The following is a 72,089-nucleotide window of genomic DNA, read 5'->3' as shown; positions in this document are numbered from 1 at the left end:
TTCAGTGTAAGTTGGTCTTTGATGACATTCTGTCTCTGAGCTGGACAATTCTAGACTCAAATTTGATGTCATGCCTTTAAATAAGAAATAATTTATTAATGATAGTCACACATACAACAAATATAATCAGAAATACCTAATTCTGTGTTTTTTACACATTTATATTCAATATCTGTTCTCTTACATTGAGAAGAGTCTATACAGCTAGGTTGCCAGGCTGTAACAGGGCTATGGATACTGTTAGAGGATACTGGTTGGGCCTGTGATATCGCTGTTATGAAATTAAAATAACCAAAACATTAGACTATCATGTGTTTGCAACCAGAAGCCCTCTGTACCTTTTTTAAATACAACATATCTTTACTAGGTCATCTCTCTTACGTTGAGAAGAGTCCATGTTATTGGGTTGCCAGACTGAAACAGGCCCATGGTTGGTGTTGGAGGATACAGTTCGAGCCTGTGAAATCACTGTTATGGAATGAAAAGATTACCAAAAATGTAGACTATCATGTTTGTCACCGGAAGCCTTATGTACATTTTTCAGATACACCAAATCTTCACTTTGTCATATCACTTACATTGAGAAGAGTCCATATTACTGGGTTGCCAGATTGGATGTGGGCCATGGTCACTGTTAGAGGACACTGGTCGAGCCTGTGAAATCCCTGTTATGAAATGAAAAGATAACCAAAAATTTAGACTATTATGTCTATCATCTGACACCTTCTGTAATTTTTCAGATACACCAAATCTTCACTGATTTATCTCACTTACATTGAGAAGAGCCCATGTTACTGGGTTGCCAGAATGGAAGTGGGTCATGGTCACTGTTGGAGGACACTGGCCGAGCCTGTGAAATCCCTGTTATGAAATGAAAAGATTACACAAAGACAAAGCAAGCATATCTGACCCTATAGGTATTTTGAGAATTTTTCAGATGAAATGAAGAGGTCAGATGCAAAACCCTCTAATTAGCTTTGCAGTTTGTCCGTACCCCGGGGTATGTGTTTGTTCTAAACTTATCTTTAAGGAATTAAGGAGTATTTCACACTTTTAATTTAGAGGCTGTAATTGTAATTAACCCAGGATTATGAAACCCTGTTCAAAAGCTTTTGCAGGGTAAACCCAGAATTGCGGTGAAACAAAGCGGTGTTAGAATGTTATACTTAGCAAGAGACAGCAGAAACTGAAGAGCACAACACCATATCACGATTTGTGCAATGAAAACACCTGAATGCGAGTAAAAAGACATTAAGGAGGCTTTAAACAGCCCATAAATGTTTTTTTGCTGCGACCTGTCCTGTGACTCATGTGGAAGCGTGAGGCAATGGTCATTTTTATTCATCTTGCAGGCCTTACTTACAAGACTTAGAGCAGGGTTCCTCCAGTCTTACCCTGGAGGGCTGGAGCACTACAGAGTTTAGCTCCAACCCTAATCAAATTACTCACCTGTGATTTTCTAGTAATCATGAAGACCATGTTTGCTCAGGTGTGTTTGATTTGATTTGTTTAAATATAAAATATTTTAATGTAAAATATAAAGGTGCATCTTGGCGCCTCTATGTCTCTCGCACATGCAGAGAGCTGTGCTCGAGTCGTATCTATCCAAAGTCAGATCACCAGGTAGTAATCCTGTTTATGTTTGTAAAGTTATATGCATTTCAAGTGAGTTGTACCAAAACCATTCCCCGTGTTTAAACTATGAATCGCGTTTAGCTAGAACGATGTGTTAAAAAAGCACTTCAGAAGGCACCACTGCTTGACATATGCAGCCTGCAACAACACTAAACAAATGCATTGAATTGTAATCATACTACTTAATCAGGATTATGATTTTTCCCATTATCGAGCAGCCTTAACACCAAACCTCAAGCAAGAGACAGAGACACGCATGCACACATTACTCTGAAATTACTGGCTGACCTGCATCACAGTTCGCAGGACCAATTGAAAGGGAGTTTACTATAAAATCCAACTTTGTGTGTATTCTTTTAATGTGTGGAACAGAGCAGCTGAAAAATTCCAGTAGCAAAGCAAGAATTGTTGGCCAATTTGTATTAGTTTGAGTGAATGTTTAATGGAGCTTGCATATATTTGGTAAGAACCTTTAATGTCCTTTTTACATCTGGTCACTAGAATCTTAAAGTGTAAATGACAGATTGATCAGATAGCTATCCACGATTCGATTTAAGAGAAAGGTGTTAAAAAAGATAAGGTGTAAAAACGCCATTAGACTACTTAAAAGTAGGGTATTTTAAAAAGCTGTAGGCTAATGTTATTTTCTTACAGAAATGCTGATGTTTTGTTTCCAGACATCGAAGCGTGCTAGTGTTTAAACAAAATTTTATGAACAGCAAGCAAATATATATTTAATTAACTAACAATGCTGCTGTTCCATAATAGTAGGGTAATAATAGCTTATAAAAATGTTTAATAAAACATTTTCTGTGTATATCTGTGTAGATCAGTACATTTGTTAAGATATTTGTAAGATAACAGAACATTTATATATTGTATCAATTTAAAGGAACAGTACAGGGAGTGCAGAATTATTGGGCGGGTTGTGTTTTTGAGGATTGCTTTTGTTGTTGTACAACTACAGTGCTCTTGGTCAATTAAAAATGTTAACAAACCCTCAAACCTGAACATTTAAGTAGTAAAAGTGAAATGTTGGCTTTATTAAGAGAATATTTCTATGTACATCATTATTAGGCAACTATTAGTGTGCAGAATTATTAGGCAACTAAATGAAAAACAAAGATTTTACCATCTCACTTGTTTTTTTTTCCACTTGTTAAAGTGAGAATAATAAACAGACTCTATATTTACAAAAAAAATTAATAAAACAATAAAAAATAAAAAAAGATATAGACTCAGTGACCAGTATAGCCACCCTTCTTTTCGATAACAGTCACAAGCCTTCTATTCACGGATTCAGTCAGTTTCTTGATCTGGTCTGAACCAACATTTTGTGCAGCCACAACCACAGCCTCCCAGACACTGTTCAGAGAGGTGTACTGTTTACCTTCACTGTAAATGTCCTGCTTAAGAAGGGCTCAAAAGGTCTCAATAGGATTTAAGTCAGGTGAAGAAGGGGGCCATGTCATTAGTTTTTCATCTCTAAGGCCTTTACTGGCCTGTCATGCAGTGGAGTACTTTGATGCATGTGATGGAGCGTTGTCTTACAAAATAATCAGTCCTCTTGAAAGATGCAAACCCTCTCCTGCACCACTGCTTGAATAAAGTGTCCTCTACATTACAGGCAGGCAGGCACAGACAGGTATTATTAAACATGAGCTTGTTGGACCTTTTTGGGTTGAAAATGGAAATAAAAAACAACTCTCAGACCTACTGCCAATTTTTAGAAGACACTTTCTTCAAGCAGCGGTAGAGGAAAAAATCTGCATCCCTCAATAAGACCTTATTATGCAAGACAACGCTTCAGCACATGCACCAAAGCACTCAACTGAGTGGCCGGCCAGCAAAGGCCCTAAAGGTGAAAAACCAATGACATGGCCCCTTCTTCGCCTGACTTGGACCCTGTTGGGACCTTTTGATCCCTTCTTGAGCGGGACATTTGCAGTGAAGGCAAACAGCACACCTCTCCGAACAGTGTCCGGGAGGCCGCGGCCGCGGGCGCACAAAACGTTGGCCCAGACCAGATCAAGAAACTGACCGAATCCGCGAACGGAAGGCCCGCGACTGCCATCGAAAAGAAGGGTGGCTATATTGGTCACTGAGTCTTCATATTTTTTTTATTTTTTATTGTTTTATTATCTTTTTCTGCAAATCAGAGCCTGTTTATTATTCTCACCCCAACAAGTGAAAAAAAAAACAAGTGAGATGGCAAAATCTCCGTTCCTCACCCAGCTGCCCAACAATTCCGCACACCAACAATTGCACAACAATGATCTACATAGAAATATTCTCTCAAGAAAGCCAAAATTTCCCTTTTACTACTTAAATGTTCAGGTTTGAGGGTTTGTTAACATTTTGAATTGACCAAGAGCACTGTAGTTGTACAATAACAAAAGTAATCCTCAAAAATACAACTTGCCTGCCTGCACTCCCTGTATGTAAGAAATTTATATAAATTAATCATAAAATGGCCCTGATATGTCACTAGACATTTAGAAATAATTTTCATTTCATATACTTATATCACTGACAACAGTGGTCTGGCCAGGATATTGTCATTCAAAAAGTGGAGTTGCAGCCCTCAACTGATGTTTATGTTGTCATTTTGTGTATTGGCCACCAGTTGTGTGATTGCAGTACCAGTTTTAGTCACAAGTTTTGTTATTGCAATACCAGTTTTAGCCACAATCCTACATACTGTTCCTTTAAATGTCTAGCAATGTTGAGTCTTAGATGTGACTTATGTTGACACATTAATAAGCTTACCAGCTCTGACGGTATCTGTGCTCATTGGTCCTTTGACCACAGGTATAAGAGGAGGGGCTGGTAGATTCTTTGGAGGGAAACGATGAACCCTTTTTGGTGTTTTGGGTGGACAAGATTGTGTTGTCAGATGGTCATCTTCCTCTGATGGAAGTGGTGATGTTCATGAGGGAGATGGTGATCTGAGACGTTTTGGTCTAAATTAAACAACACATTTTTAGTTTTTTAAAGAATGTTATGCAATACAAGCAAATGTGTATATATGACAATATTTCCCTTAAACATAAAGGCACAACATAGTTCCATAGATTTTGTTACACAGTCAAAACTCAATAATACAATGAGGATTTGTTATATATAAAAAGTACTTACTTTCTTCGTTGGCGTGCAATTGTAGGTTCTTGTTCTTTGTCTGTGTTTAGGTCTGATGTCACACACGACCTTTCCCATTTTTCTTGTATTTTGTCAATTGAATCTGTAAATAACATTTAGCATTTTAACTATTCAAGTATAACATAAACCACATATAAGTAGAGATAGCAGGTAACAATATCAAAACATGTAAATAACAAAGCAACACCAGATGGTGTAGTACTCAACTGCATTTTTCTACTTTTAAAACTACCTGATTCGTAGAGCACACGTGCAGCAAATTGTTTCCAGCCCTTTAACGGGCAAGGAACAACCCTTTTTTGTACACTACGTAGAATGTGGAACTTGTCCCTGAATGGGGGCCACCAGGCAAGGCCATCAGAAAACCACTCCTTTGCCACCGGGCCAGTTTTGTTGTCCTCCTCAAAATGTACTATTAGGTACATATTTACCTAATATCAGAAAATTAACAAAACAAAGTGTACTTGAATTACTGTTTAGTTGGGTAAAATAATACATACTACCTGGTTGTATGATGCATAATGTATTTTATCAGAAAATCTCTCACAATCAATTCATATCACAACACCAGAGTTTAAAGTTGGCAGCTGCCCATCCATCAAATGCAGAAAAAATAGAGGTTAATAACCTAATATCACTCAAGTAAGAATACAAGCAAGGGTCTTGTTAGCTTGTTTGTCCACATATTTGTATATGTAGCTATGTAGCCCATGTTTCAGTTATATTTTGTCAGTTGTTGAATGTATGTATAATGTTGAATGCTCATGAATGTTTGTATGCTTTTGCCCACCGTAATTCTGCTTCTTTTGTGTTATTAAACCAAACTGCACATGGATCTGCTACCTTTACCTGCCCTAGTCCACACATTACACCAATGGTCTGCCCACCATCTTTACCACAAGAAAACTGTGTATACAAGTGTGAATATGGTTACGTACTGTATAGCATTGTAGCCTCCAATGGCATAAAAAAATCGTTTTCAGTTTTGCGTTTTAATGCAAAGGGAGTTAGTTAATTACCATTTGAGTCTTAACTGTTATTTATGCTTACACAGTTATTTTAACTTGGCTATAGTTTGACTGCAGGCCTAACTTACTGAAAATGTGAAAGTTGTTAGTGAGATAAAATGTTTTAAACCCTGTTTTAAACCCTGCATGACACAATAGTGAATTTTTTTATTTATTTATTTACTGTGCAGGGAAGGAGACGCAGGCAGATTAGAGTAAAAAGCTTTGGTGACAGGAGAGGCTGCAACACAGGGGGTGGACAAAAGGGGAGACAGCTATATAAATAGACAGACACAAAAACATATGGATGGAAAGACAGGGTAACTGACAAACACAGAGACAGAAAGACAGACATAATACATACAACATACACAACTTTATACAATGGTCGAAAGATCAAACAACAGTCTGAGAGATCAGGAGATGAAACAGTTCTGGTTGGATATAGTTTAAATTGTCAGTTGATATGTATTAGAGGTACAGCAACAAATCGTCTTCCATGAGGTATAAGGAAAACCTTCCCTTCCACCAGTCCAATACTGCAGTGCTGTGTCATATCCAAGAGGCCATCAACTAAATATATGCCAAATGTAGAGGAAGATGTGGGGTACTCAAAAAAGCACTCTTGATGGCCAAATGTAGAGTAGACAAGGTATACCTCTTCTTTCTCCACAATTATATTCCGGATCTTTGCTACCTTACCCTGAATGCAGACATGGCTGTTGGCTTGGTCAAGTTTAAGGGTGTAGAGCTCTGTGTTATACTGGGTGTACTGTTGTGCACAGTGAAACAGTGGTGGTACAGGTCCAGATGCGTGTTCTCTCCTGACACCTAAACGTTCAACTCTCTGCATTTGTAAAGACTCTCTCTCCCCAAGCCTCTTAACAACCTGGCAGCAAGGAGATTCTGGTTTTCTGACAAGCCTTTTCAGTTGTTGCATGAAATTTTCAAATTTGAAAGCACTGAAAGAATCCAGATTACCATGTACTTTGACATCTTGGGCAAGGTGTACAAGATTGTGCACATTGTAGGAAAGGTACATGTCACCATACAGCTTTCCAAAGTGCTGAACGAACAACACAAGCACGTTATTTGCATACTCTGTGTATTCCTCAAGCAGTGCCTTGTTTGACAGTATAAACACCCCAACAAACAAAAGTAAGAAGTGCTGGTACACTGAAGTATGCAGAAAGTCTTTAAGGAGAACAGGACCAGTGTAGAGCAGGAACTGGCGGAATTCAGAGGCTTTCCATCTGTCTACCTCTTTCAAAGATCTTGGCCTTCGTGCAAACTCTACTGGTACACATTTTCTGATCTTCAACAGCTTTTCAGATAAGATTTTCACCTGTACACCTGAGAGCCTGCTAGCCAGTGGACCCTTGAGCCACAGGTACAAGAGTCGCCTCATGACACCCAGGCAGACAAGATGCATGTAGTCTAAAGGAAACCCACTGACCATGTTCAAAGATGTGGCAACTAGAGGTGAAGATCCGAGATGATGCCCTTCATCTGCCATTTCTCTAAAGTCTTTGTCAGTGCGAAGGCAGGCATTAGTTTGAGGAAATATCACCCGATTGTTCACATATTCCCCCTCCTGCACACATTTTTCACACCCCGAGTAGCCTGTGTGTCCTTTAACATTCTTCAAAAAAGCTCTGGCTGGAGCATCACAGACCATTGAGCACAGTTTCACCCTCATGGAAAGTCCTTGAAATGTAATTCCTTTCTCCAGTGCAACAACTTCAGCCACAAAATCTTCCAGGTACTCATTGAGTGATGGCTTGCTGGTACCACAGAAAAGCCCGATCACAAATGGCTGATGCTGAGGGAGGTTCTTGATAACTCCAAGAATGGGCCAGAACTGGGTCTGCGAACTTTTAAAAACTGGCAACCCATCTACATTTGCTTGAAGTTCTATGCAAATGCCATTTGCCAAGCAGCACTTATTTGCCTCCAAGGTGGTCTTCATTGACTTCAGGATTCCAAAGTAATAGTATTTCCCACCAGCCTTTTCCTGGACAACAACTGACTCTGACCGTGAAGTCCCAAGCAGTGTTCTTGCATCAGCTGGCAATGATGAATGATGATACCTTAGAATGTTCAATAAACTGTTCAATGCACTGTGTGTTATGTTTTCCTCCAATGCCCAGGTTGCCAATCTACTTTTCAGATGAACCTCCTCTTCTTCAGCAGAACTACTATTATCAGACTCTGAAGAATCTAACTCATCAGAGAACGATAACTCGCATTCCACATGGTCATTATGATGTTCTTCATTTTCAACTGGTAAATTGTCCTCCCTATATCCAACACCAGACTGAATTGAATCCAATTGTTGGTTAACTCTTTTTCTGGATTTTCGCTTCAAGGTCCAGTAGGAGGGTGCATTCGCCATGCTTACAGAGACACACTAAAACAAACTAAAAACAAAACAAAAAAAAAACAAAAAACTTGTTCTTAAGAAACTTTAAGACTTAACTTCACGTACATTTATGCAACCGGCCACAGATGATTTCATCATTCCAGTCTGTCCGTTTGAGGGCTTGCAACCATAAACGGCTATGATTATCTTTCAAATGGTGTCTTCGACGAAGGTATTTTATAAAAATTAAGGCCATCTTTTTTAAGGCATTCCTACTCTGACACTCAACAGCACAAGAAGACATTTTCTAGTAAGTAATCCTGCTTGTTTCACTTGTGTATAATTAGTTTCCACTGTTTTTCTGCCATCACATTGCGTGCACAGCTTGCAGTGACATAACTGTGATGGCTAGTCGCAAAAGGTCTATAGGAGAGTAATATATAGACGGGATCATCATCTGTATTTATTGATCGGTCTGGCTAAACAGATCTCTGAAACAAATACCTTGGTGATATTAAAATGTTTTGGTTTGCTGAAAACAATACGAGGCAGTTTATCATAAGTACCAGTTTATCGCCCAACTCATATGTATATAAATTCTATTAATATAATTAGGGATGCACCGATCCGATATTCTGGATTGGTATTCGGGCCGATCCGGCCTTTTTTGCTGGATCGGATATCGGACTAACAGGACTGATCCAATTCCGATACTGCATGTTACCCATGGTTGTCACTGACAAGCGATTAAGAATAGTCTTCTTATTAATTTTTTTCCATTTAATTGCACAGAATTCATGATAAATTAATTTATTTTATAAAATGTCATAAGACTGGGGCTCCCCTGGCACCATCTCACGGCCCGATTAATATAAGTATTATAAAAGCACCATAAACGTTTTTATGCACTATAATCAAAGTCATCTTACACTCAATAGCTTCATGTGAAGGAACAAACGCACATTTAAAGATATTAATGTTCACAGAAACACTGTAAGTTAACTTACTTGCAAACTTAGTTAATCCACTGGTGAGAAGCGGACGGATGAAAACGCATCATTCAACACATGCACACACACAAGATAACTGTTACGTTAGGCTTTATTAAATATCTGATTTTATAAAGTCTCAGTAAGCTGTTGGATGGATGCAATTCACTATGTGCTGAGTTAATTCACAGGTGAAGCGGACGGATGAAACGCGTCATTCAACACACGTACAGTCAATAACTTTAGGCTATTTTAAAGATCTTATTTTATAAAGTCTCAGTAAGCTGTTGGATGGATGCAATTCAGTATGTGCTGAGCACACGATGCATCTAATCTCTTTGTGTTTTAATAGTTATGAACGTAACTTTCCATTGCGGAGCGAGGATTCCCATGTGAGGATGCTTCTAATCTAGAGCACCAATGCTGCACCCAGGAAGCACAGTATTGCGCACTCAATATGAGTTAAGCGCATCAATTCTGCACCTTAAATGTGCATAAAAGGTCAGGTTAAGTGCATAATTCCCAAAATACCCATCTGCACACTAAAGCTTTTATACCGTGACATTCTTGCACAATTAAGGAATATATATTTAGCATACTTATTTGGTCAAACGTGCCTATTTTATTTTCTCCTAAACACTGCCATGGTTAATAATTATTAATGTTCTTGTAACTTGTAAATCATTTTAAATGATTGGTTTTTACTTTAAAATTATAATTATATATAATATAATTATATTATGCTAGATTTAGCAGAAAGCACTATACACATTTATATAGTGTGTGTGTGTGTGTGTGTGTGTGTGTGTGTGTGTGTGTGTGTGTGTGTGTGTGTGTGTGTGTGTGTGTGTGTGTGTGTGTGTGTGTGTGTGTGTGATTTAAATTGTTCAAGAAAAATACAGCAGTATCGGATCGGCAGGTATCGGAATCGGCCGATACTCAGAATTCGGGTATCGGAATCGGATCGGAGATGGAAAAAGTGGTATCGGTGCATCCCTAAATATAATAATACTGGTCCTGATTTACAAAAAGCCATCACAATGCTTTCATCACATCCTCACTGAGGGCTACAGCTTCCTAAGAATGAAATCCTAGAACCACACCTGCTTTTTGCTTTGTTGCAATCACCTAAAATCTTAGCAGTGGCAGCTCGTGACTACTCTTACGAGGATGCACTTATTCAAAATAACTGTTCGGATTGTCATGTGTGTGGTTCCCTTTTTCAAAATATGTGTCCTGCGTGTGGAGAGATTCTGGGTGCATCACGTGTTTTGTCAAAATAAATGCCTGCTGCACACGTGTCAAAACTGTTTATGATTAAAGAGACGCTCACATTCCCTAAATACACGCAGGACACTCCCTTAAAAGAATAGTCAATTTTCTTAAAAGAAAAATCCAGATAATTTACTCACCTCCATGTGATCCAAAATGTTGATGTCTTTCTTTGTTCAGTCGAGAGGAAGTTATGTTTTTTGAGGAAAACATTGCAGGATTTTTCTCATTTTAATGGACTTTAATAGAGCCCAACACTTAATACTTAACTCAACACTTAACAGTTTTTTCAACGCAGTTTCAAAGGACTATAAACCAGTGGTTCTCAAACTGGGGGCCGGGGCACCCAGGGGGGCCGTGAGATGGTGCCAGGGGAGCCCCAGTCTTATGACATTTTATAAAATAAATTAATTTATCATGAATTCTGTGCAATTAAATGGAAAAAAATTAATAAGAAGACTAGTAACCAACAGCACTACGTATCATTTAATATGTTTTGTTTAATTAAAAGTTGAGTTTTAGAACAGTTTCTTGTCATAAATTTTCTTTGGGGGCCATAAAGGAATGTGCCGTACACAGAGGGGGCCACACACTGAAAAAGTTTGAGAACCACTGCTCTAAACGATCCCATACGAGGCATAAGGGTCTTATCTAGCAAAACGATTGTCATTTTTGACAAGAAAAAGTATGCACTTTTGGACCACAACTTCTCGTCTATATCCGGTCCTGTGATACGCCAGCGCGACCTAACGTTAATGCGTAGTGACGTAGAGAGGTCACGTGTTACATAAAACGCACCTTTGCAGACCATTGTAAACAATAAACTGACACAATGACATTAATTAGTATCATTCAACATACAACAACTTCGGAACGGTCCTCTTTCTCCACACTTGTAAACACTGAGGCGTAGTTTCGCGTTCGTCCTCTGTGACCTCTTGATGTCCTTACATATTGTGTGAGGTCACGCTGGCGTATCACAGGACCGGCTATAGACGAGAAGTTGCGGTTTAAAAGTGTATATTTTTTATTTTTCTTGTCAAAAATGATGTTTTGCTAGATAAGACCCTTATGCCTCATTTGGGATCGTTTATAGTCCTTTGAAACTCTGTTGAAAAAAACTGTTAAGTGTTGAGTTAAGTATTAAGTGTTGAGCTCTATAAAAGTCCATTAAAATGAGAAAAATCCTGCAATGTTTTCCTCAAAAAATTTCTTCTCGACTGAACAAAGAAAGACATCAACATTTTGGATGACATGGTGGTGAGTAATTTATCAGGATTTTTCTTTTAAGAAAATGGACTATTCCTTTAACAGTAAACTCTGATTACGCATGAGTTTATGCGAGTATCTGGCAAACGCGGGCGTCTCTTTTCAAGTTCAAGGCAGCAGGCACTTATTTTGGCATGACACTTGAAGCACACACGATCTCTCAAAGCGCAGAACACATATTTTGAAACGACGAACCACACACATGACAAGCTACATACATGTTGTGATGAACTTCGCATTGTGCGCTTCAAAAAAAGAAGTCACCAGCACACTGAATCTTAGTCACACCCAAAACTGATTCTTTTTGGCTATACCACGGTTTATGAACAACTGTTAATCATGTGTGACATACCTTAATGTGAGTTCAAGATTTTTACTGAAATGAAGTGTCGAGAGCCTGTTCAAAACAGAGAGACAAACACACATTCAGCACATTAAAACAGAAGTAACCTGAATTAACAAATAGTCTACTTTAAAGCTGTGTTTGTGGTATTAAAAGGTTCAAAGGGGCTCATAACAAATCCAAGAGGACCACAAAGGTATTCTGAAAAGCCACACCAAACAAGCTTATTTATCTGCATGTCATTCATGTGACAGCTTCTATTTTACAATTCAAGGGAATTATTGGTATTATAGATCGATATACACCTAGTTCAGTGGTGAGCAAACCTTTTAACTCATAACGTTTCAAAACACAGGTGAGGGCCACATATTATGTTAATGACAAATTTCCTAGAACTTGAAAGCCTTTATTTTCATTATACTTTTTCTGTATAAATTTAGCTTTGTTTACACCAAATGGACAGATTTACTAGTATTGTATTATAGGAAATTAATTATTACCCTGCTTTTAAGAAAGCTATGCTTATAAATTGTTTAATCATGCTTCATTTTCTTAATGGCAAATCATTTTACATGAATTGCTAGAAAATTATTACACAACATTAAATCACCAACAAAAAGGAAGTTAAAAACAAAGGAGAGCAAGTTGTGGTCTTTAAAAACATCAATACTTTTTGGTAAATCACACATAACTTACTGCTTTTTTGTGTGATGCTGGTTATTAAGTATTTTGCTGTCTATTCTGTGTTATACACATAACATTCTGTTGCTGCACTGGTGCGCTCATTTTTCAGTCATTCGTGTCGTAAACTCTGAAGACTAGCGACATCTATTGGACTTTAATTGCATAAAATGTAATTAGTCGGGACCAAATTAACATTAAACGAAATATTTAATGAACTTATAAACTCTTTCGCGGCCCGGATAAAAGTGACCGGTGGGCCGGATGTAACGTTAGTTTCGCCACCCCTGACCTACTTCGTCCTGGAAAAGATTTCCGTTTAATCCAAACCACGGGGAGCACTAGCACTACACATTGCACATATTTCCCGCTGGACAATAACAGTTATATGTAGAAAAAAATAACTACTATATACGTTAAAATAAACGACAACGCCACAGCCAGCCGCCTAATAGCAAATAGTAACTATGACAGGATAATACTATTATTAATAGAACATTGTTGCTTTTCTGTCAATTACTCCACATATTTACAGTAACATTACACACTGAAACATCTAACTTTGGTTAAAATCAGTTTAAATACCGTCAAAACAAATTGCAACTCAATTCGTGTTCATAAGCACATTCATGCGTAACAGTCATCTTATAAAAAGTAAACACGACCGTTCGCTAATAAAGTTAGTTGCTAATGAGCCACAGACTTCACCCGTGCTGTAGTACACCGAGTCCCTTCCGTTACTAGTAAATTTAAAGTGTCACAGAATTAACAAAAATAACTTTATCAAAATTTACCTCATGCAAAAGTTACCCGAAAACAGCAAATCTCCTCTGGCATCCGCGTGCAGAAAGATAAGCGCGGCATCGGCCTCTGGCAGTGCGCCGCCGACCCAAAGCCGACGTAAGGGTTTGATGACGTATTTCACTGGACTGGAGTTCTTTCGCCTATGCCTGGCCGACAGTTTTTAGATGTATATGAAAGCCGTCCGACGTTCCGTTTTTTGGCCGACATCGGCCAGACGTACGTGTGCTGTCTGGGGTGTAATTCAGTTGACCGAAAAAATGCTTTTATTTCTTATAGCAATTACAAAACCATATTAGACACAATCAGGGACATGTGACCAATAAGAAAATGCTATTTGTATCAGAGAAATTCATTAGGAAGTTATTCTTATATAAATTTGTCCATGACAGTGCCTGACATTTTAGGGGTTAAATGCATATAAAAACTATTTTAATCAATCATAAAAGCATGCTGAGATGGCATGATATGTGTTTTTCATAGTTTATCATGTGACTCAACGTTCAGATGTAAGATCCCTCCAAGATTTTTATAAAGTGTATAAAATTGACACAGTTTCTGGTAGAATGTCCCACTTCTGAAAATGCGCTTCATTCACATCAGACCCCGTTCTTGGAACTAGAATTTGATGTCTTAAATCGAGACAAATCTGTGTTATATCAAACGGTGTGCAACCCTACCTGAAATCTCTGTCCCACAGACTTAGATCACAGTCCATTGAATTTTTCTCTCTGAAAACAGTGCATATGATCGTCGCCAGATCCAAAGGTCAAAATTACATTTAATTTAAGACATCTTTCAAAATAAATCTCTCAGAGTTCTTTGAATCTCTATTCAGTTATTTACATCCATTTTGGCGCACCAGTTAGCGCCATATCACGTGATTGACGGCTGGTATTACCAATCTTAATCAGCATTTAAGTTTCACAGCCCATATGGCAACTTTTTATTTTAAAAAAAGTATATTTCAAAAATACAAAATGCGTAATACGGGACAATAAATACATTATATTTTGAAATATGTATAAAAAAATGTATTATATATTACCATCGCATTGGAAGAAAAACTTTGTATTAGCTATACTTATCATTTTATATTTTATACATACTTTATATTTTTATAAAAACTTTTATACTTTAGCCAAGAAAATATATTTTTTGCCGTAGGGGTTGTCAAATTATAAATGTATTTGTTGCCCCTGAAATACATTTTGAAATATATGTTAATATATGTTAAATAAAACTAAATTAAAATATTATAATACAAATTTAAAAATATATTTATTAAGCTTTACTTTCTACAAAATGTATTTAGCATATATTTAAAACATATTTTTGTCCAAAGGTTTTTTTTATTTACCTATGAGAGAATAGATTTCTGGAGCACATGTGACCAAAATAATAATATTTTCGAGCCCTGAAAACTCAAAAAGCTCTGTTTTAAGGTGGTTACTTTGTCTCGTTAATATTTACAAAGGTCACCAGTAGGCGGAGCTCGAGGCTGCAAAGTAAATACATTTATAATGCAAATAATTTTACAAGGATTATTATGGGTCCCATAATATGGGATCTTCAGCGGGACACGCAGATGTGATCAATACAGGCTAAAACGAATTGTAGTGACGTAGATTAAACATGCATGTACTCCACACAGATCTTTGAATTCGGTTGACAAGTGTAAAAGTTATTGTGTTTCTTGTCATCGCTAATATATGGCGGCGCGCTGACGCATCGCAGCCGATGACCAAAGAGGCCAATGCGCGGTCTAGATCTTTTTTATGTCTATGTTCTCTGGCCTCTCATCACTTGGCTGTTCAGTCTAGAGGGGATACAGCTACGGCCAAATCCCGCGAGACGTTGGATTAGGGTTAGGTTTGGGAGGAAGATGAAAACAGCGCTCATCCTGCGAGATTTCGTCCGTAGCTGTATCCCTTCTAGCTACAACCCCACTTGACCAGGAAGTGACGGGGAGTGACTTTTCCTCTGTGAGTGAGTGAGAAAACTTCTTGAGCGTCAGGTCAGCGACGCCCGTCTTCATCGCGGTCATCGTGAACTGTCAATATTTACCTCAGAAACTTCATTTAACAGCGCGCCCGGTCATTTACAGCAGCTGTCAGTCATACAGTTCTGCACAGGTAAGGTTATGTGCGCGATTATACATTTCGTCTCCCTGGCAACGATGAAGTAGCTATTGCCAAGGAAACGCTTGAAAAATGAATATTGACAATAAACATGGTAAAAAAATATTCAAGAAAACTCGTGTTGTCATACAGTTGAAGATCTTGCGTGTTGTGCCTGTGATTTAGATGAACACCGAAAGATGCTTAAGAGGATCTGAGCGACCGTTAACGTTAGCCGGTTAGCGCGACAGCTAATGCTAATCAACGAATCGCAAGCAATTCAGAAATGATTAAATGTAATCTTGCGTTAAATAGCAGACCATTTATATGTCAGAGAAAACATGTGGTTGCTAAATAATTTGTTGAATTAAAAATCTGTTTATGTTTATTTCGGTTGTTACAACAATGCGGTGCGGTGCAGCTAAAAAGAACCAGCTGAGACTGTTGTGTGTTGTTTTGTGTGTGTAACGTTATGTATGTGACAGTGGTGGTTGTCAATGGGTATTTTATTATCGTTGTGTTGTCCTGTTTAATTAACAGTGTGTAGACATGTCAAACTGCATCTTTGTGTCAATTATCAGCAGTCTGTCAATCTAGGCAACAGTATTGCTTCTCATACTAATAATGTTGCCTATGGAAAAAAGCTTCGTAGACTTTGATGCCAAAATTTTGATAACTGTGTATATCTCTTATGCCACCTTTTAAATCTCGGGTATATTCGAGTGATATAGCATATGATGGAGATGGACTGACCAGCTGTCCAGACTGTTGACCTGAGATTAACTCCAGCAGGAACCTTGGTACATCCTAATCTCAAAGTCTTACTTACCCTGTTCACACAGCACTTTGATCCCAAAAGTTGTGTAAAAATGTCAGATAGGCTTCTGTGTCAACACAAACACGTAAATGTTCTGTGATAGCTCGCATAAAGACGACCTAGTAATATTGGCATAACATTCATGGAGCATTCTGTGTGATCAAGAGGCAGAAACAATGGCGTAAGGTACGTGTCATAGTGAGGACGTGTGTGTCATCACAACAAGAAGTTATAGTTCAGCTCTTTGACCCAGGGATTTAAACACAGATCAACATTCATGACGAGTCGAGAAATGCTAGCAAACCGGACTGCAGCAGATATCAGGGAGCTCGTCACTATCAAAGATCATTCACCAGCATGGCAGAACAGCGCATCACTAACATCATTATGATCTTATTATAATGCATGTGTGTGTTTTCTCCAAAGAGAAATCACGGATAATTAGCAAACTTCAGATGCTGTGGAAAAAACCTACCAAGTGCAGGACTTTAAACACGGCACGTGTGTTTACAGGATCTTTACGGTATCTGTGTGGATGCAAGCACATTCTGGAACATCATTGGCAGTGTGAATGAACCAAAAATCAAACGATCCCAGACGCATTTTCTGTGTAACTTACAGTAAAGTAATTTTACCTTGATTTAAAAATGTCAGCAACTTAACACTCATCAAGATGACTTGTAAATCCTAGTTGATTGAACTAAAAATGTAAAAAATGTAATTGCAAAAATATTTTTTTACAGTGTATCCGTCTTTCCTTTTGATTTTGCTGTAACGTTGACAAGCATGTTGAGATTGAGTGAGCAAAATTTATAGAAATATTTTAAGACAATATTTTACTACCCTATCTTGGCATTGTAAGCATATTATTAAAAAAAACTGGCAAATATTAAAAAAATGTGGAATGTGTTAAAAGGATAGTTTGGCCAAAAATTATATTAAACCCATGATTTACTCACCCATATGAATATCCAAATTTAAAAATTTGTAAACGAAAATAACTAGGTTCTGGTAACACTGCCATCTTAGTCGCGTCCGCATTCAAGATGAGAGCGTATGCAGTTTAAGGATGTTTCTCTGCTGCTGCTCTGTGCCCCCGCCCTCTGAATTTGGAGGCATGGTGTCCCGCAGCGCTTTGCAGTTCGGGCGGCTCGCCTAAGCTGGGAAACCCTCTACCACCTTAACTAGGTTGTCCAAAAAAAATTGCTGCACAAATGGCCGTCAAGTGCATCTCAGAGAATACCGGGGACGAGCTTCACACCACAAGCGTGTATACGCGCCACACGGTCGAAATGGTCTGTCACTGTCTGGAGGATAGCCAGTTGATAAAACACGTACCCGTGAGAACTGTGAAGTGGACTTATTGGGTTTATTTAAGCCTGTTATTGTATTAGTCTATAGTTCTTGGAAATTTAAACTAAGTTAGCTGGTGATGTTTGTTGTTTGAGCAACCTGTTAGCTAGGTTGCACGTGCCTGTTGATTAAATATAATTGTTAAGATAATGTATTTAATAGTAGGGCTGGGTATTGTTAGGAATTTCACAATTCGATTCGATTTCGATTCTTGCCGCTTCGGTTCAATTCGGTATTGCTTTGCTTGCTTCGATATCGATTCAATAATAAGTAAATACACAAGCAATTAAATACCTGAGTATGTTTTTAAATGATGTGTGTAGTATTACTAATGTTTAAGAACAAATTGACCCCAGCACGTTTCCTGTCATGATTTATTTAGCAGAAAAAATGTACAATATATTGTACATGTGTTGAATACAAACCACAACTGTAACAAACAGGTGCTTTATTAACACCTATAGTTCATGTAACTAAGTTCTTTCTACTTATACATTCAAGTTATAAAAGAAATGTAAACAGAAGCACAAAATGTGCATAGTCATAAAAAGTGCAACCATAGATATAATAACATTACAAAGTGCTATTTTGTCAACACAATAAATAACACTGAACAGCTGATCAGAGAACCTTTGGCTTATTTACTGTCCCTATATGTAGGATACATTACAGACATTTCCATCATATAACTTATAACATTTTAGTACAATAACTAGAGCCCGACCGATGTGCGTTTTTTCGGGCCGATGCCGATACAGATATTAGGGAGTAAAAAAAGACAGATAACGATATATCGGCCGATATTCTTTATGTGTATATTATAGTTCAGTATGTACTACAGTATATTATACTACAGTACTGTACATAGAATACACTATATACTTTAACATAATATACTGTATGAATAAATACAATGCAATGCAATGATCACTCACAAATGTGGTGATCCAACACTTATATTGATGTGACAAAGATATGTATAGGCAAGAAGTTAACAATAAACTTTATTATCCAAAACTTGTTGGATATCAGTGCACTAAACAGTAAACTTGACTTATTATAAATAACTTTAACACACAAAGAGAACAAAATACATAAAACTTGCATCATTTGCAGTTTTGACGAGAATAACGTTATAAAGAGAAACTTATGAAGTCATTGATTAATTTTGGCTTTACAGTAAGTTGTGTACTTCACAAATTAGTTAGCCACTCACAGTTACGAAGACAATGCTTGACGGAGCACATACTTATGTACGCTATGTTTAATGTTGTGCACAACGTTTTTATAACACAAACCCAGGGTTCCGTGCAAACTTTAGACTTTAATAAAAATAAAGCGTCTTCGCTCCGCCTCTTTTATTTAGCAAGGGTGTAGAGTTGCGCGAGCTTATTGAATCAATTGCTCTGAAATTAGCATGTTAACTAACAACACAAGCAGCAGTAATCTCATATAGTGATATATAAGTGCACGGCTGCGCGTAGTTTAAACGTGTCATTTCTCCGTCTCGCGTCATTTCTCCCGCTTGCGTTTTAACTCGCAAGTCGACAAAGAGACGGATTAAAAACACCAAATGTAAGCGGGAATGCGTCTCTCTTGTCCATTTATAATCCAATCGACCAAAGCGCGTCTTAATACCAGGTGTAACAATGTTGTGAAGAAGACACTGCGTGACTGCAGCCACCTGAGAGACTGACTGACTGAAGTGAAGGGGGTGGGGGATTGGCTGGTGTCACTACAGTGAGTGATCTGGGTCACCATTAGCAACCAGTATGGCGGACTCTGCTGGACAAACAAGTACTTACATCTTTCAAAAGCATTTAATGTGTTCTGTAACAAACGTTCATATCGGCGCATATCTGCGGCTTATACGCCGATACAGATATATCTGCGACATGCTCATATCGGCCGAGAAAATCGGCAAAACGATAAATCGGTCGGGCTCTAACAATAACATGTTAACTCTGAAGCATGTGCACATACTAGAAGACTCTTTCAGCTGGTACACTACTACCAGGAATACAGAGGTATCGCTTAGCTTGGCATGACAAAAGAGGGAATTCCACCTCATGTTCCTTACACCAGCTGAGTGGATTAGTGCTGAGTGGTGCTGGTTTTACCTCTTTGTACTTTATCACCTCATCTACTGCATCATCTCTTCTGTTTATGGAGTCTGCTTCTGTCTGTTTATAGCAGCTTGCTGTTCTAAAAATTGTTCCACTATGTCGAATGCAGTATTCCAACGCGTTGGTACATTGGTCACTAACTTGTGCTGTGGCAGGTCCAGCAGTTTCCGTTTTTTTTAGTTTGTGGCTGGCTATGGTGCTCCGGTGGAAAAATGCAGAGATCCGCCTCAGTCTGTCTAGAAGCCTTGATTCTGCAGGCATCTTGAGAGCAGCCTGTGATGCCAAGTTTAGGACATGTGCAAAACAGCCAATGTGCATTGTCTCTGTCAGTCCAACTGCTCGTAGCATGTTAGCTGCGTTATCTGTCACAATTGCTGTCACTTTGTCATTCAAGCCCCATTCATTCATTGCCTCGGTGAGCAATTTAGCAATGTTGTTACCTGTGTGGCTTTCAAAGAGCGCTCTGGTCTGCAGGATGTTTGACACAAGAACCCAATCAGTTGAAATAAAATGAGACGTGATGGTTACGTACGGGTCGGTTGCTCTTGAGGTCCAGCCGGTGCATGTAAGTGCCACTTTTTCCGCCGACATTAAGGACTCCAAAACCTCCGTCTTTACCTCCATGTAACGCTTTGGCATGGCCACTTCTGTGATGGTGTTCACTTGTAGGTATGGCGTACCGTGGCTCAAGTTTGTTGACCATGTATTTAAACTAGGGGTGTAACGGTACGTGTATTCGAACCGGACCGTTTCGGTTCAGGGCTTTCGGCACGGTGCGCACGTGCACCGAAAGGCCGAATGCATTTTGTGTGCGCCTGTGCGGAACATAATACGTGCGTTTCCGCACGAACATATTAAGTGGCGGAAGTCTCCGCGTTCAGCGCAAGTCTTCTGTCAAACATATAACATAATTCGGCCCGCAGAAAGATTTTTATTTACTTAGTTGTACATCCGTTTGATTATTGATGTAAACGTTTACGTGTCGTATCTAAAAGCGCATGTTAAACGCGTGTCAACGCGCTGCTTTGTTCTTTCAAAAGTGCGTGAGAGGATGCACGTCTTTCGTTGCTACGCATTCATGAGACGCGCTTTCTGTGACAGCAAGAATAAGGAATGCGTGATCAGATTTTTCATCTGCACCTCACGTCAATCATATCATTGTCATAATGCGATCAGCTGGTCAGGACAGAGAAGAGCTGTAACCCGGGCTTACTCAGCTGTTACTCAGCTGCGGAGGGGTTCGTAAGTAAAGTCACAGCTTACATTGATGACACAAGCAAAGATTAGGAGAAACGTGCAAAAGATCAAAGATGGCTATGTATGCAGCTCACTAATCTCAAAATGAGTGTATAATAAGTATATCATCAGGTTGCTTGCTATGCAGTTACACATAGAGCAGTAATATTATTTTTATACAGAGATGGTACATAGCCAATTCAATTCTGTCAGTTAAACAATCCAAAATAAATCAAAACAGAAAATCTTTAGTGGCAAAAATGTAGGCTAATAGTTCATAAATGTATTCAGGAATTGAATTTGTTAGTTCAAGGTTTTAGTAGAAAAAGTTTAAGAGAAGGTTAAGATAAGAGTTACCTTCTGTTATAAAATAATGTAAAAAATAACTTTGCAGTTATATTTTATTTATTATTTTTTCATTTTATATATATTTTATCTGTTATATTTTAATAAAGTGTTTAAAAAAGTGTAAACAAATTGTAAAAAAAAGTTTAAAGTAATAAACAACCTGCAGTTTAATGTTTGCATTTCTCCCTTACTGTACCGAAAATGAACCGAACCGTGGCTTCAAAACCGGGGTTTGCACCGAACCGTGATTTTTTGCGTACCGTTACACCCCTAATTTAAACCCCACGTTTTCAACAACACTATATGGGCGTAAGTCTTTACAGATGTAGACGGCCACGGATCCTGTTATCTTCTGTGCGCGAACGGAGCCTGAAGGAAGTTTGCAGTGAAAGGCTTTGTCGAGTTGTGTCTGTTTAGAATCATCCGGCTTAGCCACGCTGGATTGTTTTTGTTGCATTAGATACGCATGGTGTCAAGGTGGTTGCGCAAGTTAGTTGTGTTATTACAATATTTAAGAACGGTGTGACAATGCTTACAGACCACTTTCGCTTTATCCACCTCGTCATTTGTTCCCGGCTTACAGTAGAACCTAAAACGAGCCCAAACATCGGCTTTTAACGCTGATGGTGCAGGCTTGAAAGAAGTGCTGCTGTTTGACATTTTGATCTTTCTGTTTTGATAAAGCACGTCTTGTACAACGCTGAACACTCTCACTAGAGTGTTGCCCACAGCGCCACCACTGGACAGATACAATATTCGTGCTATCTATCATCGTTCGCCTGACATTCTACTACATCTGCATCAGTTTTGTTTATTAACCCTTTAGTTTCACTTCATCACACAGCTATTCCTGTTAGATGTATCTGTTAAAAACATTTAATTCATTAATAATCTAGTATGTGTTCATTTTCTGTCATAGTTTATTCAAAATTATGTTTTATTTGATTTTATTATTTTATTTTATTTGTACACCCCACCCCTTTGATTGCTACGCCCTCGGCACACGCCTAACCCTACCACCTTAACTAACAAATTTTCTGCTGGAAACCCTGAGGAGGTCATGTGACAGTAGATAAAATCAAAGCAGTGTTCAGTGTTCATCGCTGCATGCAGAAGTAGTTCTCACAACAGAAGAAAAATAGTTTGTTCCTGTAAATCTAGATGAATTTAAAGGAATATGTCCGTATCATCACGGAGAAACTCTTACACTCCCCAGGTGAGTGAGGTTTATAAGACAAAATATATTAAAATAGATTTGTGATTTATACATTTACAACAGCTTATATATTAAATACCAGATGTGGTTTTAAACCGCTTGTAACACAAGGCAAATTTTCATTCATTGAGATTTAATGCAATCACAAATTTACATTAATATACATGTAATAATCTTAATGTAATAATCTTTAATAAATCTTTATTATCATTATTCAGATGATAGGTTACCTTTATTAAATTCAAACGTATGTGTGTAGAGATATAGTTTGTTTGTGTTAGCCTACCTCATGGGTGTGTTTCATGAGTAGATAATGAGACTGCATTCTTTTCCAGCAACAACATCCAATCCATCGGTGAAGCTCAAATATACATCTTATAAAGTATCCACTCTTCTGGCTTCATGTTGTGTATGTCTCCGATTATTATACAGCAGGTTTAGATGGGTGCTTTGGACGGAATACTGTGAGACGTGATGATTATTATTTGTCATATTTTCAAACAGAAAGCTGTTGTTGTTTAAAGCACATGATTGCTCCCCGAGGCTCGATTCTGTTCAACAAGAGATGAATATCACACAGAAGAGGGAACCGTCTTTATTTCAGATAAATGATGTCACATGCAATTAGATATTCTGAGATGTTTACTACCTCATGGCAGCTAGGGTTCAAAATTTCAGGATGTTTCATTATTGGAAATTAACAGGAATATATGGGATTTAAGGATTGCAGGCTATCCTATCTCAAGAACTTAAAGTTAGTTGAAAAACATGTTGTGTGCCACATGAAGGCGCTAATGCTGTGTACCCATCAAACGGGAATTCAACGATTTGCGCGGATAGATTACATACAAAGTCAATGCACAGACGCGTAAAGACGGTGGGTTGGGGGATAAATGACGTGAATTGGATGGCACGATTGCTGTGAAAACACACACTATTCGCAAATATTCACATGACATCATGAAGTTAAATCCCGTGATGCTTCGCGTTTTAGGATAATGCTAAAGCATTCCAAATCAAGGTCAGTTATCAGGCTTTACCTAAATACTTGGTGTTTTGGGGTAACGAAACTCATTATTAAATAGGCACATAATTTTTCATGAATTATGAAAGAACAGGTATCGATTAGAGCTGTGACGATAAATCGTGCGATTCTGCTTGCTATGCTTCTCAATTATGGTGAAATGCCGCTACATCCAAAAGCCAGAGGGCGCCCTTGTGCAGAAAATCAAAATGTGCCGCAGAAGAAGAACCATTACACAACAGCTTCAGGAAATGCCTATAAGCATATTTAAATTGCTGTTCTTCAAACCTTTTCAGGTATCTTCATGATAATAAAACATATGATAATAATGATTATGTTTGACGTGTGTTGCTTTTATAAATGCATGTTATAAACCAGTGGTTCTCAAACTGGGGGCCTCCGAGATGGTGCCAGGGGGGTCCCCAGTTTTATGACATTTTATAAAATGTCGCCTCTTATGTCGTTACTGAGGGAGGACAGATACTTATTCTTATTTGTTACAGGGTGTCCGCGGATCCTTAAAAAGTCTAAAAACGTCTTAAATTCTGTAGTATGAAAACAAGGCCTTAATTAGCATTCAATTTAAAATGTCTTAAATCTGCGTATCAAAGGTCTTAAAATGTTGTCCAACCAACACTGCCAAGAAGATTGTAACTGTTTTATACAGATGTTCGTCATGTGTAAAACTGAATAGGTGGAATCTACTAAAGCACAAGTTTGCGGGGAGTTCGCTAAAGTGCGTGGACCGGGTATAAGCAAATGGAGAAAAGTGTGAGTTTTAGCTATGGGGAAGTGCACATTTAATGAAATTTGGTAACTTAATCCTGATTTTGCTCTATGGTAAAGAACGGTAAGCGTGTTGTTAGATAAAACCATGTGTTTATTTTTGATACATTATTTGAACCAATTATTATTGTCTCATTTTTGTCATCGTAAATGCATTTTCCCATTTAGCTATTTTTATTACCAAAAAAAATCATATTACTTGATCATCATCATTTACCAAAATAACTGTTAGTAAAACACCCAAGGATTGGTTAAAACATTTTAAAATAATGTGATTTTTAGTTTATTAAAATGCTATTTTTATTCATATATTTTATCATTGGGTATTTCTTAAAACCTTGTATGATGTTTAAGGTGAAAAACTTGTAATTTCAGCAAAGTGTAAAAATCTTGTCTGATATTATTCTCATGAACCCAATCTCGTTTCATCTTGTGGAGCAGTGTTTTGTCACACCTCTAGAAAATACATCTTGTTTTTTGTCATGAAAGATTAAAGGTTCTTAAAAAGAACACATGGATACATGTACACTGGACTATAAAATTGGACTTCATTGTCGTGATATAAGTCTTAAATTTCATTCATTATGGCCTTAAAAAGGTCTTAAAAAGTCTTAAATTAGACTTGGTGAAACCTGCAGAAACTCTGTGTTATTGGTAGCTACATTAACCTCATCTTGCGCATTTTATCTCACAAACAGTTTCTAATTTGCAATAACATTAAGAAATTTGTCTTGGACACATTTTCATTATTCCCAAACCATTATATGTTTCTGTTCAATCGTACAGTCCCCAAATCCTAATGTGAAAGACTTAAAATGTATTTTTTAGACTCAGCCAAGTTGTTGCTTACGAGTCACTTGTGGTGGTGCAGGTGCACTTTAGTTAAGATGATGACTATTTAGAGCTGTTGTCTTGTACATCACAAACCCATCCGTCTCTCTGCTTTCAGTTGCCGAGCAGTGCGGTCAACAGGATGAGTTCTGACGGAGGCGGTGGAAAGCCGGTGAAGGTGGGCTCTCTGGTGGAGGTCATTGGTAAGGGGCAGCGTGGCACTGTGGCGTATATCGGCGCCACCCTGTTCGCCTCAGGCAAATGGGTGGGTGTCATTCTGGACGAGCCTAAGGGGAAAAACGATGGGACGGTGCAGGGAAAACGTTACTTCACATGTGAGGAGAATCGTGGGATATTTGTCAGACAGTCCCAGGTGAGGACCACAGATGAGGACTAAGCATTTTACAGAATTAAAGTGATAATGGTTTATTATTATTGTTTATTCAACCGAATGCTGTCACAATGCCGAAACAATGACACGTGACACAGTGTGAAAAAAAACATAAAAGGATCCTTAAAAAGTATATTACATTACACCTGGAATATGGATGCAAATAGACAAAAGTTAGGACCTGTTAGGTCCAAGCACGATGAGATGATGACGTGAATCGGTTATTTCTAGCCCTGCAGTGAGAACATGTTCATATTCATATGTGAATTTCTTTCCCTGCTTCTTCTGTCTTCAGATTCAGCTCATCGATGATGGAGGCAGTTCAGCTACTTCTCCAGAAACACCTGACTCAGGTGTGTCCAAACTGCCCAAGAAAGGTATGAAAGGTTTCTAGTTTATTACCATCTTATCCCCGCTGCTGGAATGCAATGCTTTGCCATGTTTGGCCATTGAAATACAGTCAGACAGGTTTTTCTCTTTTATTTCAGAGATCCAGGAGACGGCTAAGGCCATTAAGCAGGTAAGATTTTTTTGTTCATTCATGTCTTGTGAAGTTTAAGGGGCCAATCACACCAAATGTGTTTTAAACTCTTGTATAAACTCTTTTTTTATGCTATTCTACATGTTAAAGCACTGTGTAATAGTACAGGTAACCTGGACTGACTTTAAAAAAAAAATGGTTTTGAGGGCTTACTTGCACTATCCGGGTTTGTTTGACTATCGTGATCACTCCCTTTCATGCTCAGGTGTGGTTTGTTAATCGTCCCCTGGCCCGCTTGCACTCTCGTGATTCGGGCACAGAATGCACAGCTTTGCTTCCTGTATTCTTGTTAACAGCCAATCCTAATAGCAATAGCATGCTCGGGCATGGGTCGAAAAAATATATAGTATGAGTGCAAGCCTGTGTGGAGGGAAGAAGGTTTTCAGAGCCCTATAGCAAGGAAGTTTAAAATCACATGTAGAAGGGTGGGAGGAGCCAACAGTGTCAGCAGATTCTGAGGACCAATAGAAAGATGCAAAGATTTGTCCATTTATGAAGTTCTAATGATCAATAAATCAAGAGGTGTTTGTTGTTTATTTAACTGTGCTGTTTTTCATGCCTGTGTGTTTGACTCTTTGCTAACACCTTGAACAGACTCCAACAGCTAAAAAGGTACAACAAGAGCAGTTCATGTATACCATCACAAGATTCACACACTTCACGTTACGCACTTTGGGCCAGATTCACTAACGGAGAGCGCCAATTCAAAAAAGCGCAGATTGGAGTGATAATATCTCTGGGTTATTTACTAATAAGGCGCAAATTAAATAACACGGTGCAACAGCTGATTTCCAACACCAACACAATGACCAACACAATCTACTAAAAGCAGCGCAGATGAGTTCAGGGTCATAGATGGGGATGTCCCGATCCCACTCTTACATTTCCAATCCGATTCCCATACCAGAATTCCGTATATTAGCCTATACCGATATCTGCCCGATACTATTGTAATTAAATGTGAATAGTGCTTTCTGCTACATCTAGTATAATTTAAAATGTGAAAATCAATAATAGGGCTGGGACGGTTGTAATTACCACCGCAACACTGCGGTGGTGGAGTCAACCAGCGGTCGGGAAGTGTGCACCTCACAAATTATGAAAAATATAAAGTACAATCTCGCCCAGTGAGATGTCTTCAGGTTCGTGTAAACGCAAACAGCCAGCAGATGCGGAGTTAATGTGCTATTTTGCAAGGGAAGGCACTGATATCAGTGATGACCCGCTGGCTTGGGGGCAGAAAAATGAGGAAAGGGGCCTTTTCTCGGTCCGAAGACTGTAGCCCCCGGAGGTCGAATTTGCAAGCTGCATACGTCATCAAGACTTATAACATTAACAATTATAAAGTTGACACTTATTCTTTGTTAATCATACATTGTTGTAAAATGCTTATGACTTGCGAATGTCTGAAAATAATAAACCAGGCTTGATGACATATACAGCAGCGACCTCCGGAGGTCGCACAGTTGCTTCACGTGACCGTGCAGCCTTCCTCCTCTTCAAAGCGCGTGGGCGCTTCAGAGCGTCTTTCATTGCTAAGTAACCTATGCATTGCTTGACGCTGTGACGAGCACCCACCGCGGAGAAAGAATTTACACTCTGTATATCTGATCATTGTTTACATTTTTATATTTCAAAATATATGTATACATTATGTCTAAGACCTATATGCATCAATGTGCTAGTGCACATACACGCATGCGCTCCCCCCCACAAACACACACACATAATCAATCTATAACCACCGCACCATCGCGGTGAATTTGTGCATTACCACCGCCGTGGTAAAAAACTGCCACCGTCACAGCCCTAATCAATAATTTAAAATGATTTACAAGTTACAGGAAACATTGTCATTATTAATATTTACTAGTGTTTAGGGGAACATATAATAGGTACGTTTGATCAATTAAGTATGCTAAATATTTTTTCCTTAATTGCTTAAAACTGTCATAGGAAAAAAGTTTTAGTCTGCAAATGGTTACTTTGGGAATTATGCGTTTGACCGGACTTTTTATGCACATTCCGGGTGCAGAATTGATGCGCCTAAATCATATACACGCTACGTTTATGGGCTTTCTGGGTGCAGAATTGATGCCCTTGAATCATCATCTCATGGGAATCCTCACACCGCAATAGAAAGTTTATAACTGTTAAAACACAAAGAGAATAGATGCATCGTGTGCTCAGCACAAAGTGAATTGCATCCATTCAACGGCTTACTGAGACTTTATAAAATCAGATGTTTAAAACTAGGGATGCACCGATATGATTTTTTGGGCCGATACAGATTTAAACAGACAACTTCTGGCCGATACTGATGCCGATACCGATTGCTACTTCAAAAAAAGTTGGACTTCTTTTCCCCCACTAAAGTGCAGTCTGTTTCTTTTATTGTTCAAGACAAGGTTTTCTGTCGGTGCTTAAGTATGGTGCACACCAGAACATTAAATATAAAATAATTAAAATAATTTTAATTGAACATCAGACATGCATTTCATTGCCTTTATGCGGTTAATTAATAAACAATCGGTATCGGCCTTTCTCGTGCTATTGCCGATTTTTTTTCAAATCCATCAAAAATCGGCCTAAATATCGGCGGCCGATACATCGGTGCATCACTATTTAAAACAGCCTACAGTTATCTTGTGTGTGTGAATGACGCGTTTCATCCGTCCGCTTCACCAGTGGATTAACTCAGTTTACGAGTAAGATACAGTGTTTCTGTGAACTAAAATATCTTTAAATGTGTGTTTGTTGCTTCACATGAAGCTATTGAGTGTATTAAAAGACTTTGAATATAGTGCATAAAACGTGTATGGTGCTTTTATAATAAGTTGTCCTTTAAATAGCTTGTCAGTAATAACCACGGCTAACACACATATCGGAATTGGATCGGTCATGTTGTCAGTCCTCTATCCGATGTCCGATCCAGCCAAAATGCCCAGATCGGCCCAGATTCCAATCCAGCATATCGGATCGGGACATCCCAAGTTGCAAATGAGGAGAGCTGAAGAGGTGCAGGTGATGTACTAACACCTGATGAGCTTGAGTTCAGCACCACAGACATCACAGATGAAAATTTGAGGTGTAAAATCGCAGCTTAAGAAACCGCTACCAGTACACCATCAAAAAGGTTTCTCACTTGTTGTTTCATGAGTGGAAGTGCTACAATAAACATGCAGAAATGTGCCGATCTCCTGTGTGCTCAAGGGCTCAGCTCGAGCAGCCTGTTACGTGTTAAAAGATCCTCTATCACATGCGGTCTGATCTCTGTCAAGCCAACTCCTATCAGCAACAAGCCATTTCAAGGCCAAAATGATTTAAGACATGCTTTTTTTCTGCGTTAAATAATGGAACAAATACCAGTCATATCACATGCGTAAACATTAGCGAATCATTTTAATAATCTCCTCCCATAAATTATGCGTCTGAAAAGGGAAACTCCTAGAAATGCATATGCAATAAGGTCAGTCACAAAAATAACTAGACCACACCTTTTCAGCGCTAATGATCCACTGCGCGTCTTTACTAAGTGAGAGTTTGCACTGGCCCAAGCTGTTAGTAAATCTGGCCCTTAATGACGCTTTGAGTTCATTCATCATTTTCTGCATTTCTTTTGGTTTTTCCATCATCAGGGTTCACTTTGAAATTGGTGGTGTATTTGCAGTCGCAATAATATCATCCCACTGAAACGCACAGCATGTTTGCATGACCGCACAAAGTCTTTCCATTGGATGTTGCCTGTAAGAATGCAATCAGAAAAGATGCTGATTGGTTCATGATAACGATATTTACAGTACAGTAGATTTTGTGATATACAGCGAGCATTGCCCATCTCATCAGACAGTAAGCATGTCTGTCATTGTCATGAATATCAGTGTCATTTGTTATTGTAGTGTCCTATATAATGTGAGGTTTTTACAGATCTTCATTGTTAACTCTCTTCCTCTCCTGTCTGAGTTTTCTCTCCTTCTAATATAGCTCCTCTGAATTGTTCTCTCCTTATGTCCTTACAACTTTGTTTTTGTTGCCTGCTTCTCTTTGTTTTCTTGTGTTACGGTGTTTGTGTCTCTCTGCTTATCTCTCCTCCCTCTGTCAATCCCTCAGCCTGCTACACGCCGTAGTACCAAGGTGAGCCTGAACACAGCCGCAAAGCATTCTGGGAATGTCGGGTCTAATCTATGGCTGTGTTTGTATTGCAATAATACCGCATTACTTTTAATATTTTTGCTGTGCACAGTTTGTTTTATTTTTGCATGCAATACATTAATTGTTTACTAGATTTGCCAAAGTATACAGAGTACACAGTGGTGCAGCACTGTATCCCACAATGCAGTGTGCCTAACGTGACCGTCCAAGTGGCCAGAATGACTCTGAAATGTTATGGTTTGGTTTCTCGCTGCAGAAGAGCAGTCCTGTTTAAAACAATAGGAAGTTTACAGTATTGCACAGTTATTGTTTTTCTTTGAACTCGGTAGCTTTAATCTGCCGCTATCGCACACATGCACTATCATTTTATTCAGAAGATGCCACTGTTTTTTATTAAACAATCTGAGCTCACTTGCACGCGGTCTTATGAAAAGCGTTATGTTTATTCATGGTGTTTATTTTGAGTAACAGTGGAACACTCCCAGTCGTCTGTCCAGCTCCAGTTCCCTCCCCTCTCTCATTATGGTACGTCTCACATCTCCTCCGTTATCCTCACTGGGTCGGTAGCACCTGGTTCTGAGGGTCCAGACACATGGGGGTTCAGTAGACAGGGCACTGATTTTGGGCTCTGTGTCAATCACCAAATCCTTCCAGTGCACTAAAATGCTCATCTCCATAAAAATCCCACAATGCAATGCGAAAAACATGGGCTTTTATGCTTAATATTTGCTCATGAACGACCTTTCCTGAATCTTTCAGACTGAAATCACGTGAGCCAGCTATTACCGGTTTAAAGGGGACATATCATGAGAATCTGACTTTGTCCATGTTTAAGCGGTATAGTTGGGTCCCAAGTGCTTTAATCCAGTGGTTTTCAAACTGGGGGCCGCGAGATGGTGCCAGGGGGGTCCCAGTTTTATGAAATACATAAATTTATCGTAAATTCTGTGTATTAGGCTATTAACCAAAAGCACTATTTTTTTATAATTATTAATGTTTTTTTATTAAAATGTTGAGTTTTAGAAAAGTTTTTTGTCACAAATTTTCTTTAGGGGGCCGCAAAGGAATGCACCGTACACAAGGGGGGCCGCAGGCTGAAAACGTTTGGGAACCACTGCTCAACCTAGAAAATGTGAAATAGATCAAACCCAGTAACTTTTGGTAAAAATATGTGAAATTTGGCTTTAATAATACCGACCCTTAATCTGCACTATCCAACCACGGCACTGCCATTTAGTGCAGAGATCAACTTATTTGCGTTTTTAAGGACACACACAAAAACGACACATTTTTGCTCAAACCTTCAAAACGGCAATTTTAACATGTTATAATAAATTATCTATATAATATTTTGAGCTAAAACTTCACAGGCCTACTCTGGGGACATCAAAGATTTATTTGACATCTTAAAAAAGTCTTGTGAAATGTCCCCTTTAATGGTTAACTGCGATAAAAATGTCCAACAGTTAGTATTACCCCAAAATTTTACCATACCAGTGTCAGTATTGAATCCAATCCAATCATTCCTTAAGAATCTCATTATTTTATAAAGAAAATCATATTGTCACAATTTGTTTTTGGAAGCTTTTAATAGATCAAAAGGATCATGACAATTGACTACATATACAGTACTAGTCTGTGACATCAGACATGAAATCAAATTGACAAGTAAACACAGTAGCTGAATCTCAGGCCAATGACATCACAGACACATCAAAACCTGATCCCACATCTGCACCACTGACCTGAGATCAGATCACACCTCACTTTTCAGGGTGCACATGCTAAGGTAAAGGGTCTCTGTGTGCTCTAGTGAAGTTTCATTGTCTGTTTCTGGCTCTTCTGTTTGTAGACCGGCCGTCCATCTGTTGGTTCTGGGTTTGCGGAATCGGCTCTGGTGGAAACTGAATCCACTGCACTGGGATCTGCTGTTATACCACAGGCCAGCGGCAGCTCCAGTGCTCCACAAACAACAACAACCCAGAGCAAAGTGAGTGTCTTCCAGTACAGGGTCATTTCACGTTCATTTGTTTAGTGTAAGTTTGATCAAATGGTTGTGTCGTACCAAACTTGTATGCTGTCGTTTCATTCAATGTGAACACAAATGGAAAATGTTTGAGTCTTTAGTTAAATCGTTCCCTTACAAGCAAGGATATGATTGAGACTCTACCGCAGCATCACTAAAGGTGTCCATATGCACTTTATTCAAAATCTCATTTGTGTGAGAAACAGCTTAAAAATCAGTCATTGATTTCTTGATTTGACCTGATGGTGATATTAGTTGTCTGACTGAAGGTCTGTCTGTTCGTCTCCAGGAAGAAGAGTCTCTTCGAGCTCAAGTGAAGGATCTGGAAGAGAAGTTGGAGACTCTGCGGATGAAGCGTTCAGAGGATAAAGTCAAGCTGAAGGAGATGGAGAAACACAAGATCCAGATGGAGCAGCTACAGGAGTGGAAGATCAAGATGCAGGAGCAACAAAATGACTTACAGAAGCAGCTTAAGGAGGCTAAAAAGGTGCAGGGCCGCTCAAACTCATTATATAACAACACAACTTGTTCCTCACAAAAAATTGGCATAATATTGCTAGATTGATCCTGGGATTGTGCCTGTAAAGGGGACCCAGTAACATTTCTGAAACGTGAACTAAAGGCATGAGAGTTTAAATACATGTACACTGGAACAAACTGTAGTTTGTAAGATTGGAGATCTTGATTAATTTTTGACATTAGGAATTGTATATTTTAACTTTTTCCTTTAGTTCATGCACAGCATTTTAGCATCTTATTCAAAAAGCAGATAAATACTTTATTTATTAATTTATTTAAAAATAAATCCTACAATCCTACCCTACTCTGATTCACAGCCATAAGCAAATAACAATGATTTGAAGAGTTTCATTGCAAAACGAGATAAATCAATTTTTTTACATTTTTGTCAAAACATGTTTATTATTATGTTATCATGTTATTATTTTGTTTTATGGTGCTACGTAGCTGTATTTGTTAAGTTATGAAGGTTTAAATCAAAACAAACCAACTGCAGTTGAATTGACATTAATTGGAATGCGCACAACCAAAAAACGAGATTTTTGAACAATTAAAAAAACGGAGTTATCTCGTTTCGCAACGAAACTCTTCATTTATAAATGTAGTGTGATGCCAACCCTTGTAAAGTTAACCTGCAATTTTATGTTTTCAAACAGAGATGAACAGAGGGTTGAAGATATTTAATTGGGGGGAAAATCTGTGTTCACTCACTTGTTGAATTCTTGTAAAGTTTTTTTGGAAGTATTTAAATGAGCACTTTGACAAGGTAGAATTTCTCAAATCAAAAGTACAAAGCGTCTCCAGCGGTGCTCTTTAAAAGTGTCTTGCAATCGTTTCATTTTGCAGGAGGCCCGTGAGGCTCTGGAGGCTAAAGATCGATACATGGAGGAGATGGCAGATACCGCCGACGCCATCGAGATGGCCACACTCGACAAAGAAATGGCTGAGGAGAGAGCGGAGTCGCTCCAACAGGAGGTGGAGAGTCTGAAGGAGAAGGTGGAGGAGCTGACTATGGACCTGGAGATCCTGAAGCACGAGATCGAGGAGAAGGGTACACAATCATCTTAAGCGTGCGTATGCACCTCTGCCGTGACGTTACGTGACCTTCAGTCTGTCTCTCTGGTTTCAGGATCGGACGGAGCCGCGTCCAGTTATCAACTTAAACAGCTGGAGGAGCAGAACAGTCGTCTGAAAGAAGCTCTGGTCAGGTAAAACCTCACATGGTACACACGGCAAGGGTTTCTGATAAGAGTTTCGTGGAGTCTTTGGCGGTGCTGGGGCAGAGGTTGCAAGCATTGTTTGCATGAACCAACTGTATATTTTGTGAAGGTGCATGTTGTGCAGTAGAACTGTGTGCTTTGAAATGAAAGAAAATGAAGCATTTCGAAAAGCATTTAAGAACAAGCTGTTCTGTAAAATCTGTCTTAACAAAGTGAGCACTGACCAGATTTTCACAGCGTTCATGAGTCGCATAAACCCTCTGAGCTGTGTGTGTGTGTGTGTGTGTTCAGAATGAGGGATTTGTCCTCGTCTGAGAAGCAGGAGCACATAAAGCTTCAGAAACAGATGGAGAAGAAGAATTCAGAGCTGGAGACACTGAGAGCACAGAAAGAGAAACTACAGGAGGAGATGAAGCAGGCAGAAGCCACCATAGATGAACTCAAAGAGCAGGTGTGTGTGTGTGTGTGTGTGCATGTGTGATGCTGTCAGATAATAGTGAACAACAAACATTTGTTATTGTGCTTTAAGATATAAACAGTCATCATATTGAGAGCTATTTAAACACGTCTTGTGTGTTTTCAGGTGGACGCTGCTCTGGGAGCTGAGGAGATGGTAGAGACGCTGACAGAGAGAAATCTGGACCTGGAGGAGAAAGTGAGAGAGCTGAGAGAGACTGTCAGTGATCTGGTGAGACAGAGGCATTATTACATCAGTCTGAATCATTCAAGCTTTTATATTTCCATAGCTCTTTTCACACCAAAGTAACCATTTACCTATGACTGTGATTTAGGAAGCTATAAATGAGATGAACGACGAGCTGCAGGAGAACTCGCGCGAGACAGAGTTGGAACTGCGTGAACAGCTGGACCTGGCAGGGGCGCGAGTCCGAGAAGCCCAAAAAAGAGTCGAGGCGGCCCAAGAGACGGTCGCTGACTATCAGCAAACCATCACCAAATACAGAGAGCTCACCACTCAACTTCAGGTCAGTGAGACACCGATGAGAAGACAGAGACACACTTTCTCTTGTACTGTCATCAATGGAAAGAGATGAGAAACAGAAGCAGAACAAAAAGAGATCTCCCAGCTACTGTCTTCCATCTACACATACAGAAGTTTATTTTTATTTCTCTCTTTGTTCTTTATGATGTAAAGTTCAGTTTATTTATACTGGGCACATCATTTTAATGGCACTTTATTGTTTGTTATTATCTTTGTTCTGCACAAACAGGAAGTGAATCGAGAGTTGACCAATCAGCAGAGCAGCACTATAGAAGAGCAGCAGCCCGTGGCCGAGCTCTTTGACTTTAAAATCAAATTTGCTGAGACCAAAGCTTATGCGAAGGTAAAATTAAACTTCAGTGTTTGCTTGCTATACTTTACTCAGGTCTCTAAAAACATTACTGATCCGTGTGTGTGTAGGCCATCGAGATGGAGCTCCGTAAGATGGAGGTGACTCAAGCCAACCGGCAAGTGGCTCTGCTGACATCATTCATGCCCGAGTCGTTCCTGAGACATGGAGGAGATCATGACTGCATCCTCGTGTTGCTTCTGATACCCAGACTCATATGCAAGGTGTGTGTGTGTGTTGATAAGTGGACAATTTGCAGCCAAAACCTTTAGTCTCTATAAAACATTTCTCAAAATAAAAGTCAAAGATATAAATGAAGAGCGACGAGTTCATATTTTGTTTATATGGCACTTTTGATCCTGATCCACATGGATTAACAAGAGATGGTTTATTATGTGGTTTGTCTGTAAATACACAATAAAGAACTGAAACTCCAGAAGGGGATGTTTAAATGTGTTTTTGAGTGTGATAGTTGTATTAATGAGTCACATTGTGTTGACAGTGACGTTAAATGATATGCATGATAAACATACCGATGTTTCTTACAGGCTGAGCTGATCAGTAAACAGGTTCAAGAGAAGTTTGATCTAAACGGTTCTTCAGAACGCGCCGGACTCCGCGGGCCGGCCGGAGAACAGCTGAGTTTTGCGTCTGGTCTGGTTTATTCTCTAAACCTGCTGCAGGCCACGCTGCACAAATACCAGCTGTACGTCTTCATTATTATTACTTCACTAACATATAACATCATTTACTACACAACAGCAGTGTGTGGGGAAAATGATTAGATACATGCAGAAGTGTCAAACATTTCCATCAGTGGTCTCCAACATGGTGCCGCAGTCTGTGAGTGTCCCACCAAAGCACATTCTATTAATAGCCTCAATTTTAATATTTATTAATTACATATTTTTTATTTTACCTTGGCTTCTTTTATGTTATCATTTCAAACAATAAATCAACAAATAAAATAACATTAAGTAAACGTGATTATTTTATCAGTTGTGGTAGCCCTTGTTCACAAAAATGTTGGAGACCTCTGATTTACATAATAACATTTCTAAAATTAAACCGTGAAAATCCATCAATAAAATAGAAACTGCGGTATAGTACACGTACATTAGTGCGTTTCCATTACCCATCAAATTGCGCAAATTGATGTAGCGAATTGAAAATGCGCCCAATGGAAACACAGAAATTTTCGCATGAACTCCCATATATTGCAAAACAGTTTTTACGCTCAAGTGAGGTGGTTTTTCAGGCAATTCGAAAAAGGAAAATATGACGACAAGTTTTTTTTTCGCAATTAAAGGTCACGTGATTATTCCAGCGCATGGCATCAAAATACCGTGATTCAAGAGTCGATAGTTCTGTATGCTTTCGAGTCACTCTCACAGTATTTTGACATGATACGCATGCCGGTTTGCACGCCCCCGTATGAGGCCGAACATATCCACTGCCAAGGTTTTTGGAATGACTTATCTCAAGAGAACAAAATTATGTTTTAGTCACATTAATTTGGTTAATGGAAATGTCGTCATTTCGCAATTTTTTTTGTCGACATATAGAAAATAACGATAACGTTTTGCACAAATCTATAACGTTACATTAACACGGTCGTAAGCGTTAACAATTCTGATTTACTTTTAATGGGTGATGTCATGCGTTGCCGAACTTAATTTGGAATCAGTCTTCCTTCAAGCATTAACGCTTTTGCCCCGTGTGAATGTACTGTAATGAAAACACAGCTACTGTTGATCAATGCAAAATGTGTGTAAAAAGCGCAAGTGTACACTGCACACACATGATTATAAACAGAATATGATACACACACGATGTTAAAACCTCGTGAAATTTCTTGTCGAGGTGAAAATCAGTCTTGTGATATTAGCATAAAGTTGTTTGTGTCAAAATCTTTTACAGCACTTACTTTGTTAATGTTGGTTGGTGATGGAAAGAGAGAAAGATAAGATGTGTATTCCTGAGTTAATCAGATTTAGTGTTTGTCTCACGCTGTGTCTGTCTGTCTGTCTGTCTGTCTGTCAGAGCTTTGAGTCAGTGTAATGTGGAGGTGTACAAGCGGATGGGAACGCTGTACTCAGAGATGAGCGTTCATGAGCGTTCGCTAGACTTCCTCATAGATCTGCTTCATAAAGATCAACTCGATGAGACCGTTCAAGTGGAGACGCTCACTAAAGCCATTAAATACTACCAGGTACACACACACACACACACACATGTGTCACAGTTGATTTAGTGTTAGTGAATTAATACACTTTTAAATTCGGAGTCCACGATGTTTGAAAAACGCGTTGGAAAAGGAGACGGGCCGACTACCAAAACACACTTATAGCCAATCAAATCAAATCAAATGCCGGGTTGCGTATGTGTGGGGCGGGTCTATCAACAGAAGGTCCAGTTTCTATTGGGGTAGGGGCGTGTTTGTTTAGGTGATTTCAAATATCAACATTGGCTTTCAAACATCATGGACTCCGCCTTTAAATAATAACTGGATTGTTATGTGCTGCTGTGTGTTATCTTACAGCAACTCTACACTGTTCATCTCTCTGAACAACCTGAAGACTGCACAATACAACTATCTGATCACATCAAGGTACACACACACATAACACACTACACTGCACACACACACACACATCAATCCTTTAAACTTTTTACAATAAAGAAAGATGAAATTCTGTACTCTGTAACACATTTATAGACGGATCAATAATCTTGACTGTTTTTCATCACCTGTAGTTCACCCAGAGTGCTCTCGAATGTATGGGAGCGGAGGTCGGGCGTCTGCGGGCGTTTCTGCAGGCAGGACAGGAAGGGGCGGAGCTTTCTGTGCTGTTGAAGGACCTGGACACTTCATGTGGAGACATTCGACAATTCTGCAAGAAGATTCGCAGGAGGATGCCAGGAACCGATGCACCCGGTATACCTGCAGCTCTCGTCTTCTCTGATCAGGTACGGCTCTGTGCCATTAGAAAGACACTACTGACAACAACACAATGTTAAAGCAACACTAAAGATTTTTTTTTTAACCTTAAAATAACGTTTCAAAAAAATTTCAGTCGTTCATCCACTCGAAACAGGGTGACCGGCACTTTCACATTCGCTTTGCAGCCCTCTATCGGCCAAAACCGCACTTAAAGTCGCCATGAAACGGAAGTAGCGATTGCCTTATTTTCCCCGTGGTGACGTATATCCGAATGAAACGGCTTTTGAGATGAAATAAGGCAGGGCTGGATTTAAATTTGTCCATCGAGATCTGATTGGATCGTTTGAAGTTGGGTCGTGTTGCTAATTACTAATCGCTGCGATCTTCTCCCGGACCCCGCCCACCTGCCATACTTTTAACCGGAAGTGAAGAGAAATCGTTTTGAGGAGGGGGGGGATTTGCATTTTTGATTAAAGATTATGAGCACACACAAATTTTTTTTAAAATAATGAAGCTCACAGATAAGTCATTTGTTAATAATACCACAATATAAAAAAATATATGTAGTTTTTCATTTCAATTTCATTGCGACTTTAAGAAGTTTCCTACCGTCGGGTCGCGGTCCTGTAGTTTGAGTGAAAACTACAAAAACTTGCTTTACGGCAGACCTACAATCCAATCAGAGCCAGCTTTGCTGCAGTTGGCTAAATTATTTACGACAGTGGTAATGGACAATTCCGCTTCTAACCTGTAGAGGGAGCAAAGACCAAAAACTCTTTAGTGTTGCTTTAAAATGACACGTTGACAATGAGAAATTCCAAAGACGTGTGTGCCTAAAGATCTCATAGAAAGAAACCAAACATCTTCATAATGCTGTAACATTTTCACAAGGAATTTCTGGCATTTTTTGGAAAACCTATTCTGGGTATGCTCGTAACAAAAAAATGACACTTGATCATAATGCTTTCAAAATAGGAATGAGTAGATTTTATTTTCTTGCAAGTTTACAAAACCTGGTTCATGTAGACAACAACATAATTTAAGTTACTTGCCATGGTTTGTTGTTTGTTGCTTAATCCTAAAACCACTGGATATTCTCTGCATTCACATATAAATAAACTCTGTAAAAGTGAAGGTTTTCAATGATTATCAGCTGTAGCTACATTACGTCAATCTATGATACATCAACATTAAAGTAAATAACTTAAGATGAAAGCACTTTAACTTTGAGATGTGTCTGTCTGTCTGTGTGTGTGTAGGTGAGCGAGACGCTGATGGACTGTAGGAAGCAGCTGACGCGTGTGGTTGCGGTTCTGCAGGAAGTTGCGGCCGCTTGTGCTCAGATGATCGCACCTTTGGCAGAACCTGAGGGACTGAACGCACTTAAGGTCGAAGATGTGACGTTTAAAGTGGTGGAGCAGGTACACATAAAACACACACACACATCATCACATACAGTCATTTATACCATAGGTCTGTTCAATGTTTTATTCTGATTGGTTGGGAAATCTTCCATGTGTATGCATTATTTTGCGATAAACACACACCTGACCTCTCAAATGTTTTAAAATGACCACCAGAGCAATGTTTGTGGTAACTCTGCCACCTCGGGCGTGCATTATTTTAGAATAATTCAACAGCCCGTCATCGATTATTCCTTACATACACGACACACACTCGCATTGATGAAAGTAGTAAATACAGTATATGTTTGTGTGAACAGGTATATGGGTCTCATGGTCTGAATCCATACGAGTGTCTCCGTCAGTCCTGTACTTCTGTCATAACAACCATGAATAAGATGGCAACAGCAATGCAGGAGGGAGAATATGATACAGAAAAACCTCAGCGAGCGGTACACAAACACAAACATTCATATCATCATCAATCTTATAACATCACGATTCTCTTCGTGATCTCACTGTGTGTGTGCGTGTGTGTCGGTGTGTGTTTTTGTCTGCAGTGCCCTCCAGTGGAAATCCGTGCAGCTGCAGTGAGAGCTGAGATGACGGATGCTGAGGGTTTGGGAAATAAACTGGAGGATCGTGAAACTGTCATCAAAGAACTGAAAAAATCCCTTAAAATCAAGGTCAGAAATAATCAAACTACTTGCTTGTGTGCTTTTCATTTATAAGTAACTACCTTTATAAATATAATTGAAATGATCATTAAACAGATGATCTGTGTGTGCTTCAGCTCTCAGCAACAAAAACACAATAAACAATATAAAAACAGATCACATCATAGGAGAGAATAAAGAAATGAGCTCATTAATATTCATGTTTAACAGGGAGAAGAGCTGAGTGAAGCCAACGTTCGTCTGAGTTTGTTGGAGAAAAAGCTGGACACATCAACTAAAGACGCAGATGAACGCGTGGAGAAGATCCAGACCAAACTAGACGATGCTCTCTCTCTGCTTAAAAAGAAGGAGAAGTAAGTGTCTCTGTGGGCGCGAGAATTGATGGGTTTAAAGTGACATGCACTTATATATAGGGGTGTAACAATACATGGATATGGATCGATGCATTACATTTGTGACTGCTATTGGAAATATTTTGTATTTGGAAAATGGATTGGAGAGTATTTTTTTAAAGAGAGTTTTTCCTTTGCAGAGTGCCCCACGGTTTAGTTCGGTTTGGGTCAGGTCGTGTCAGTTCAGCTCACTTTGGCGTAGTTAGCTTTTCCATCGAGTTATTAACACTTTGCATTGGGAGGGAGTATAAGCGTTTTACACCTCGTTTATAGACGGTTTCAGCAGTAAGAACATAAACAAGTGGCTTTCGCAGTCCTCACGTAACTTCTGGTGAACTCCGCAAAGAATAAATAATAACAAAAGTCATTTTAAAGTGGTTTATTTATATAACAAGCAAAATAAACAACACGTAGATGACATAGGAACACAAAACATTCGTTATTTTCGACGAGGTATTTGTTTAAGAGTTCAGTTTAAGCAACTACTCAGACCATTAAAAACACAGAAACCCGGAAGTAAAGTTCGGACCAGATGCTTAACGCGTCACCGCACGTGCGCCCGATGAAACTGTCTATACCTGTATTTAACATCATTCACTTGTCCAAACCACATTAACCAAAACACATCTTAATACCCGGTGTAAACGGGGCCTGAGATGTCATCTTTTATCTTTTGTTGTGTGTGTGTGTGTGTAATAGATGAATTTTCAGAGTAAAGGGTGATTTATAGTCGTGCGTAAGTTGGCGTAGGCTATCCGTAGCTTGTGCGTAGCTCTGCGTAGCCTGACGTGCACCTCGCAAAAATTTTAACAGCGCGTCAGTCCTACGCGGACCGCAAGCGCTGTGATTGGTCCACCAGAACCCCTCCCGTCAGGTAAAAAAAACTGCGTCATAGGTATTTCCGTTTGCGACGGTGAAAACGAAGATGAGCCAAGTTGAGGAGTGATTTAACTCAAACTGAAACATAAGTCACTGTTTATTTACTTCCATCATTGCTGGTCTTCTCAAATTATACACAACAAGTTGCTGTTTCTTCGTCGTTTGTGGGTTAACTTGCCAAGCTTCTTCTTCTCCGACGGTCGCGCTGCAACTGTGGTTACACGCGTGGATACTGCCTACCAGCGGTTTGCGCGTGTGTTTGCACGTCGACGCGGAGGACGACGCAAAAGTATAAATGAAAACCGAAGCGGAACCTACACCGTAGGACCTACGCACGACTATAACAAGCCCTTAATATGTGTAATATTGTTCAGTCAGACTGTGAGCGTTTTACTCATTTTTTTGTGTTTCTACAGAGAGTTCGAGGAAACGATGGATGCTCTGCAGGCAGATATAGATCAGCTAGAATCTGAGAAGGCGGAGCTAAAACAAAGGATCAACAACCAATCACGGGCCACAGAGGGTTTGCGTGGACCACAAGCTTCTGGCATCGCCTCTATCGTCACAGCAACGGGAGCAGGAGCAGGTTTGCAGTGATTGGTGTTGATGTTTCTCATTGCGTGTGGTCTGCATGTGTTTGACTTCTTCATCTCTGTGTACAGGAGGAACATCTGGAGCTCTGTCTGCAGGTTCAGTTCAGGTGGTGGATTCTCCTCTTCTCAAACAACAGATCGACGTCCAACGACTCGCTATTAAACATCTGAAGAGTGAAAACTACAGACTCAAGGTTTTCAAAGATAAAGACCTCAGATTTGTGTTTGTGTGCATGTGTTTATCGTCAAAGGATTAAGAAATGCTAGAGGTTCTGAATTTCACACGAGCTGGGTTTCAATCGAATTTTCAAAATTTGCAAAAAGAAAAACAAACAAACAAATGTGAATTCCGTGTGTTTTCATAAAGTTGTTTGAGCGAATGACCGTTGTATTGGTAATCTAGTAAACAGCAGTAACTGAAACTGGACACCTAGAAAATAGATATAGGACTGCATTTAGTTATGATTGGGTAAGTTATAAATTTACTATCAGTGCAGCTTGTAATTGTTCAAATGAATGCTGTGCACAGAAGAAGGAATGCAGAGTTTTTGATGCAGACACTAACAGCAAGGGCATTACGACGACGTCAAGCCTCATATATGATAAAGACAACATCAGCTGATACAGCTAGACCATCAGTCACGTCACATGGGTTTAATGTTCACTACGTCAGAATTTATTCAGCAAATGCGTTTCCATCTCACATTATTCACATTTACTCTTTAATGCACACGTCAAAAACCACCTCAGGAGAACATAAAAAACCTTTTTGTGAATGAAGGGATTTTTCATCTTGATTCTCATTTCTTTTGTTATACTTTATAATGTTCATAAAATAAACATGGCTACTGACTGAGAACAGATGTGTTTGTTTGGATCTGAACTGATGACATCTGCTCAGTCTGATCTTCAGATTTTAATGATTGACCTCCACTCAAGGCTGAGAAGATGCGCGAGCAGCTGGCGTCTCTGCCGCCCCTGAAAGTGGCTCGTATGACGGGGATGAAGGAGGGAGTCGTACCTGACGGCCTTTCGGGATCATTGTACCGTAAGACGGATCTTCTCCTGAACAACCTGCTGAAGATGAGTGCTGGAGTCAAAGTGGTGGACATCACCGGCAAAACACCAGGTCTCTCTCTGTCTGTCTGTTTGATGTAGGGCTGCAACTAACAATTAATTTTTTTATAATCAATAAATCGGATAAAATATTTTAAAACTATTTTTATGAAAAAACAATTTAAAAAATACAAACTTCATATTAAAGGACGAAATGAAACCTTTATTAAACAGCATTAGTCTGTGCTTTTGCTTCTGTCACTGTCAGGGTTGCCAGATCCGCGTTGTAGGAGTCATTTGGTTATGTAGGTGTTGTAGTTTTCTTTCACGCCAATAGAGGGCGCTTAATGTATTTATGATGAAGAATTACCACAGCAACAGTGCGTGAAGGAGCAAGGTCAAACAAACGTTTTGACCGTCACCGTCGTCACTATATCTAAACTTGAGTAGTTAGATGTTTTTCTATATTGTTAATGTAGATTTGGAATCAAAAAAGGGTCAAAAAGAATATAGTTGGAAAACCATTTATTAAGTCAGTGGTTCCCAAACTTTTTCAGCGTGCCCCCCCCCCCCTTGTGTACGGTGCATTCTTTCGCGGCCCCCCAAAGAAAATTTGTGACAAAAAACTGTTCTAAAACTCAACATTTTAATAAAAAAAAACATTAAATTATACAAAAAAGTAGTGCTTTTGGTTAGTAGCCTTATTTTTTTTTTTAGGTTTTAAATTAATGTATTTCATAAAATGTCATAAAACATTCGCGGCCCACCTGGCACCATCTCGCGGCCCCCAGTTTGAAAACCACTGCTTTAAGTTATGGACATTTATGATTTATTGCTTATCTATATTCAAGTACAAACAATGTGTCAGAACAAAGACCTTCACGCACCAACACGCGTAACAAAACCAGTACAAAATTTGTCTAAAAGCATCCCAGTGACTATTCACAGACAGACTACCAACAACTAATGAACCAAATCCTCCATCTCTAACCCGCAAAAAACATTAACCTGCAGTTAACTCATTCCTCTTCAGCCTTTTTTTTTTTATTGCCCGCCAGCATTTTTTGTGATTTTCACAAAAGTTTCACAAAATGTCTTCCAGGAAATTTTTCTTCTATAAATATGTAAACATACAAATATATCAAATAAAAGAACACACCCTCTGCTTAAAAAAAAAAAACCCTGTTTCATCCTGCTTTCATTTGTTCTCTTTTATGACCTCTGAAATATGGGTAGATTTCTAAAAACATACAAAAGATCAGATTCAGAACAGTTATCAAAACTTACACGGAGTTTGATTCAGGTTTTTTATATATAAATTGGGTAAGAGCCATCTAGTGGATTATAGCAGCATTACAGATTACAGTAAAAACTCGTCAAGTTCACAAGTGCCGAAAGTTCACACTTTATGAAGCAGACGCGTGTCTGACGGTCGTGCGGGAGCTTGTGACGTCACAGACCAACTAATCCACAATTAAATTATTGACAACAAATTTCATTATCGGTTTTTAGCGATTAGCTTTTGCAGCCCTACTTTAATGGTCTCTGATATCTAACTGTCTGTCCGTCTGCAGCGAGTGCGAGTGCTCAGTTATTGGAGCAGGCGGCCAGATTAAATTCTCTGAATGAGACTCTGGATAAAGTGAGGGTAAGAGTGATTACATCCCATAATAACACCGGGCCTTTGTGGTCTTTTCTGACGTGCTGAAGATGTTTTCTTGTTGTTTCAGGCTGAAGTGTCGCAGCACGTCGTCTCTCAGCAGCCTGGCGCTCGTGTGCCGTCTGATTTCGCCTCGTTCCCGGCCGCTTCTTTCCTCAAGGTCTGATGCCCAAACTCTCAAACATCTCTGTGAAGCTTCACGCTGGTTCAGCGTCTCAATAATCGCTCGTGTGTTTCTCTCTCTCAGGCCAAAGACGAGCAGAGAAGCGGCGGCTCCGTGCTGGTCGGGAGAGTGGCGATTCCCTGTTCCCGCGGCAACGAGCAGAGACACTGCCTCGTCCTATCACAGCAGCAGCTGCAGCACGTGCACCGCCTCCTTATGACGTAAACGCTTGCCTGTCAGAGAGCCACGGCGGCCTCGTCCAATCAGATGCTCACTTCCACAATTCTACAGTTTCACTCAGGAAACGGATCAGATTCTATACTGCCAAAGACAACGTGTTTAGTTCAGAGCTGCTTGTCTTTTCATAATCCATGACATTATTTACTCACCCTCTCGTCTTTATTAACCCGAGTTACGTTTTTGTTTTGTCAGAGAGAATTTCCTGCTCATTCTCATCAAGTCAATATGATGAGATTTCTCACAGTAAAACCTCACAAGTGTTTAGAGGATTAAGAGTATGAATAAGATATCCAGCGTACAGGGTTTGGATAAAGTGAGGGGGTGAACAATAACCAAAACATCGTTTGAGATAAACTCTTCCTTTAAAATGATTACAGCGCAGGAAGCCTGAGGAGAAATTCAGCACTTAGTAAAACCTGAACGAACGCAGCGTAACGCTTAAAATACTTCTACACATATTACTGCTCTTGTGTTTAGTTTGACACTAATCATATAAAAATCTTTTGTTCTTGAGGCAGCAACATTTCTTCATTCTTATGCAATTTCCTAAAAATAAACATGCGATTCGGTGAAGGAGCTCAACTTTAAGATGGTTTTGGCTTTCACGCAAGTTAAATGTGCTTGCTTTAGGGAAATATTTAAAGTTTAGCTGTTAAGAATTAAATAATCATCTTCATCAATAATTCCTTTACTGTATTAGAATCAAAACCCATCCATAATACCACCAAGACATCCTTAACTATTAACAACATGACTTAAAAGTTTATTTATGAACGCTGCAAAAAATGACTTTCTTACTTTAATTTGTCTCGTTTTCAGTACAAATATTTTAAAATCAAGATGCATTTTCCTGATGAGCAAAATGACCTAAGAAAATAAGTCTAGTTTTTAGGGAAAAAATACAATTTAAGTGAATTTGTGCATAAAACAAGCAAACGAATCTGCTAATAAAATCTTGGAACTTTTTCCTTATACACTTAATTCAGGAACATTTTCAAGAAAAAAATTCTTACTCCATAAGCAGATATTTTTGCTTGTTTTAAGCACAAATTGTATATTTTGTCTAGACTGGACTTTTTTCTTGGGTAGTTTTGCTCATTAGAAAAATGCAACTTGTTTTTCAGTGTTTGTACTGAAAACAAGACAAAAATACAAAGAAAGTCATTTTTTTGCAGTCGACTTAAACATTTATTGAGGCTGTTTGTTTCAGATTTTCATGACACGTTATGTCAGATTACAGCACAAATAAACTGTTTTCAGTCAGTATTTAATACTTCTTTCTTTCTTTAGTGCTTTGTGATATTCACTGTTTATCACTCTTAGATGATCTGTGTTTGACTGATGTGGATGATAAGGAGTTCATTATTTAAGAAGTTTCTGAATGATGAAAGCAATAAAGATGGAGACAATGAGTTTGTGTGTGTAAATCGTGAGATTAGATGTTATAGAAAAACAAACAATTCTCATCCAAATTGTTGAAAGTTTTTATTCCCTTTAAAAAAATAGTTTTATAGTTGTACAGCTGCAGAATAATTTCTCCATAAACGCTCGAATCAAAAGAGTTGTGTTATCATTTAGTAAAACTAAAACATGTTCACGTCTGTGAACTCTAAATCTGTAAGAGAAGTAGTTTGATGATTTAAATTTGCTAACAGGTTAATAAAACACATTCACATTACTAGAAGTGCTACAGTATGGAGGTTAAAATTATTATTTTTTCTTTAGAAAAAGGCACTGAAGAAATTGAGTTTTTCCTCTTCTGTTTGTATGCCTGTGCAGAAGGACGGAGGATTTAAATCGTCAGGGTCCTCGATCCCGGTTACTGCATTAAAATAGCTGAAAAAAAAAACAGTTTGACATTATTAATGGAAAGTGTCTTTATTTTTCATTTATCACAACCACATACATCAATCCTGTCTCACCTGGTGACCACCCAGCCCGTCTCTGCTGTATAATATAACATCGAGACAGGGATGCAGCCGAATTCTGTGACAGTGGCCAGATATTTACCTGCAGAAATAATAAAGGACTTCATTTACACAATGATTCCTCCAGTGGGTTAATTATATAATAAATCTGTTCATAATGTAGATGGCATAAAGATAAAGACAGGGTCTGTGATTTTGTCCAGAAACATTATTTGTTAACTGGACGTGAAGAGATTTTCAGCCAGTATAAGTGAAGCGTAAAATGGTCTAAATATATTTATATCTCTTCTGTGGAAGGAGCAGGACCATAAAATGCTTCGGGATCCTGATTAAAAATAAGCAGGTTGTCTTGATACTCAACAAACTTTAGACAATCTGTGTTGAAGTAAAAGTCACGTGACTTAACCTTGAGTCTCAGGTACGACTCCTGTCCAGGTGTTGACGAGCAGACCTTCACCTGGTCCAGAGGAACCTCCCAAAACTACCTGTGACATCAGCGAGGCGTTACGGGGAATCTCTGATGGGTGAAAGGTCGTGTTGAGGAGATTTTTCTGACAGGTCTTGTTCCTGTAACTGATGGTGTAAACCACACCCTAATAAAACACATGAAGGAAAAACAAAAAAGAAATTTTGGTTTAGGCACACGAGGCCGTCAGTAAGAAGTTTATGATTGTGCATAACATAAAAGTGTTGTGCTTCAGTTCCTCTGAGTGAGTGCGAGTTTACCTCCCGAAAGAGGAACAACATATTCAGATGAAATGATTTGTCGTCATATTTTCCAAATTCCCACAAACGAATGCGCTGCCCAAACGCATCATAGCGATATTTGGCAACAGCCCAGTTCTGACCTTCTTTAGCACTCTGAGAGAGAGAGAAAGAGAGAGAGAGGAACAAGGTTCAATGTGAAGCTCTTGTTTTTTTTCTCCTTCTGGGTTTCAAAATAATCTTTAATAAAGTCATCGACATATAAAAGTGCACCTGTCAATGTTCTTTTCCAGAATGTTCTTTTCCAAGGTTTGTTTTTGTTAGCCAGAGAAGTTTTCATTACAAAAATTTAAAGTTATTTTAAGGCTAGTTTAACATTACAATAACGTTATTCTAAAATAACGGTATCAGACATAGTCGATCAATTTAAATCTAAACTTAAGACATTCTTCTTTAACAAAGCATTCACATAAAATGTCCAGTAAATGTACTTTTCCCCCAATAGTTAGTTTGACTAGAACAAAGCACTCACATACCTCATACTGGGTAATAAACTTATGCCGCAATAGGTAGCCTGTCTGGAACCGAGCTGACTTAAACCACTATAATGTATGACACTTGCATTACATGTGAACAGTAGGGGTGGCACAGTTCACAAAACCCTCGGTTCGGTTTGTATCACGGTTCTATGGTCACGGTTCTCGGTTCAGTACGGTTCTTGTTGTTATTTTTTTAACACTCCAGAAATGTATTATCTTATTAATGTATTAATTATCCATAATTTAGGATACAGTATTAAAAAAAGTTATATCATGTAATCATGCACAAACTGAATTTGACTTTAAGCACATTATTGGAAACATCACTGAGGAAAGCCAGGCGAGATTTTGATACAGCAAGAGGGAAGACATTGATGATTTCAACATGCTTTTCATTTATTTGGCAAAAAAGAGAATGTGTATTGCCATCTACATGAACTTTGTGTGCATTTTTAGCACACAAAGATAACTTGCATTTATCAAAATGCCAACTTTAGTGTAGCTTTAAGATTTATCACTGAGAGGCTGCTTAAATACTGCAGAGAGAATATGTGGACGAGAGAGAAACATAACGTTTACACCTGTTATATTTAAATCCGTCTCTTTTGTCCACTTTTGACCATTTCTGTCCTGATTACTTTAAGGGGCAGTTTATGAAATAAGATCGCGCAACTTTCACACGCTAGCAAAATGAAACGTTTTATCAACGAAAGGCTAAAAATAGCACTAAATACGATAAGACGTAAAACAGTGTTCATTACCTCAGATTAGATAAATGGTCGGAGAGAAGGCTGTCGCGTGTGGCTGTATGTATTGTTTTGTTTCCGCTGTCATCATAGGTAACATGAAATAAAAAATGTTTCCACACACCAAACTTATGCGACGCTGGCGCATCCTCCAACTGCGGGCAGACTTCTTTTTCTCTCCCTCTTGCCATTTATACACGTAACATGACCGGCAGCACTCACTCTTCACACCAGTCACCTCTTCTTTCGCGCTATTCGCGAAAGGGGAACACGCTATCTGAGGTCACATACAGGGCACGAGGCTACATACATTGCGCATGCCATGAACCGTTGAACCGTACGACACACACGCACTCCGAACCGAGACAAGCGAACCGAACGGTTCAGATTTTTTTTTATGAACCGTGCCACCCCTAGTGAACAGCCCCTACGCTAATAGGATTCTGTTTCTCTCTCCCTGTCTCATCCTCGACCCCGAGGACAATGAGACATACAGACCCAGTTCCTGCAACCGTCAAGGTCATCACACCGCTGATCTACTGACCGTCCTTCTATGACATGCCAAGCCAATACCTGACCAGCGACCACCGGCGGAACCAGTTTAATTCGCTTAGCCATTCACATACATAAATATATATGTATCTCTCTCAAGGGTTTTTTCATTTTCATCCCCTGGAGCGTCCGCCACCTTTGGCTTAACTTACTACTTTACTGTATACGTTACATTATTACTATCCTCGTTTTTCTCGGTTTCATACATCTATTAAAGCAACACTATGTAGTTTCCATGTAAAAATGACTTACAGCTCCCCCATGTGGTTGAAAAGCGCAACAGTGCCTGGTATCAGACACCCTTCTGCAGGCAGGGGAGGGGCGGGGCTGTGTGCTCTACCCTCCACCGACACTTTCAGAGTGTGCTTGTAGCAGCTAGGAGGCTGCTCAGGTTGCAGCAACAGTACAATTTGTCCAGTTAAGTTGTTCAATCACTGAAATAATTTTAGAGACTCTAGCCGTTTCTCAATGTCAAGGAAGGATCCTCGGAAGCTAGAATTTCGAGGATGCTACGTCATCGACGTCCGTCGAAGGACTGTTCCAATGTCGAGGATCCTTGAAATTTCATCCAAGGACTTAGTCCTTTGTTCGAGAAATATCCCATATACAGGAAAGGATGCAAATTTGTATCCTTTGCGCTCTTCACGCGCTGAAATCACCCACAATCCTATGCGCGCAGCACCGAAAGCACACCTTTCAATCACGCAATGACGTAATGACGTGCACTTGCTAGCCTGTTCCATTTAACGTGTTCTCCGAATGCTTAAAAGGAGCCTCGCCTAGCCTCTGAAGGAAGTGACTTGTAAGGACTAGTCCTGCCAAGGAAGTATCCTTGACATTGAGAAACGGCTATTATTTAAAGGTAAAAAAACTACATAGTGTTGCTTTAATGTAAAGCTGCTTTGAAACATTGAACTATTGTGAAAAGTGCTATATAAATAAAATTGAATTGAATTGAATTAAAATTAAGGGGAACTAGCAATGTTTCTATTTAGAAGAACAATTTTCTAATTCTTGTCAATGTTATGCAAATATTTTGTGACTGTGAACAATCATAATATTGAGATGCTACATGGAAAAATACTTTATTAATTTCACTAAAAAAGTAGAAAATGCATTTCCGGAGGAACTGCAAAAGCGTGCTTGCTCTGGTGCGATTTGTGAAATGTAAAATAAATTTAATTTTTTTTATCTTGTGCATCCTCACAATGAAGTCCCAAGTTCATGTACAAAGTTTGGTTTCAATATGTGAAAGAGTTCCTGAGATATGAACTACTTCCTGTTTGGCGACTACGCCATGGGTATCTTTTGGGCTGTGATGGGCAAACGCTTCCTAAAGTCAAAAATCCTTCTAGTAACATTTGTGAGGCTTGGTCCAAAGATCGTGTAAATCCAGTTTTGTGAAGTTCGGACAAAATTTGTGACCAGTGAATCTTTTTTGGGTTTTCTGTTCAATATGGCGGAAGAATGACATGGATCAGTGGTATCATGTCTTCAAGCAACTTAGACACTGCCTGAACGTTTTAAAGCGCTGTGAAAGCACAGTTATGATTTATAATTCACGCAGGTGTTTATTTACCAACACTTCTTATCACAGAGCTCACAGTGGATCTGTATTAAACATTATTCTTCAAATAAATCTATCTGTTGAGAAACAGATAAGGACTTTTTACTATATGAGCCCTTACGAAAATTAAACATGGTTTTACTACAGTTAAAGGAACAGTATGTAGGATTGTGGCCAAAACTGGTATTGCAATCACAAAACTGGTGGCTGCAACTCCACTTTTTAAATGACAATATTCTGGCCAGACCACTGTTGTCAGTGATGTAAGTATTTGAAATGAAAATGATTTCTTAATGTCTATATCTGGGCCATTTTATGATTAATTGATATACATTTCTTACATACTGTGCCTTTAAAAAAACAAGGTAACCACAAAATAACCATGGTTTTGACAACCATGGTTGTCAAAACCCATAGTTAAACCATGGTTAGTGTAGTAAAACCATGAATTTGCTGATAGTAATTAATACACGAAAAAAGTTTACGTCACTTTTACCACAATAAACCCATCAATGTCCTGATTTATTAATGTTAATATCAGTAAAAAAAAAAAACTCACCACAGATAGACTTCCAGATAGCAGAGGTGGAGTACCTGAGAGTTATTAAAAACAAACCTTTAAACTCATTAACAACACCTCACAGTCCGAGGTTCAGAACTGTGATGGACTCTATTTAACTATTTTCCTATGCAAACGATCATAACATTGACATGAAAAAAAAAACGTTTGAATAAAAATCTTGCGTCACACCACTGAGGTGAGCTAAATAAGTTTAAATCTAGATTCATCTTTATACGGACATACTTACGGCATGGATGAGGTTTGTGTCCTGAACAAATCCCCGCCACAAACATTAACAGACCAAAGAAAAGCAATGAATTCATGTTGTCCTGTGATCGCGAGCTTCAGAGAAGTGTTTCTGTCAGTAACTTACACAACACTCTCTACACATAAACAACACATCAACACTAGTGATACTCGCTTTCGAACCACTGCTTCATTAGGCTTCGAAACTTTTACGAATCGTTTGTTTCGAATCAATTGGTTCAAACTGGCCAAGTCACGTGATTTTAGCAAACGTGATTTGTTTGCACTAAATAAAACTGAAAACACATAATACACTTTTAATTATGTCTTAAGTTAAACCGTTTAAAAAAAAAAAAATATATATATATATATATATATATATATATATATATATATATATATATATATATATATATATATATATATATATATATTAATAAAAATCTTGCTATTATTTTGTTTAAAAAAAGAGTGTAAAATGTTTGAATAGATCTGCTTTTACACTATCGCCAGTGTGTGTGGTGTTTCGAACGCTTTGAAAAACTGAATAAATTTTTGAAGCAATTGATTCAATTGATTCGAAGCTTCGAAAAGCTTCGTTTCTCTCATCACTAATGAACACTTCCCTGTTTATCATCTGATCGTGACGTCACTTTACCTGCTCATCGGTGTCCAACAGATTTCAGATCCGTCTGACTCTAAACCAAATTTCTCTCAAACATTGTACTATGCTAAAGAATTGTAAAAGTAAACAATTAGATAGAGCGTGTAAGATTACAAGCAAATGTGACATTGCTAGTTAAATGATTCCATTTTTTGTATGTTTATTTTAATTATTTATTATTAACTCTGGCTTGTTGGTTGTGTAATAATTGTATGAGTTACATTTGTTTAATTGCAATGTTTCTCATTGTACTGTTGTATTATGGCAAAAAGAGTAGAGTTAATAAAAGTTAAAATGTGTGTTCGTCATGATGCATCGCTGCAAGAACTGACAGGCGGACGTCAAAGTACTTGTGACACAAATCGATCAACTGATCAAACAAAATGAATTAGATAGAGAGAGAGATTCTGATGGAAATGTGGAATGAAGTACTTCTGGTTTCAGTCATAAGACACAACAGTGAGTGATGTCACATTCCCATGGCCCTGTTAAAGACCTGCGGCCAGTTGCATAAACATAGACTAGTCTCATACTCTTAACTTACTGACTGACCAATTAGCAATTAGTTAGGGCTAATTAGTCTTACTTTTCAGGTTGAACTGAGATCATTCTTCAGTTATGATCAGTTTTGAAGAAAAAAAGTGATGACTAACTTGTAAGACTAGTCTAAATAGTTTATGCAACAGGCTACTTATGAGAAGTGAAATGAGATCTGAATGTGACACAGATATTTCACATACTGAAACTTAATTGATTCAATCCAAAAGTTTCTGTGCTCAGATGACATGAATTCATTAACTGACAACACTTTTTACAACATTAGATTACGTTCACGGTCAGTTTGGTTTAGATTAATCCAGGGCTGGTCCTTTGTTATATTAGTTATACAGGAGACGGGCCGACTACCAAAACACACTTATAGCCAATCAAATCAAATCAAATGCCGGGTTGCGTATGTGTGGGGCGGGTCTATCAACAGAAGGTCCAGATTCTATTGGGGTAGGGGCGTGTTTGTTTAGGTGATTTCAAATATCAACATTGGCTTTCAAACATCATGGACTCCGCCTTTAAGACAAAACAATGACACTGATATATGCTAAGATAGGTTTGTTAAGATATGTCAGTGCAAACATGCATTTAGTCCAAGACTAGACTTAATCCCTGTCTAGGAAACCGGCCTTATATATTATATTATAAATAAAATATTATGATTAGTCCTTTATAGAAGTAATTTCTGTGTGTCAATTATCTTGAGTCCAGCCGCGTGACAGATTTCATTACATTTGTCTCCATGTTGATATTTGAGAAAGTTGTTGATTCCAGTCTGTCTGAAGTTGCTTGACCTCGGCTTTCTGAGCGAGTGAATCTGGGGATCTGTCAGATAGGTCAAACCTTTCCCGTTGCTCGTGACCCATCCTGATAAAAAAAACACAGAGAAAGAAACTTACTATGAGAATGGGTGTTTTTATTTCATCTCAAGTGTCAACGAAATCTCCTCAAACACGAAGGAATGAATCTCTCACTATACTGTATCATCACTGTACTGTCACTGTACCATTATTACACCGCCATGGTATTGTCACCGTACCGTAGATGCACCGGCACTGTACTTTCATTGCATCGTCACTGCATAGTCACTATCCCATCACTGCATTGTCACTGTCTCATTACTTTTTACTGCATCATCACTGCCCCACTACCCATCACTGCATCATCACTGCATCGTCACTGTCCCGTCACTGTCCCACTACCCATCACTGCATCGTCACTGTCCCACTAACCCATCACTGCATCGTCACTGCATCGTCACTGTCCCGTCACTGTCCCGTCACTGTCCCGTCACTGCATCGTCACTGTCCCACTACCCATCACTGCATTGTCACTGTCCCATCACCGCATCGTCACTGTCCCACTACCCATTACTGCATCCTCACTGTCCCACTACCCATCACTGCATCCTCACTGTCACATCACTGAATTGTCACTGTCCCACAAACCATCACTGCACCATCACTGTCCCACTACCCATCACTGCACTACACATCACTTATCAGTGCATCCTTAGTGTCCCACTACCTATCACTGCATCCTCACTGTCCCACTACCCATCACTGAATCGTCACTGTCCCACTAACCATCACTGCACCATCACTGTCCCACTACCCATCACTGTCCCACTACCCATCACTGTCCCACTACCCATCACTGTCCCACTACCCATCACTGCATCGTCACTGCCCCACTACCTATCACTGCATTGTCACTGTCCCACCACCCATCACTGCATCCTCACTGTCCCACCACCCATCACTGCATTGTCATTGTCCCACAACCCATCACTGCATCGTCACTGTCCACCACCCATCACTTCATCGTCACTGTCCTATCACTTATCAGTGCATCGTTAGTGTCCCACTACCCATCACTGCATCCTCACTGTCCCACTACCCATCACTGAATCGTCACTGTCCCACCACCCATCACTGCATCCTCACTGTCCCACCACCCATCACTGCATTGTCATTGTCCCACAACCCATCACTGCATCGTCACTGTCCCATCACTCATCAGTGCATCGTCACTGTCCCATCACTCATCAGTGCATCGTTACTGCCCCACTACCCATCACTGCATCGTCACTGTCCCACTACCCATCACTGCACTTTGTGAACAGTGACGATATGTGGTTTTGGACTGTATTTGAAAAAGATCATGTGTAATATGTTTATATATGAAGAGTTTCGTTGCAAAACGAGATAACCACCATTTTGTTAATTGTTCAGAAATCGCGTTTTTTGGTTCTGCATTCCAATTCATTTCAATGCAACTGCAGTTGGTTTGTTTTGATTTAAACCATCATAACTTAAAAAATACAGCTAAGTAGCACCATAAAACAAAATAATAACATGATAACATAATAATAAACATGTTTTGACAAAAATGTAAAAAAATGGATTTATCTCTTTTTGCAACGAAACTCTTCAAATATACTCCACTTACAACATAATCTAAATAAATAATATTTATTTACCAACTAAAGTGATTTGAGAAAAACATGTCATATTTACAGTATTAGTCAAGACAATTCTCTCGGAACAAATCTCTCACCTTGAAGATCCACCACAACCTCCTCACAGTTGGAGAACTCGTAGGTAAAATGACCAAAAGCGATGCCAAACTTTGTCGCCTCGTGCTCAGTTTTTGTACGTTTTGTGTTGTTTGTAAGCTTTATGAAATTTCCAGACATGTACGGTTCTGCAGACAAACACGTTTTAATACGATCCTTCTCCAGAACCTGAAACAAACAAACGTATAAAACACATTAACGTTGGCATCTTTAGTTGTGGAGCTAAAACCACTAAAAGACACCTCTGTCAAAAACACCAGGTCTTAATATCTCATGACGAGAGAGCATGCGGGACCTTTTACAGCTATTCCTACAGTGCCCCCTGCTGAAAAAAACAGCATCACACCAGCATGGACCAGCATGGGAATTATGCTGGTCTATGCTGGTTTAGCTGGTGATCACCAGCATACCAGCACCAAAACACAACATATGCTGGTATGACCAGCATGGGATGCTGGTGCTAATGCTGGTTTAGCTGGTGCTATTGCTGGTTTAGCTGGTGCTAATGCTGGTTTGATGCTGGTTTCGCTGGTGCTAATGCTGGTTTGATGCTGGTTTAGCTGGTGCTAATGCTGGTGCTGATGCTGGTTTAGCTGGTTTTCACTAGCAAACCTGCACCAAAACACAACATATGCTGGTCTTGCTGGTATGCTGTTTTTTTTCAGCAGGGCCGTAGAAAAACAAACAATGTTTTCTTAATTCATACCAGCAGCACTTCTGAGGGGATGAAGAAGATCTGAGTCGTGACATTATTGTCGTAGAGACGTTTATTAAACTCGTTCACGTAGTGCTGTGCGGTCATCTGACGCTCCACATCATCGAGGTGGGCATGAAGTCCTTTCTCCTGCAGATACTCCTTTCCCACATATCTGACAATTACAGAAAGAGATCCTGCTTTAACGGGTTTAACAGAAGATCACGAATACTGTAGTTTCAGGTCGGGTGTTACCTGCTCAGCAGTTGCTCCTGATGGAGATATTGCACGTCCACGGCTCGTCTCTGCGTGCCACAGTCACCGGTCGTCTCTCCGATAAAAACGCTGCTTTTAAAGCCCACCCACACATCCGAAGCCTTTGAGTATTTCAACACGATGGCATCTGCAGGATAAAAAGGCGTGAGTTCTCAGAACAAACATCACGACGAGGACTTGTTAATAGCACTCACCATATGAACGGTTTAGCTGTCTGCTGTCCAGCGCTTTCATCGGTTCGTTTGGCAGCCTCTCGATTAAGCAACTATGACAAACTCCAGCAAACAGACACTTGTAGTCACGCTCTGTCAGCACATTGCTTCCCATCATGCAGTTCTTGAAACATCTGTGGCATGACTCTGCATTATCTTCTGAAGAGGAGGAGATGTTGACGGTCTCTTGATGCTTGTCAAGGACAGACAGATTCTCAAATCCCAGATCTTCAAACGGATCGCTCTCAGTGGTGGTCTGAAGCGGTCGATCGGTCTTCTCCTTCATCTGTTTTAATTCAGAACCATGGTTCACAGGACTCATGGACAATTTCTCCCAAGAGGAGCGTGATCCAAAGCTGCCGGCCAGCGAATAGGATGATGTGCTCCCATGTCCACTCCTGACCTTTGCATCTTGATAGTTTATTGAAAGGGAAGCGGCGCCACAGTCAAACTGTGAGGAGTCCAGTATGTCCTCCATGGTTTCGATGTTGCTTTGAGTTTGGACTGGTATATGTTCATACGATGAGTCTAAACTACTGCTAAAAGAAACTGAAGGTTTTGCTTTCAGACTTTTCTTACCAATATCTCCAGCGACCGGTGGCTGACCGTCTTCAGTCGTGCAGAGCTCCTGCGTCTCTTGCTTTTGACTGCTTTGCACCTCTCGAATATCTTCTGCATTGTGTTTGGGCATCGAAGGAGCGACGTGGTTTGGATTCCTCGCTTGACCTCCAGAAGATCCATGGCTGCTTTGTTCATCATCACAAATCTCAGTAAGACAACTCGGGTCAACCAGAACAAAAGATGATCCGCTGCTAGATGAATTCTGTCTGGAGGAAAACGTGCCGCTGGACTTTTTTCTCAAACTTTGCTCAATGAATCCACCCATGACCTCCTCACGTGGGCTAGAAGTCTTCAGGTCGCTGGGATGTTCGGGGCGTGCAGTGATCTCGGAGCGTTCTGCTTCTGTGTCTATCTGAAATGCTGTGATACAGCTGTGAGTCGAGTTACGATCTCCTGTTCCTACCCTCCTAGCGTTGATCTCGAAAGTCTCGCACACCGATCTGTGGTGCTTTCTAAAACTGTCAATCAACTTTGTGAAATCGGCGAGTGCGAACCGCATAGGCCCAAACTCCACAGAACGATAGCTGTCGGGGATGAAGGAGCGTGGATCTGAATTACTGAAGCGTTTTACGTTTAGCAACGACTTAATCTGTTGTATCTTAACCATGATCTCGGTACACAGAGCGATATCTGCTGTAGTGGAGTACTCGGATAATAAAGTCATGCCTTCCTGACAGGCTTTCATCGCTGTGGTGACTTTCTCAGACGGGCCTGTTATCCATCGGTGTGTTGTGGCTAAACAGTAAGACGCTTTGAGTAAAGTGTGTAACTCCAGTTTACTGGTGACGACGTTTCCTGTCGTATTCGCCAGCAGTCCGATCTCGAAAGCTTCCTTAGCTAAAGCAAGATAAAGGTGCTGCTCCTCTGCTGAACATTTGTCGGAGAAACTGTAAGACATCAAACAAGTTCCTTGGGCAACCTGGAATGAGAAACAAAAAGAAAAATGTAAAGCGAAAGTCAACACCAAAGATCATCCATTGCTACAACAGAGTATTCTGATGGGGCTTTCACATCAGATGCGAATAAACCGTTATACGCGAGTGATTTATTTAACTTAATTCGCTTCTGGTGTGTATGCACAGTGAGAGCATTTAATTGCTGCATTTCCATTACCCTTCAAATTCACACTGCCAAGGAGGACAATATGCTGCATTAGTTCCATATCATCAGACACACCGTCATTTCAGAAAAGTAAGAGCTCCAACAACTAATCAAAAATCGATAATCATCAATTATGTATTTTGTTTATTAGATTTTTTATTATCGATTAGTTATTGTGTGTGACGTCACATTCTCCAGCACATTTTGGACACGCATTAATTCAGTGTTTTAAAGTAAGGGGGAAAACCAGGTAACAACGCATCTACCTCACTTTCATATCATAATGGCTTATTTATCTTGTTAATGTTAATTCTCATCAAGGTCGAAAGTTTATTAATCTGTGGCTAAATTTCTCAATTCATTTTTTTTATTTATATTTTGACATTTAAAGATGATTAACTATTTACAAACTATATACACAAACGTTTTTATTTCAGTTTATATTAGTAAAACTCTGTAGTAGTGTTTGGCTTTTGGACTTCGAAAAGTACACTTCTACACGTGAATACAATAATTTACTGCCTTATTTAGCAAATTAGTTAAGTGAAAAATCGAACTGAATAAATATTTATGTTTTAATTCCATTAGTCAATTAATTGAAAAATAAATCACCCAAATAAATCGATTATGAAAGTAACATTTAGTTGTAGCCCTAGACAAAAACATCTGCTAAATGAAGCAATGTAATTATAATACGTCTGCTGTATCGGGCCAATACATTTGAATACTGGACTATTATTAATACATTTTAATAAAGACAATTTTAAATCTGTTGCCTGAATTCACAAAGCCAGAACGATGCTTACATTAAATAAATTAAAACCAAGCACAAATCTGACTTTTAAAATTCTGAAAGAGTAAAAACTCACCACATTGGTCAGGACATACAGAGACCCGTACTGACTGTACACGACAGCCATTTTAGCCGACTGCGCTGCAGAAAGCAGACGATTACGATGTTCTCCCAATAAACTCTGAATAAACACAAGAGATAGAAAGAGAGATCTCAAAACAAATACCTCCACAAATACAAGACTGAATGTGTTTCAAATCATCTTACAAAGTCAATATGAGTCTTTTTCTGAAGCGCATCAAAGTCGTTGTCATTCATAGAGATGAGTATGTGTGCGAGAAGGCCGAGAGACGTCCCGATGCCCTGAACACAAAATATAAAGGTTCATGAGGTACTTTTTTAGATGAAGATTGAGTACTCATTTACACATCTGGCAGACCCTTTAATCCAAAGTGATTTACAAGGTGTACATTTTTTAAAATCTGCATTTCCAATCTTTGATGGGTTCAAACTAATGAGCTTTATTTCTGCTAACACAATGCTCTACCATTGAAGTATACAAGAATACTCAGCTAGTTGATTACGGGTGGTCATGGACCTCCTATAACCATTGAGGAAAATATATGTTAGGGGGGTCCCCTGGTTTTATTAAACGTATACTTTTATACTTTATATATTAAAAATACTATATGAATTTAAAATTCTCCTGCTGCGCTGCAAAAAATGACTTTCTTACTTGATTCTTACTTGTCTTGTTTTCAGTACAAATATATAAAAATGGTTAAATCAAGATGTATTTTCTAAATGAGCAAAGTTCTAAATCTGCCAGTGGGGTAAGAAAATAAAATAATCTTGAAATGAGTTTACTTTTTTTTTAAACACATAATTCCCAAAAAATTAAGACAATTTTTCTTAACCCATAGGCAGATTTTTTTTTGTTGTTGTTTTTTGCTTGATTTATGCACAAATTCACTTAAATTGTATATGTTTTGTGTATAAAAACTAGACGTATTTTCTTAGGTCATTTTGCTCATCAAGATGCATCTTGATTTAAGAATTTTAAAATATTTCTACTGATAACAAGACAAAAATACTATGTAAGAAAGTCATTTTTTTGCAGTGTGCGCTGCCACAAAGTGATACTGTACATTATTTGTGCCAATTTCACAATAAACTCATCCAAAAGATTTCTGTCTGAAATAAATGTCAACTCTCAAGTTTTCTGGAGGAATTGACAGATTATTTTTACCTGGTTGATGGTAAGAATCATTAGTTATTATGATCTTTAGTTAGTATCTTTAGTAATCTTTAGGGTTAGAGGCTTAAAATGATTAGGGTAATGATTTAAGGCTAATTTGGGGTTTCTTTGATTAAAACATTCATCCAGGACTAACAAAAAAGTTAATCTAGAATCACATCTTACTTTATGAAATCATGGCAACCCTATAATGATGGTGGGGGGGTTAGCTAGGAGACCGCTGTAATCTTTGACATAATTTAAACAAAACATAACCAGACTCCAGACCTTTTTGTCAGGTTGGGGAAGAGCATAAAACCCGACCAGAGACGCCCAGATCAGTTCAAACGCATCAATCCACAGACCTGCAATAAGAAAAACACATTTAAAAGTGAGTGAAACGACCTCTTCAGTATAACAAAATCATCTCTGTTTATAAGGTCTCACCTAACTTCTGTAGCACCTGTCCTCTCACCTGCAGACTCACGGCCTGCACCAGCGTCTGGTCACTGATCTTCTCGTACGTCCATGAACCTGAATCAAAAGTTACCCAGCGGCAGTCAGAAACATCAGGAGCACCAGGAGTCAAATAGTTGTTAAGAATAAGCATTACCTGTTAAACCATTGTTATTTATCAGGCTGCTGAGGATGAACTCTGCTTTCTGCAGTTTACCTACATCAAAACCAAGAAATTAATTCAAGTCCAATTCAAGATTTATAAATCAAAGGAGTCCATATAGAGAGATGAGCTTACCGACGTTCAAATACACGCGAGCTTGTCTGATGATGATCTGAGGGGCGATGGGGATCTCTGGATAACGTTTGTGCAACGCTTTAGCAATCTTCAGAAGCACATGAGAGCTGTCCATCCAATAGAGAAGACGGTCCACCAAGAACACCACTGCCACGGCCCACTTCGGCTCATCGGCTACAATGCTGTCTCTTAGAAACTGCTGTAGTTACATGACAATAAAGAAGACATATCATGAAAATCTGACTTCACGTTTAAGTGCTATAATTGGGTCCTCAGTGCTTCTATCAACTTAGAAAATGTGATAAAGATCAACCCAGTAACTTAGTTCTGGTAAACCATTCTCCACAAGCATGTGCAAAAACAGCTCATTGAAATTTGGTTCCCCTTGTGATGTCAGAAGGGGATCTCATTATAATAATACCGCCCCTTAATCTGAACTATCCAACCACGATCAGCTCATTCACATTTTAAAGAACACACCCAAAAATGACACATTTTTGCACACACCTACAAGCGTCAATTTGATAATAAATTATCTTTATGATATTTTGAATTAAAACTTCACATATGTACTCTGGGGACACTAAAGATTTATTTGACATCTTAAAAAATCCAAACACAAGACCGTTTCTGCCCATAAACAACAGCTGGATTATTACCAGTAACTGAGGTAAATGTCGTCCGATGAGGTCAGATGAGTTGATTTTGTCCTCGGACGTCACAGATTGTTTGTACTGCCATTTCTCTTCTACGAAGGGCCACTTCCTGTCCGCAGCTTCCTGTAAGAGCGTGCTCAGTTCATCTGGAAAGAACCCTGAGAATGAAAGGTCAAAGTTCAATTCAATAAACAGACTGTATTCTGCTTGAAATGCGAAATATGATCTTAATTTTAACATATAAAAAACAGTGGCTAGTAGCTTCGTATCTAAAGAAAACTGGTTAACAATGCATGTTCGTAGGATTCCCCCAAAATGTTTCATTTATTTAAAAAAAAAAATGCTGCAAAATGTATCATTAGACAAATCACTACGTTTACATTTGGGTCCGACTGTATGTGTAACTGTGATAAAAATTTGTCGCTGTGGATAAAAGCGTCCGCTAAATGTTTAAAGGGGTCATTTAATGCAATTTCATGTTTTCTTTTGTCTTTGAGGTGTTAGGTTGCTTTTGGAGCTGATATTCCCACTATGATAAGGGACGTAACATTTCCGCTCCACAACACACAGAATAGCTGGCCAATCAGAGAACACTGCACTTTTCAGAACGATGATGTTTGTAAAAATCAACTCATTTCAGAAAGAATGGGGAACTGAGGAGCAACAATAATGCACGTTATGTGGAAAATAGTGTTTTGTAACCACCTTAAACCGCGTAAACACATTAAATTACACCAAATAATGTTCTTTTAGCAATGTCATATGACCCCTTTAAATGTAAATAAAATCTTAAAGTGTGGCGCCCTCTGCTGCACTAACTGCGACATTACCGCTTTGCTGCGGGAGCGCGCACCCCGCTTCGTCTGGTCCGCTTAGTGCGCGCCGAAGACATTCCTGCAGTAACAGCGACACCTGCTGCTGGTCACTCATACTGCACATGTAAAAATAAACAAGACATTTAAACAAGTTTGTACACGTATCTCTCACAAATTATATACTGCTGTATCATTCCACGTAAAAAACAATGAAGTATAAGCCAAAGGCGAGAGACTTTAATGTCATTTTAACCTCCAGCACTTACAAACATTTACCGTGATGAATACTATACAGTTTTACATTACATTTAACGTTACGTAAAATAAATCAATATATAAGCAATGACAGTAAAGGAAGGTAAAACTGTTTCTACCTCATGAAACTCAATACAGTCACAATGAAAGTAAAACACCGCGAACAGACAGTCGATCTGGCGTTCCTCTTTAAGCGCTACAGCTATTATTAACTTGCTGTAAATATCCGTTTACCTTGTTTGTAGTTAAAAATCAATGTGTTTAAAGAAGTTGATGCCTCATTTTATTTTCGCTTCCGTGTGACGTCACTTACGTCAGAACGTCTCAGCCAATCCCTACATCGCGTAACTGACTCGTTTCATAAAAAGTACAACCAAAAATATAAAACCCCACAATGTGACGGCGCGGATTAAAATTAACACGTCAATCAACGTTGACGATGTTTTTAATATAAAACAGAACAACTAAATACAGTGTTTAGTGTTTCCGTTTGGATGTCATATAGTGTAATGTTCATGGAGATCAACAGGTGGCTCCGTGGCGCAATGGATAGCGCATTGGACTTCTAGGCATGTCTAGCGATGTGATTCAAAGGTTGTGGGTTCGAGTCCCACCGGAGTCGCGTTTTTCTTTCTTCCGTTTTTATTAAATAAACATGACACATTTGTTGTTCATTTAATTAAGATTTATTTTGTATTATAGTATTTATAACTATTCTGTCACTATCCAATTCTTTAGATGTTACTAAAATAACACACTGTCTCCCTGGATAACAAAAGGACACAAAATAAAAGCACTACAATTTTTGAAGTTTACATTAAACTTACGCTGTTTGATAATACAAATTCTTGATTTTATTACGTTTGAAGTTACAAAAAAAAGAAAAAATATAGAAATGTTATGAGTTGCTTCAAACTAATTTAAATGAAAAAACATAAATAAGAGGAACATGATTAAATATATAGAAAAGATAAAGAATAGTGTCCATCGCATGATTGCATATGTGATTGTCCTCAATAAAAGCCTGTAACCTACTGAAACTGTACACATATTTCACTGAGAAATATGTGAGAATTTTTATTAATTTGATGGATGACACGAAAACGGGAATGGTCCTTAAACAGAAGAGAAAAAAAATAAAGTAAAACTGTAGTGTAACATGCATACAGAATTAGCAATGATAACATAGAGTCACATACTGAAAAATGTGAAATTAAAAGTCTTTAAAGATGCATTTTATTGAAAACTATATTTAACAGAATTCACAAAATAAATTGCACAGGGGGCTAGGATCGTTTAAGCCCCTTATGTTTTGAGGATTGAAAACTTTCTTTTTTATTATATTTTTTTCTAGTACACAAATTCCAGTTGTTTGTGGTAGATCAGTGCGTGATTTATTAAGTCTTCGTTGTGTTGTTTTTAAACAGTAGATTATCTGTTCAGGCCTGCAGGTGGCACTGTTGACAACACACAGTCATGAACATCGTTTTCATCAGGTAGACTTATAATAATAAAACAACTGACTTATTTCACTTAAAAGCTTAACAACTTAGTTTACCATGGCAGTTTCTATATATGTAAATACATATAGCATATAAATGCACTCATGGTATTTAGAGTAATGCTGTTGAAAATGTTACGCGTTGATATTTTTTCAAGTTTTATGTTTACATTGCACTTATCATCATCATCATAAAAATCTATTCACTGTGAAACAATGCGCAATGTGACAGTAAGAAACTCCCATGAGCACTGCGTAAATGATCGCTGCGTCCGAAAACTCAAGGCAGTGACTCGTTGCTTCGCTGCCTCATGAGGAAATGACTTCGGAGGTATGAAGGCAGCTCAGAGAAAGACTTTCGGACACACTTCTAAGGCAGCGTGTTTGAAATATAAACAGAGAGCGCCTTTGTGATAACTAATCACATATTTGAAAACTACAATACTAATTTCTCGCTAGAAATGCAATTAAAAGGTGTAAAAGGTGAAAATCTACCTTTATTTACACTAAATTGGTGGTCCAGTCGCGTCCTTGGCCGCCATTTTATTTTTGCTCGACCAATCACATTCTCAATGTACGTCCACGCATAGGTATCTCAGGAGACAGGAAGTAAACCAAACATTGAATTCGGACATGCCTTGATGCCTTCCTGCCTTGGAAAGCTGCCTCAGAAGGCAGCAATACGGACTACCGGCACATCCGGGAACTTGACTGTAAATTTCGTCACCGCCCCTTTTCGGGGGATAAAAAAGCAGCGCTTCCATTGGCTTCCATTCAAAACAGCGCAACAAAGCAACGTTCCCACACAGCCGGCAGGCGTAAATAACTTAAATCACTCAGATTAAACATGTCGAGTATTTATCTGTCCATCCTGCCTGCCGTGGAGCGCGAGGGATGCATTGACACGTTTGATTTGGTCAATGTGGGGACATGTCCCTTTCATTCTCACAGCATCAGATTTTGTGTAGCAACGCCATCCAGTGATTGCTGGAAATATTGCTTAACCAGTTAGTTGTATGACTCGACGGAAAAGTGCACTCATTACTCTAAATATAAAGACATAATAAATAAATACGAAGTAACTTTCAAATACGAAGTAAAATCCTTCACATGCTTCCCTGTTGACTCGATGAGGTACGAGTAAATGTCCGGGTAAGACATTTCTGGCCAATAGGGAGCGTTGTTACACAAATTTGATGCTGTGAGAGTGAAGGAGACATGTTTTTGTGTTGACCAAATTGGATGTGTTGATTTGTCTTTCGCGCTCTATGGCGGGCAGGGTGGACAGATAATTACTCAACATGTTTAATCTGAGTGATTTCATAAGTTATTTACGCCTGCCGGCTGTGTACGAAGGTTGCTTTGTTCCGCTATTTTGAATGGAAGCCAATGGAACGTCTAGTGTGATTTCCCCCAAAAGTGGGCGTGAACCTGTTTAGGGACATTCTATGACGTTGCGCCGGTTGTGCGTATTTAGAGTTTTCAGACGCAGCCGATGTTTTATTAACGTAGTTCTTCTTCTTCTTAATCGGTTTAATTGGCGGTTGGCAAACCAGCTTAAAGGTGCATTACCGCCACCTACTGGACTGGAGTGTGAGCAGCAGATTAAATAAAAATAAATAAACTAAAAAAAAAAATTATAAAAAAAATTATAATCTGTCAATTAATCCAGTAGTTTTTAGGAATGTAATTACGTAGTCTAGACACTTATAAGTTGATTTCCCCAATAAATACCATTAACGTAGTTTGGGAGGAACAAGTCAAATAAACTACTCAAGTGCCTCCAGCTGTCTACAATCAGTAATCAACAAATACTCTAGTATCACCAGCTGTCCACAATCAGTAATCTACCCAATCAGCAAGAAGGCAAGCCCATATATAATCATAAGCCGTTTCTCAATATGCCTTCTTGTCTGTACTTGTGTTCTTGTGGACTTGTGAAACGTCATCAGTCGCGGCCCAAGTACTGTTCCAATTCACAGTTCGCATCAAGCCCAAGTTCACATAAAATCCCCGGATGTGTTCTTGATCCGCCCATTTTATCGAGGATGCATCAGAGGAGACTTGTGTGGACTTATGACAGTGATGTGTCCCAGAATGCATTTCGCGTCAGGAGTTCGTTCTTCCGAGTCTGAACTTGCAAGTTCGAACTACGAAGGACACATGTCCAAGTTTGGCGTACTTGGTATTGAGAAACGGCTATAGTCAAACTCACCTAAGGATTCTCTACAGTCTTCAGAATCCCTCCACCACCCCATCTCCTCTCACTCACCTGGGGGGGTACTCTGTGTTCGGGCCTATTTCCGAGCTCAGGCTTTGTTTACACGTACATGGTTATTTTTAAAAACTGAGAGATTTACCTTCGTTTGTGCCCCTCGTTTACACCCAAACGGAGAACTTGCCTCTGAAACCGATTGTTTCTAAAAACTCCGGCTAGAGTGGAGATCTTGAAAATCTTCGGTTGCACGGTTGCATGTAAACTGAGACAAACGGATGTTTAAGCAGGCAACGTCACAAAGTATGCGCCAGAGCTCGCACCTACGTCAAAAGTGCGACCTATGTTTACATGTGACTGTTACTCTGAATGCTTCCAAGATCACATTTATGTTCGTGCAAACTCGTTTCGTGTGTTTGTATTTGCAAATACAGCTACTCCATTATGTCGAGGAGCAGAGACGAGTGCAAGACGAGGTCAGCATTTTTACGCGTGTTTGACTTCATGCGGCGCTGCAAGAACCGACAGACGGATGATGTCAAAGTACCGTGAGAGCGATTAGAAATTAGACCTCTACGTGTGATTTCTCAACTCGCTCTTGCGGTACGTTGACGTCATCAACCACCTACTGCAACAACTCCTCCCTCCAACATGAAGAACCAGTTTGCGTCACCACCAGCGCTGCCGGTGATTGGCTTACGTGGGCTTGAGCTTCTCTTACGGCATATATGCACGCGTACGTGTAAATAAACACTTTTCTGAAAACTGACATGTGTGCACAGTATTATTTTTGAAACTGGAGAGGTTGAAATGTCCGTTTATGAAAATTGTCGCCCACGTGTAAACATAGCCTGAGAGCCCTCTCTCCGGACAGCTTGCCAAATACATTTACAAATGTAATATATCAAACTTATTTGTAAGTGTGAACTCGTGAACCTTGGGGTTTTTTACTATAAAAAACTCAGTGTTGCAATAGCAGTTATTTCCTCCTCTGAATGATGAATTATTTTATCCTAATTAAACATGCAGGGCTTGACAAACTTTTCCAGTTACTAGCCACTCAGTATTTTCACTGGCCACGATTAATTTGATATGATTCAAGCAGAGTTCGACATGAGGTGCGTTCCATTTGACAGGGTCCCTACGGAGGGTTCACTGCTCCCTACTCCCTGAGCACGGTATATCAGTTGAAGTGGACTTCACGGACAATAACCGCTCATTTGGAACGGCCTGCAAATGTCAGCAAAGAAAGTCAACGACAGGGTCGCGCAGATTGATATAACATAGTAAATATATATATATATATATATATTTAGGGTGTTTTCACATATACACTGTTTAGGTCGGCCCAAATGACGTGTCGCTCCGAGTACGGTGCGTTTGGGTCAGTGTGAACACAACAGCCGCACTCGGGTGCGCACTAAACGGCCGCTCCGAGACCGCTCTAAACAGGTGGTCTCGGAGCGGCTGTCGCCGAACTCTGGGGCGACCCACCTGTGGTGTGAACACTGCCGGACCTCGGGCCGAACCAAATACAGGAAGTTATCCACATGTTTTAGCCACTGGGCGTCCGTTGTGACGTGAGCCGGGTGTTATATTGTTGGTTAACAACAAACAAGCCAATCCTGGTCCGTTGCATAGAGATTCGCTGTCTCCTTTACGTTTGAGCTGATGATTTTATAAATGCATAGCTGTCCTCCACACACAAATAGTGACATTACGGGCTTTTTGGCAAACGGCTCCGTGAGAAAGGCTTTAATAGAACAGCTGCGCAATTTTGCGTTAAAGCAAAGAAACTTTGCAAAGACGTGCATCGTTTATCTCCACATCTTGATAGCTGCGCTCTCCCTGTCAGGCTGGTTGTCGTGGAAACGTGGGGGTGGTCATGAGACGGTAAGAGCTGTCAGAGACCAATGACAGCGCTGACCGTTGTCACATGGTGTAAGGTGCGGCATTTCGAATAAAGTAAAAAATATATATATGTGAACACGGACCGCACTAACTGAAAAATGATACAATGTATTTTGGTGCGCTTCGAGGCCGCACCACGGTGCGCACCAACATATGTGAAAACAACCTTACTATCACATTTAAAATATGTACACTATACAATAAAAACATTGAGTACTATGTAATGAAAAACGTACACTTTAATTGACTATTGCTGCTATTACTTGACTATAAACAGAATTGAAGCCCTGCTGTAACTGTCATGCAAATATAAAAATAAACTTTAATTCTGTTAACTATGTGTATATATGTGTGTGTTTCATCAATGGTCGTATAATTGCATAGCAGTCTGGCCGTTCTGACTGGTGATCACGTGATGCGCGCAATGACAGTTGGGAAATTATCGCTCTCCACTTCCTGTGAAGTGATGTATCGATGTTCCCTGATTCCCTATGCCGTGCACAGTGCCCTTTGAACTGAACAGTTTCACTCTCTTCGGATTGGAATCTCACTTAAGGTGGGCGGAATACCCTGTCCACTCCGCAGTCCACTTAAGGTTGAATGGAACGCACCACATGACTTGATGTATTTATTTGCATTTCATTTGCATTCTGCATTGTCCTGGTGTGCAAATGTCCTAAACATTAAAACCCTCTATACATTTTTTTGACATATTATTATATAGAGTAGTATAAACCTGAAAATCCTACAGTGACACAGAGGATCATCTACATTTGCACCTCTGTAATTGTCACACCCAGGGGCCGGCTATGGTTTGTCTAAAGCCACGCCCCTTTTCAACTTCCACCTCGAGGAGGTCCCCAAAACCAACCCAATGACCAGACAACAACGAGGATGAGTAAGTATAAAACAAATCTTTATTTAATTAAATATTTAAAAGAACTTGGGAGAAATGGGAAAGGGCAATTAAAATTAGGGTCTCTGGCTCTGCCCTCCAGGTGGGCTACGGCCAAGGCAACGGCGGGGAGAGGGGGAGGGGGGCGTAGAAAATCAGGCTCTTGCCTGGTCCCTTCTACCCGTGGCGCCCTCCTTTTCCTTCCTGGAGGCAGAATAAAAGCAAAATGAGTGTTGGCGTTGTTTTTCCTGTCTGCGTACCTTTTCTCTCTTCACTGGGACTTCCCACACGTGCTTGTACTGTTCCCTGTCGTGTCGTATCGTTCACTCTCTCTTTCTCTTCCTCCACAGGCAACGGCACAGTTAGTTCGACTTGGTTTGTTCTCACCTCTTCACTGACTACATCTCACTGTAAGTACAGGTTTCACACAGTTCGTCCTCTTTGTGCTCACTCTCTTTCTCTTTCTCCACAGGCAACGGCTGGGACACAAAGGCACAGTTAGTTCGACTTGGTTTTGCTCTCACCTCTTCGCTGACTACAGCTCATGGTAGGTACAGGTTTCACACAGTTCATTCTCTTGGTGCTCACTCTCTTTCTCCACAGGCGACGGTCTCTTTCTCTTTCTCCACCGGCGATGGCTGGGACACAAAGGCACAGTTAGTTCGACTTGGTTTTGTTCTCACCTCTTCGCTGACTACAGCTCACGGTAGGTACAGGTTTCACACAGTTCGTTCTCTTGGGATCCTCCTTGCGTTCCGTTTCGGTGCGGTGCGTTCTCTGTCCCTGTAATCAACAGACTTAGAAAGGGGTCCAATATAATACAACTAGGTGGCGGACTTACAACAATTGGTTTTTCTCAATAGGTCAGATCGACAAGCAGTTTTCCAGGCAGCGTCGGGGACAGACCCTCACGACGAGCTCGATGGTCACAGAGGGGTGGACACATCGCACCGTCACACCAGGCCGAGCGCTGCCCTCCTCTGGTTGCCGTTAGGCGATCGTATACCGAGCAGGGGCGCCCCTTTGTAGAGACCACGGGACGGCGGAATTCCTACACCTCACTCTCTGCAACAGTAAGTATTACGTAGGTAAAAGCATCAACAGTAGTGACCCTTAATCTTACTCACACGTACACCAATCGTTCAGTTCTTCACCGCCGTTCTTTAGAAATACCCCAAACGTCTGGACGGGAGATTGTTCCGTGGCACCGCTTCGCTACGTAGGCCGGAAGCGTATTCACAACATATATTCAGATGTTTTTCACTAAGACCGGCAACCTCTTCGTCTTCCTTTGACAAAGTGTACGAAGGCGGGGGTTTGTCTGACAAGACACACAGCAATACACAGCAGTACACAGCACCACGTCAAAAGTGAAAGTTTCCACAGCACAAAGACTCACCCACCATGCTCAAGTGTACACAAAGGACGCCCGTCTCCTTCCACTCTGCCCAGGTCCGATTGGTGATGGAAAATACGGTCTAGCTGATGGTCTTGTCGCTGTGCTTAGCTTTCGTCGAATATTCCCTCGGCTCACCCACCACGCTATATTAGGGGTAGGGCTGCCCTCCTTCTCCTGGAGGTATCCACTGGAAAGACAGGTTAGTATGCAAAGCGTCTTCACGAAATATTATACTCACGAATACTGGGAACTATTTGTCTCACTGTCCTTTGCTTTTGGTCCACACAACAGGCAACATCAACCCTGCAGAACAGGGCGTCTCTTTCAGCGTTTCCACAATTCACTTGCAGGTCTGTACTCACATATACTCCGTTCTTCTCCTTGTGTTGTGTCTTTGTTTACGATATCATCCGTTCGTCTTTCAACCTTTAATGTTCACAATATCTCTCTAACTATACCGCTTCAGCCTGGGAAAGAGAGCCGGACCGCTACCAGCAACGTGCCCGATGAGTACACGCAGCACTTCAGTACAACATCA

The 72,089-nt window shown here is 39.5% G+C and overlaps 3 protein-coding genes and 1 non-coding gene across 8 annotated transcripts; 2 read left to right on the top strand and 2 right to left on the bottom strand.

Annotated features, from left to right (window-relative positions):
• The first annotated feature begins 15,446 nt into the window (after positions 1-15,446).
• On the top strand, positions 15,447-46,569 carry dctn1a (dynactin 1a). 4 transcript variants are annotated; one of them, XM_055218259.2, is made up of 30 exons: positions 15,447-15,653; positions 25,494-25,748; positions 26,062-26,143; positions 26,255-26,286; positions 26,902-26,919; positions 30,418-30,441; positions 30,931-30,984; positions 32,312-32,449; positions 32,775-32,972; positions 33,851-34,055; positions 34,134-34,212; positions 34,516-34,675; positions 34,808-34,912; positions 35,016-35,207; positions 35,454-35,567; positions 35,645-35,797; positions 36,122-36,279; positions 37,617-37,785; positions 38,116-38,184; positions 38,331-38,543; positions 39,777-39,938; positions 40,241-40,372; positions 40,481-40,606; positions 40,808-40,950; positions 42,285-42,454; positions 42,531-42,655; positions 43,401-43,590; positions 45,092-45,165; positions 45,248-45,337; positions 45,425-46,569. In XM_055218259.2, exons 2-30 carry the CDS (start codon positions 25,518-25,520, stop codon positions 45,563-45,565), a joined length of 3,747 nt encoding a protein of 1,248 aa, XP_055074234.2. In that variant the 5' UTR covers positions 15,447-15,653; positions 25,494-25,517; the 3' UTR covers positions 45,566-46,569. The 4 variants fall into 4 exon arrangements, with proteins under 4 accessions (XP_055074234.2, XP_055074241.2, XP_055074245.2 ...); XM_055218266.2 differs by lacking the exon at positions 30,418-30,441 and having other exon boundaries at positions 15,448-15,653; XM_055218270.2 differs by lacking the exon at positions 30,931-30,984 and having other exon boundaries at positions 15,448-15,653.
• A 481-nt stretch (positions 46,570-47,050) lies between these two features.
• Positions 47,051-52,631, bottom strand: epdl1 (ependymin-like 1). The gene is made up of 6 exons (XM_055218278.2): positions 52,427-52,631; positions 52,177-52,211; positions 48,235-48,369; positions 47,915-48,101; positions 47,503-47,590; positions 47,051-47,416 (listed from the first exon to the last, which is right to left on the bottom strand). Exons 1-6 carry the CDS (start codon positions 52,500-52,502, stop codon positions 47,302-47,304), a joined length of 636 nt encoding a protein of 211 aa, XP_055074253.1. The 5' UTR covers positions 52,503-52,631; the 3' UTR covers positions 47,051-47,301.
• Positions 52,632-53,980: 1,349 nt separating this feature from the next.
• Positions 53,981-64,006, bottom strand: alpk1 (alpha-kinase 1). Of its 2 annotated transcripts, none has more exons than XM_055218246.2 (14): positions 63,865-64,006; positions 63,391-63,491; positions 62,564-62,718; positions 61,905-62,103; positions 61,764-61,823; positions 61,598-61,684; positions 61,439-61,515; positions 60,181-60,276; positions 59,990-60,094; positions 57,381-58,938; positions 57,166-57,313; positions 56,923-57,085; positions 56,198-56,384; positions 53,981-54,505 (listed from the first exon to the last, which is right to left on the bottom strand). In XM_055218246.2, exons 2-14 carry the CDS (start codon positions 63,488-63,490, stop codon positions 54,309-54,311), a joined length of 3,132 nt encoding a protein of 1,043 aa, XP_055074221.2. In that variant the 5' UTR covers position 63,491; positions 63,865-64,006; the 3' UTR covers positions 53,981-54,308. The 2 variants fall into 2 exon arrangements, with proteins under 2 accessions (XP_055074221.2, XP_055074219.2); XM_055218244.2 differs by having other exon boundaries at positions 63,750-63,945.
• Positions 64,007-64,161: 155 nt separating this feature from the next.
• Positions 64,162-64,252, top strand: trnar-ucu (transfer RNA arginine (anticodon UCU)). The gene is given in 2 exon segments: positions 64,162-64,198; positions 64,217-64,252. It is a non-coding gene; the product is annotated as a tRNA-Arg (tRNA).
• The last annotated feature ends 7,837 nt before the right edge of the window (positions 64,253-72,089 follow it).

The sequence above is a fragment of the Misgurnus anguillicaudatus genome, chromosome 21 (genome assembly GCF_027580225.2).
Source record: "Misgurnus anguillicaudatus chromosome 21, ASM2758022v2, whole genome shotgun sequence".
NCBI lineage: Eukaryota > Metazoa > Chordata > Actinopteri > Cypriniformes > Cobitidae > Misgurnus > Misgurnus anguillicaudatus.
Note: the sequence above shows the minus strand (reverse complement) of the source record. Positions and strands in the feature narration are given on the sequence as shown.

What these genes read in the sequence shown, in the direction of transcription:
- epdl1 (XM_055218278.2), bottom strand. Translation starts at nt 52,502, where the DNA reads ATGAATTCATTGCTTTTCTTTGGTCTGTTAATGTTTGTGGCGGGGATT. An exon ending in ACACAAACCTCATCCATGCC is followed by an intron (nt 52,212 to 52,426) that starts GTAAGTATGTCC and finishes AATAACTCTCAG; the next exon opens with GTACTCCACCTCTGCTATCT. An exon ending in AGTCGTACCTGAGACTCAAG is followed by an intron (nt 47,591 to 47,914) that starts GTTAAGTCACGT and finishes TTATTTCTGCAG; the next exon opens with GTAAATATCTGGCCACTGTC.
- dctn1a (XM_055218259.2), top strand. Translation starts at nt 25,518, where the DNA reads ATGAGTTCTGACGGAGGCGGTGGAAAGCCGGTGAAGGTGGGCTCTCTG. An exon ending in AGCTCACCACTCAACTTCAG is followed by an intron (nt 35,208 to 35,453) that starts GTCAGTGAGACA and finishes CTGCACAAACAG; the next exon opens with GAAGTGAATCGAGAGTTGAC. An exon ending in CTCTCGTCTTCTCTGATCAG is followed by an intron (nt 38,544 to 39,776) that starts GTACGGCTCTGT and finishes GTGTGTGTGTAG; the next exon opens with GTGAGCGAGACGCTGATGGA.
- alpk1 (XM_055218244.2), bottom strand. An exon ending in ACAGGTGCTACAGAAGTTAG is followed by an intron (nt 61,516 to 61,597) that starts GTGAGACCTTAT and finishes TTCTTATTGCAG; the next exon opens with GTCTGTGGATTGATGCGTTT. An exon ending in TTCCCCAACCTGACAAAAAG is followed by an intron (nt 60,277 to 61,438) that starts GTCTGGAGTCTG and finishes TTTTGTGTTCAG; the next exon opens with GGCATCGGGACGTCTCTCGG.